Source organism: Monodelphis domestica, chromosome 4, assembly GCF_027887165.1.
Source record: "Monodelphis domestica isolate mMonDom1 chromosome 4, mMonDom1.pri, whole genome shotgun sequence".
NCBI classification, from domain to species: domain Eukaryota; kingdom Metazoa; phylum Chordata; class Mammalia; order Didelphimorphia; family Didelphidae; genus Monodelphis; species Monodelphis domestica.
The window spans coordinates 260,720,765-260,792,853 of record NC_077230.1 but is presented as its reverse complement, the minus strand read 5'-3'; positions in this window follow the sequence as shown (position 1 = coordinate 260,792,853).

The window sequence follows — 72,089 nt, the reverse complement described above, 5'->3', positions numbered from 1 at the left end:
ATATTGCTATTACTGTGTACAGTGTTCTCCTGGTCTGCTTAATTCACTCTGAATCAGTTCATATAGATCTTTCTAGGTTTTCCTGAAATTATTCTTCTCATCATTTCTTATAACCCAATAGCATTCAATCACAATCATATAGAACAAATTGTTCAGTCATTCCTCAAATGATGGACATTTCAATCAATTTCCAATTCTTGCTACCATAAAAAGACTTCCTATAGGGCATTTTCTACCCCCTCCTTTTTATCTCTTTGGGATACAGAATGATGGAATTACAAGGGGGAAGGATATGCACAATTTTATAGCCCTTTGGGCATAGTTCCACATTGCCCTCCAGAATGGTTGGACCACTTCACAATTCCCCCAGCAATGTATTAGTGTCAAAATTTTGCCACATCCACTTCAACATTTATCCCTTTTCTTTTTGATGGCTGCTAAAATATTTTTGTGGAAGTAGATCATTCCCCCCTACCCCTGATCTCTTTGAGATACAGACTTCCTAGTGGTCAAAGAGGATGTATAGTTTTTGTTTGTTTGTTTTGTGCCTTTTTCAGTATTCACAAGGGCTAAACTTTTATTAGAGCAAATAATTGTTTTTCCACATTTCTTGCTTTTTAAAAACATATACTTTGTCAATCCAATTTCTTTTTTTTTTCCATTGTAAGTTATTTATTTAGTCAATTTATAACATTATTTCTTGGTTACAAGAATCACATTCTTTCCCTCCCTTTCCTCCCTCCACACATCCCATAGCTGAAGCACAATTACACTGTATCACATGTGTTCTTCATCAACATCTAATTCCATGCTGTTGGTGTTTGCATTAGGATGTTCATTTAGAGTCTACATCCCCAATCATATCCCCTTGATCCATGTAATCAAGCAGTTGTTTTTCTTCTGTGTTTCTACTCCCACAGTTTTTCCTCTGAATGTGAATAGTGTTCTTTCATTGCCACTAATGGAGAAGTCCATTACATTCGATTGTACCACAGTCTATCGGGCTCTGTGCACAATGTTCTCCTGGTTCTGCTCCTTTCACTCTGTATCAATTCCTGGAGGTCATTCCAGTTTATTATTCCTTTGAGCATAATAGTACTCCATCAACAACATATACCAAAATTTGTTCAGCCATTGAGGGAAGGGCATCCCCTCATTCTCCCCTCATTTTCCAATTTTTTACCACCACGAAGAGTGCAGTTATGAATATTTTTGTACATGTCTTTTTTCCTTATTATTTCTTTGGGGGCATAAACCCAGCAGTGCTATGACTGGATCAAAGGGCAGATAGACTTTTAGTGCTCCTTGGGCATAGTTCCAAATTGTCCTCCAGAGTGGTTAGATCAATTCACAACTCCACCATCAATGCATTAGTGTCCAAACTTGCCACATCCCCTTCAGCATTCATTACTTTCTGTTGCTGTCATGTTATCCAAACAGCTAGGTGTGGGGTGATTACCTCAAAGTTGTTTTGATTTGCATCTCTCTGATTTTAGAACACATTTTCATGTGCTTATTAATAGTTTTGATTTCTTTAACTGAAAATTGCCTATTCATTCCCCTTCCCCATTGTAAAGATAATTTTAGAGTTGTGGCTTAAATCTAGATTTAATTGGTCGCCAATGGAAATCTCAAAAAAAAATACCAAGTCAGGCTGGAAATTTATTGTAATTTAATTAATATAGAGGGAAGGGATTTAAGGAGAAGAAGGGAAGATGATGTAGGATTTCTCCTGCCTGGCCTGTGACAGGGGGAGGTTAAAATTCCTGCCTCTAGGTCTCTGAAGAAGATTAGAGACATCTAAGAAGATAAATTTGGAAATTAAAGGAGGAAAACTGCCAGAAACTCACCAATGAATCTGACAATAGCCTGTAGCCACGCTAAGGCCCAGCATGCTGTTATCACCCAACTTTCCACCACCAAAAGGTCCCAGAGAGAGCAAGTGACCCAAATATATACATATTTTACCCTTGTGTCTCCTCCTCTAAATTTTCACCTCTACCAATCACATCAAAGGCTTTTCTCCAGGACTGTCCATACTTTTAGTTCTCATCTTCTTTTGAATAGATTATATAATTAGAGTTACTTAATACTTCTTTAAGTTCACTTTTTTGTTAGTTACTTGAACTTTTTGTGATTAATTTAACCTTTATAGTTACTTAACACCTTTTTGTATTAAGATCTAAAAATAGACTTAGTTTAAAGTTCTAGCTTCATTATAAGGCAAGAGTTAATTTCCTTTATTGTTCAATCGGGAGATTACCACTTTATCTCCCCCTAAAGTATGGTCTAAGTAGGATGGAGTAATTTTAAAGTTCCCAAGACATTCCTGATTTTGTGAAACAAAGTATCTTCATTGTTACAATCAGGAAATAGCTAAATCCAATCTTCACACCATTTATCAATTAGAAAATGGCTTGATTTTTTGTACAATTGATTTAGCTCCTTATAAATTTGAGTAATTAGACTGTTGTCAGAGGTTTTGGTTATGAAGATTGATTCCCAATTATTTCCCTTCTAATTTTGGTTGCATTGGTTTTGTTTGTACAAAACCTTTTGAATTTGATGTAATCAAAATTATTTATTTTACACTTTATGATTTTTTCTAGCTCTTGCTTGCTTTAAATATTTTTCCTTTCCCAAAGATCTGACATGTATACAATTCTGTGTTCAACTAATTTACTTATACTTTCCTTATTTATATTCAAGCCATTCACCCATTCTGAGTTTATCTTGATGTAGGGTTTGAGATGTTGATCCAAACCTAATCCCTCCCAATCTGTCTTCCAATTTTTCCAGCAGTTTTTATCAAATAGTGGGTTTTGGTCCCAAAAGCTTGGGTCTTTGAGCTTCTCATAGACTGTCTTGCTGAGGTTATTTACCCCAAGTCTATTTTACTGATCCTTCTTTTTGTCTCTTATCCAGTAGAAAATTGTTTTAATGACCACCACTTTATACTATAGTTTGAGATCTAGGACTTCAAAGCTTCCTATGTTTGCACATTTGTTTTCATGATTTCCCTGAAAATCCTTGATTTTTTGTTCTTCCAAATGAACTTTGTTATGTTTTTTTTTCTTCATTCAGTAAAAAAGTTTTTGGTAGTTCAATGGGTATGGCAGTAAATAAGTAAATTAATTTGCTAGGATTGTCATTTTTACTATGGTAGCTCATCCTACCCATGAATAATTGATGTTTTTCCAATTGTAGAGAACTACTTTTAGTTGTGTGGAGAATGTCTTGTAATTGTGTTCATATGTTTTCTTTGTTTGTCTCAGCAGATAGATTCCTAAATATTTTATATTGTCTATGGTAATTTTAAATGGGATTTCTCTTTCTAATTCTTGCTACAGAGATGCATTGGAAATATATAGAAATGCTGATGACTTATGTGAATTTCTTTTGTATCCTGCAACTTTGCTAAAGTTGTTGATTATTTTGACTACCTTTTTTGTTGATTCTCTAGGATTCTTTAAGTAGACAATCATATCATCTGCAAAGAGTGATAGCCTGGTCTCTTCATTGCCTATTTTAATACCTTCAATTTCTTTTTCTTTTCTAATAGCTACTGCAAGTGTTTCTAGTACAATGTTAAATAATAGAGGTGATAATGGGCATCCGTGTTTCACTCCTGATTTTATTGGGAAGATTTCTAGTTCATCACCATTGCAGATGATGTTTGCTGATGTTTTAAAATATATACTGTTTATTATTTTTATGGAGGATCTTCTATTCCAATGCTTTTTAGTGTTTTTTATAGGAATTAGTGTTGTATTTTGTCAAAGGATTTTTTTGCATCTTTTGAGATAATCATGTGTTTTTTGTTGGTTTGTTTGTTAATATGGTCAATTATGTGGATGGTTTTCTAATACTGAGCCATCCTTGCATTCCTGGTATGAATCCTAAATGGTTATAGTAAATAACCCTCACGATCACTTGCTGTAGACTTTTAGCTAGTGTTCTATTTAAGGTTTTTGCATCTGTATTCATTAAGGAGATTGGTCTGTAGTTTTCTTTCTCCTTTTTTGACCTGCCTGGATTTGGAATCAGTAGTGCCATATTTGTGTCATAAAAGTAATTTGGTAGAACTCCCTCTTTGTTTATTCTGTCAAATAGTTTCTATAATATTGGGATTAGTTGTTATTTGAGTGCTTGATAGAATTTATTTTTGAATCCATTTGGACTTGGGGATTTTTTCTATGGGAGTTCTTTGATGGCTTGTTTTATTTATTTTTCTGATATGGGGTTGTTTAGGTAGTCTATTTCTTCCGCTGTTAGTATAGGCAATTTATATTTTTGTAAATATTCATCCACATTGCCTTGATTGCCATATTTATTGCCATATACATGGGCATAATAATTTTTAATTATTGCCTTAATTTCCTCTTCATTAGATGTGAGATTTACCTTTTCATCTTGGATACTGTCAATTTGGTTTTCTTCTTTCCTTTTTTTTAATTAGGCAAATTAAAATAGGCAAATTAATAACTTTGCCTATTTTATTTCTTTTTTCAAAGTACCAGCTACTAGCCTTATTTATTAAATTAATAGTTCTTTGACTTTCAAATTTATAAATTTCTCCTTTGATTTTTAGGGTCATTAATTTAATTTTCATGTGAGGATTTTTAATTTGTTCACTTTCTAGTCGTTTAATTTTCATGCTCCATTCACTGACCTTGTAACAGTTAAAATTTAGGGGAGACGGGGAGACTGAGGCAGGTAGAAATTAGTTTCTCTCTGCAAGGAGTATTATATTTTTTAGAGGTTTATTAAAGGTTAAAGATTAAAAAATATACAAGAAAGAAACATGTGCCTAGGCCAGAGGCCTAGACAAAATAACCTCACATCACGCAAGAGACTGCCTGCTCCAAAACGGAAGTCCAAAAAGAGCCAAGAGCCCTTCAAAAGCCTTTGAATCAGCTTAAATACCTTCTCCATCTCGGCCCAGGTGAGATTACAAGGCATTCTGGGGAAGTGGAGCAAAGGCTCATGGGGATTTTAGTCCTGTATTCGAGTCTATTTTTTACACCTTTACCCTTCCTAATTTGTTAATATAAGAACTCAAGGATATAAATTTCCCCCTGAATCCTTCTTTGATTGCATCCCATAGATTTTAAAAGGATGTGTCATCATTGTAATTTTCTTCAATGAAATTGTTAATTGTTTCTATGATTTGTTCTTTAACTAACCAAATTTGGAGAATACTATTGTTTAATTAACCATTAATTCTTGATCTGCCTCTCCATGTACCCTTACTAATTATTATTTTCTTTGCATTGTGATCTGAGAATATTGCATTAATTATTTCTGCCTTTTTGCACTTGTTTGCAATGTTTTTATGCCCTAGTACATGGTCAATCTTTGTGAATGTACCATATGCTGCTGAAAAAAAGGTTTATTCCTTTTTGTTCCTATTCATTTTCCTCCACATATCTACTTACTCTAATTTTTCTAAGATTTCATTCACTTCTCATCTCTTTCTTATTTACTTTTTTGTTTTATTCATATAGTTCTGATAGAGGAAGCTTCAGGTCTCCCACTAGGACAGTTTTCTACCTATTTCATCCTTGAGGTCTACAAGTTTCTCCTTTAGAAACTTGAATGCTATGCCATTTGGTGCATGTATGTTGAGTACTGATATTTCCTCATTGTCTATACTGCCCTTTATCAGGATGCAATTACCTTCCTTATCTCTTTTGACTAGATCTAATTTTACTTTGGATTAGTCAGATAGCATGATTGTGACTCCTGTCTTCTTTTTTTAATTGATGCCCAATAGATTTGGCTCCATCCTCTTACTTTTACCCTATGCATGTCTATCTACCTCATGTGTGTTTCTGATAGACAGAAAATGGTAGGATTTTGGATTTTAATCCACTCTCCTATTCACTTGGGTTTTATGGGTGAGTTCATTCCATTCACATTCAGTTATGATTACCAGCTGTGTATTTCCCAGCACTTTGATTTCTACTTCTAGTCCTCCCTTTTCTTCTTTTACTATTTCTTTTTACACCAATGTCCCACCCTTATGTTACTTCCCTTTCTACCCCCCCCTTCTTATTCCCCTCTTATTTTCTTTAAAGTCTTCTTAAACTACCCCAAACATCTCTCTCCCTAGTACTGTTTCCCTTCCCACCAGTCCATTTGCTACCCTTCTACTTACCCATAGGGAGCAAATCAATTCTCTGCCCCAATTTATTTGAATGTTCTTCCCTCTTTGAGTCAATTTCAATGCATGTAAGAATTGAGTATTTCTTATCTCCAACCTCTTTACCCTTCCAGTGTATTGATGCTTTCCCCCCCCTCCTGCCATGTGCTTCTTTGTGACATAAATTTACTCCAATTTGTTTCTTTTCCCATATCTTTTAGTATTAACCTCATTTTTAAGCTCTAGTTGTATATATATATATATATATATATATATATATATATATATATATATATATATATATATATATATATATATATATATATATATATATGTATATACATATACATATTTATGTCTTGGCATTTTTTCCTGTACAATTTCTCACTGTTCCTTCTAAGTGTAATTCTTTCAGCTTCCCAGGTGATAATAATAATTTTTAAGAGTTATGAATGACTTCTTATCTTATAGGAATACATATCATTTTAACTTATTGGGTCTCTTTAAAAAAAGTATTTGTTTTTGGTTTTGTTTTTCTTTTTTCCCTCCTTCTTTGAGTTCTGTGTCTGGGCATCAAATTTTCTGTTCAGGTCTGATCTCTTCTTTACAAATGTTTGTAATTCTTCTGTCTTGTTGAATGACCATACTTTCCCCTGTAAGAATATATTCAGTTTTACTGGGTACTTGATGCTTGGTTGTAGACCTGGTTCCCTTTCTTTCTGGAATATTATATTCCATGCCTTTTGGTCCTTCAGTGTAGATGCAGACAGATTCTGTGTTATCCTCACTGTAGTTCCATGGTATCTGAATGACTTTTTCTTAGCAGTTTGTAATATTTCTTCCTTGGTCTGATAGTTCTTGAATTTGGCTATAACATTCCTGGGTGTTGTCAGTTGGGAATTAAGTACAGGAGGTGATCTGTGGATTCTTTCAATCTCCACTGTTCCCTCTTGTTCTAGAATGTTGGGGCAGTTTTCTTGGATAATATCCTTTAATATGATGCCCAGGTTTTTCCTTTTGTCATGGTCTTCTGGTAGACCAATGATTCTTATGTTGCCTCTCCTGGAATGATTTTCTAAATCTTCTGTTCTGTGAATGAGGTGCTTCATATTTTCATCAATTTTTTTCATTCTTTTGATTTTGTTTTATAGTGTCCTGCTGCCTTGTGAAGTTGCTTGCTTCTCATTGTTGGATTCTGGTTTTTAAAAACTGGACTTCATCACTGGCTTTTTGGTCAGCCTTTTCCTTCTCATCATTCATCTCCTTTGCTTCATTTTCAAGCTGATTAATTATGACTTTCAAGACACTGTTTTCTGTTTCCAGATGACTTATCTTACTTTTTAAGTTCTTTTCCCAGTTGTCTCCAGCCTTTCTTAATTGTGTTTTGAATTGTATTTTGAATTCTTCCAAAGTCTCTGCCAAATTGCTGGAGATTCTGGTTGTTTGCTTGTTGTTCCTTCATCCTTCTCTGTTCCATTTGCTCTTTTTTCATTGAGTGGATAGAAGCTATGGATTGTAATTTTTTTTTCTTTTTCTGTTGTTTGCTCATATGTACCCCTTCTTACTCCTTATAGTTGCTTGGGCTTTTGCTCCTCTCATTTTCTTTGGATCTGTGGTTTTGGCTTTTCTGTCAGCCTTCACCCTTGGAGCTTAGTCAGCAAATCTCTCAGCACAGTCTGTGGGGGAGGGGTGTTGGAGCTTGAATGATGAGATTAAGCCCAGCTGAGTTGCAGAGCTTGATGTGCCCTGAGGCCAAAATCTCCAGAAGGGAGGGGAAATATGGAGAATCTTACCTGCTGCAACTAGGCTGCCTGCTCTGCATTTCTTCTCAAACTGCTTCCCCACTGCCTGAGACTGGCGCAGCTTTGCCCACAATGTACACCATCTAGACCAGCATCCTTTCCCACCCAGAGGTTCCAGCTACCACTGGAGCCTCAGTGCTCTAGGTGTGGGAGGAGTCCTGGAACCTTCCTTCTTCCTTCCCCTTAAACCTGAGTGTTCTTGAATTCAGGCCTTTGTGAAGCATAACTTTTAAGTTGAGTCCAGCAGGAATGTTCCTTGGCTCTGTCTGTTAGGTTTGGTTTGCAGTCCCCTAGGAGCATTTACTTTGTAATTGGTAAGGAAGGGTTTTCAGAGATCTGAACTTACACTGCCTCTATGCTGCCATCTTCACTCTGCCTCTGAGGATGCATAGTTTTATGGTACTTTGGGTGTGGTTCCAGACTCTTCTCCAAAGCACTTGTATCAGTTTGCAATTCTACCAAAACTATATAAGTATCCAAATTTTCCTGAATCCTCTTCTAAATTTATAATTTTCATTTTTGTTCATATTAGCCAATCTGATTGATGTGATGTGTTATTTCAGAGTTGTGATAATTTATTTTTCTCAAATTGATAATGATTTGAGGCATTTTATGTCTATGAATAGTTTTATTTTTATCTGAGTTTTTGTTAAATTCCTTTAATGACTTATTAATTGTAGTGTTCTTTTTATTCTTAAAAATTTGAATCAATTATCTAAAATTAAAAAAAAATGAGCAATTTGTTCTTGTTATAAAATTTTGCCAATTTATTGTTTGCCTTCTAATCTTGTTTGCATTGTTTTTCTTTGTTTAAAACCTTTTTTAAATCCAGTTAATTTAATATAATCAAAATAACCTAATATTTTATGTTCTCTATGTCTTACTTGGTCATAAATCTTTCCATTATCAGTAAGTCTGACTGGTAAACATTTATATGTTCCCAAAATTTGTTTATAGTATCACCATTTATTTCTAGATCAAGTATCTATTTTTATGTTTCTTGGTGATGGTGTAAGGTGTAGGTATATGCTTATTGTATGTTGATCTTTTGTGATACTGTCTACCAATTTTCCTACCAGTTCTTGTCAGGGAGTGAGTTCTTCCCTAAATAACTTAGATCTTTGTGTTTATCATATTCTAGTCTAAAATAGTTAATAAGCACTGTATTTTGATTTCCTAAACTATTAAAATGGATCCAGTATTCTATTTTTTTAGCTATTCCTAAATTGCTTTCATGATTAGCACTTTATAGTATAATTAGATTTCTGATATAGCAATAACTTCTTTATCTGTTTTTCATTGATTTCTTTGATCTTTTTCTTTACTTTTTGCACTTCCATTTGATTTTTTCCTAGTTCTTGAGAATACTTTTTGGTAGTTTAACTGGTAGGGCACTAATAGGTAAATTAGTTTAGGTAGGATTGTCATTTTTATTATATTGGATTGTTATAGGGTGATTTTGAGAATGGGATAAGATGGATTGAATTGGGCCAGTAACAAAATATTACACTGTGTGTTGAAAGTCAACAGTTAACTCTGACCAGCGCAGAGCCTGGTCTGATATCAAAACATAGACCACTCAGTACCTACGAATATATTTTAATTAAATAGGGAAAGGTTGAAAGGCAAATTGGATAATCCTGATACTAATTTCTTTTAAAGTCCCCAGGATCTAAATGTCTCTTTGTGGAGAGTCTTCATGGAGTTATTGGTCTACTATAACCCTAACCTCAATTACCTAAAATTCCTATACCCTGCTCTAGCTAATTCTTCACTAACCCCACCTTAGTTGATATTAAAGGGTAATGGTCTGTGGCAAGCTTAGCAGGCCCAAGCTGGGATGAACTCAGATCTCACTCAGTAACTGCTATACTTGACTGGATATTGAGTCAGGCTAGCTTCAGTTCAAGGATCTTCTCAGTAACCACAGGTCTTAACAGCAATAGAGAGTTAAAGGTGATACACCAGGTAATTTGTCAGCAATGTGTCCCAGATGCTTGAAATCATCAAAACCCCCAAGAGACTAATTGCTTCTTAGTTTTTCAGCTCAACCTTCTTTTTCAATATTCCAGAATCTTTTCCCTGTTGGTCTTATCCTTTGCATCTATCCCCTGTAGACCATCCTCTCATGCTATGACTCTCTCTTATTTATAACAGGACTGATCTATCCATTACAATTAATATTTTTTTTTCCATTTGTTTAGGTCTGACTTTATTTGCATGAAAAGTGTTTTATAATTGTATTGATATAGTTGCTGGATTGTCTTGGAAAGTATAATCCTAGATATTATATATTGTCTACAATTATTTTAAATGAAATTTCCTTTTCTATATCTTGCTTTTGGACTTTGTTAGTGGTAAATAGAAATGCTGATAACTTATATGGTTTTATTTTATATACTGCAACTTTGTTATTGTTTATTATTTTCTGTCAGTTTTTTTTTAAATTGATTCCCTGGGATTCTCTATGTATACCATCAAATCTTCTTTAAAGACTGCTAACTTTTTTTTCTCATTCCCTCCTCTATTTCTGTCAATTTCTGTCTCTTCTCTTATTGCCAAAGCTAGCATTTCTCCTATAATATTAAATAGTTGTGCAAATTAAGGCATCCTTGCTTCACCCCTGATTTTTTCTGAGAAATCTGCTGACAACATTTATAAGAAATCACCATGCTTTCATTAATGTTCAGTTTTTCTTCTTCTGTCTTTTCCTGCCCTATTTTACTTATATTGATCAACCTGTGTAATAAGAAGTGTTATTTCTGAATCAGACTACTCCATTTATAGGACACACAATGCTCAAGAAATAGATATTGGCTTTCACAGATACTACCAACATTTTCAACAATGTCTCCCTTCTAAAATCTTACTTCTCAGTAAACTTGAAAACTATAAAGTGAAGCCCAATCCACACCATCACCAACATGTGAAAGGAACTATTTCCTCTTTTATACATTTCCCTACTGAAGATTCGCAAGGGTAGAAAAATCATCACAAAAAATACCACCTTGTGTGAAATGACTCTCTCAACTTGATATCCTGTTGAGGAAAAGAAAGTATAATTTGTATCTCACTAGGGAAGCCACTCTCTTTAGGTGAAATCTGAAGTTCTTTGGAAACACAGAGGGAAAAAAGTTTAGTTCACAGTCACAAATGATATGCAGCGTATTAGAACAGCATAAAATAATAAAAAGACAACAACAGACTAAAAAAACATTTGATTTCATTTTAAAATATTACTTTCAGCAGGGTCCTTCCTAAGTGTCAAGATCCAAATAGTTTTTACCCCTCATCAGTATTAGCATGAAATATGGAAAGCTTTAAATATGTTATTGGTCATCTGATCCAAACTACTTATTTTACAAGTGAATGAAATTGTGCTCATAGTTAAATATATTGTACAATTTCAAATAGGTAGCTTGTGGAAAAATCTAGATTTAAATCGAGGTCCTTTTAATACTCAATACTGTATTCTCTAAGCTATTTCATACTCTTTGATTTCAAAGAAAACTTGTATAGAGAGTACATGTTGAGATAATGATCCTCTGAGGTTTGGGTTTGGCTCTTAGTAGATGGATTAAGTTGAACTTTATTTTCTAAGTATAGAAGTCATGTAAATAATAGGAACTGATGTTGATTTAACAAGAGTACAGGTGGAAACCTGCACTAAAGAAAATTGTTAGGACCCCAAAAAATATGTGCATCATATTTGGTAATAGAATAAATAAAATTGTTGGACAAAATTGTCATGATGCAAAGCAGTGATTTATAAAGAGCAAGAAGACTGGATTCAATATATTACATATTAATAATTTGTAGTTCCATGATTGACTTTTCTCACATGTAAAGTTATCCAGGATATCACTGGGAAGGCTTAGACCATTGTTTAATTCTCTCATTAAATTGTGTACATATTCTTGTTGTAGACCAAGTCAATACTTTTATTTTAAAAAAAGTTTTTTTTTTTACTTTTCTATCTCATTTTTTAATGCTATCTCAAGTTATGTTCCTTCTAACTTTTCACAGAGAAACCATATCCATGTTGGGATTAACTACAACTACTTTTCTCAGGGAAAAATGAATAAATCATACAAAAATTAGTTTTTTTTATCAAATCTGAGACAAGATTTTCTAGTCTAGGACCATAAACTTCCCCAAAGGAGGATATTAAATGTTTATTATCTTAAAATCATAAGAAAATGATTTATATATAAACATATGTGTATATAATTTTAAAGGTTTTGCTGCAATGATAACTTAGGCTTTATTATTAATAAAATATATTTTAATAATTAATTTAAATTCTTAAGTTTATTATCAGTTAACTTGAGTTTTTATTAATTCCTGTATCTATCACCTCTACTTGGGTTATTTTTATAATAAAAATGAAGGGGAAATATATTTTATTTAAAAAAACATTTTATAACCACCTTTTCAGTAAATGATAGATCTACAAAATACTCCTAAAGTTGAGGATTTTCTCAAATAATCAAGAATATGTTTAATAAATTCTGAATTAAAAATATATGTAGTTTAGGCATGTTTAAAACATAGAGCTAGGAAGTAAAATATCATGAATAGAGAATAGCAAGTTGACTAGTTTACCTGAAATTTACGGTGCAAAAGGGGAATAATATGGGGTTAGTTTAAAAAAGAAAAAAATGATAAGGCTTTGTTGTGAAGACCTTTATTTAGTAAATAAAAGAGTTTGTATAATATTTGATCATAGAAATAATAGAAACACACTGTATTTTGATATGGTCAGAACTATGTTGTTTTTTAAAACCCTTACCTTTTGTCTTAAAATCAATACTGTGTATTGGTTCTAAGGCAGAAGAGAGGTAAAGGTTAGGCAATGGGGGTTAAGTGACTTTCCCAGGGTCACACAGCTGGAAAGTATCTGAGGCTGGATTTGAACCCAGGACCTCCTGTCTCTAGACCTTACTCTTCATCCACTAAGCTACTGAGTTGCTCCCTAGAACTATGTTTAAGAATATAAATTTAGCAACTTTGTGAAGGATAGATTAGAGTAGGGAGGAATTTAAGATCAGAACACTACTGATGAGATTATTCTAATAGTCCAGGCAAGAGATAATTAGTCCATGATCTAAGGCTGTGTTATTGTGAATGGAGAGAAAAAGGTGAGTGAAAGGAGAGAAAAAGATATGAGTGATTAGGGGGAATAAAGAGCAGAAAATTACTGCCTGTCTCTATCTCTGTCTCTCTGTTTAATATATCCAATTTCTTTTTATATCCTGATTTATCCCTTTTATCTATAAAAATGCCAAAATCTTTTCAAACCCCACACATGAAAATCCCTTTATTTGTCTACTCTCCCCTCAAAATACCCTCCAGCATTTCTACTTCTAGTAACAGCAAAACACATTGAAAAGCTTTCTAAATACATGCAGTCTTACTAATGCACTACTCTTTTAATTTATAAATATCATATCCTTTTCACAATTTTTTATTATATTGGAACTCTGCAAAATTTGACACTGTTCCTAACTGCTCTAAGTTCTTTCTTCTCTGAGTTTTTATGACACTGATCTCCTTTGCTTCTCCCCTTTCCTGATGCATATAGACATATATGCATTCAACACATATCTTATACACAATCTCTTCATATCATGTAATCTAATTAAGGTTTATTATGATTAAAATATGGAATATTTTGTGGAGCTCAAATCAATAAGACTTGGAAGTTGATTTGTGATATGAATGAGAATGAAGGGTTGAGACCTAGTCTGAGGGAAAACTATCTAAGACAACAAAATAAGAAACCTCAAATCAAGCCTTTTCTCTAATATCTCAAGTTAATATCAGACCTTGTAATGATTATGAATCTATGAAAAACACTTTGTCTCCGTTATCATATAATTGATAAATTCATAGATTTAATCAGTGTTATTTTTATATAGTTGTATCTGCTCCTAAAATTGGCTTTATATAAAAGATTTTTTAAAAATTGAGTCATATGATAGAGATGATGGCCAAAAACAAAGAACATTCAAGTGGTAGAGAAGAATGTCTGTTTAAAAAGATAGAAAGAGTATGAGATAGAAAAGTTCTAAGATGAGACAAAGTATGTAATATTACTGAGTACAACAGAAGAAAGGGAACAATTTTATAAGAACTTAGAATGAAGAGAACTTCAGGAAATGGATAATAGGTTCAAAGATCAAGAGATCTTCATAATTTACACTTCATGTTGGAGTCTGATTTTCCCTCAATATTGTGAATTATAAAAAGATTAAAAATGCATGATGTTTCTGGATAACACAGAATTTAGGTGATTTTCACATAAGTAGCTAGCAATTCTGAATTCGCCAGTGTTAGGGAAAGAAAAGTTAATAATCTATATTTTAGAGATATGATCTTTAACTGGGGAATCTACAAGGAGCACAGAAAATCCTGGAATGACTTACATAAAATGAAGCAGAGTTAAATAATAGAACCAGAAGAATGTAGTGCAAAGTGAGAGGAATACTGTACAAGGAACACCTGCTAATAACATATCTATTCTTAGCAATACAATGATTCAAGAGTCAATAAAAATATAATCTGCTTCCAGAGTATGAAGTGAAGGAATTAGAAGACAGATAATTGCAAAGATTTTTCCAATTTCTTTCTTAAATTTTTTAGTTTCCTTCCAAAGAAGGATTATTATGGGGAAAAAATGTTTTACAAGATTGCACATGGAAAATCTATATGAAAATCCTTATGATGTCAAAGGGGGGTGACATGGAGAGGGCAAGAAAAATTAATTTGAGACTCAATATTCTTTGAAAAAATTTAGAAACTTTTTACATATAATTGGAAAAAATAAAAAAATAAAATTTAAAAACATATCTTGAATATCATAGTAAAATTTCTCTCCAAACTAAATACATAACAACTTGGTGCAATAGGTAGGAAAGGAAGGAAGGAAGGAAGGGAGAAAGGAACGAAGGAAGGAAGGAAGGAAAGGACAGATGACAGACTTTCATCATTAACATTATCACAATCAACATAACATTATCATCATCAGTGTTAAATGCACTTATCAGAAGAAGCCAACTTTACCCTAGTTACCTCATGCTTAAAGCTGGTTTTATGATATCTAGAAACTTACCATCCCTGTTGCCTTTGATTTGCTCAGATTTTAATTACTTTAATCCCAGCACTCCTCCAAGTCATCATTTAATCACATTTAGAACCTTAAATGTGACCATATGTTAATCACTCTGCCTTTTGCTCTTTTATTAAAGACTTTTGCTAACTTGGTAGTCCTTTTTATTTTCAGGTTGATGTATAATTCCTATTGTATATTAGGCTACAAAATATTGTACATGTTATTTTATCTTTTATTTAATACAATACTCAGAGGTATGTAGAATTATTATCACTGTTTTACAGAAAGGAAAACTGAATCTAAGAGACATTAACTGAATTGTTTATGGTCACACAGGAAGTCAATGTCTGAGGCAGGATTTGAACTCAAATAAAAATGACCCTAATTTAGGCACCTATTCTCACTAACTGCAACAACTAGCTCTTTCATGAGAGGATCATTTTTCCCTGAGCCAAATCTTCTTGAACTATTTAAACCAATGGAGTCAAATTTTTTTCTTTATGAAGGAAAATCATGTTAAGGACAAAGGTACAAAGGTGATAACTGAATATACCTTTACCTTTTCTTAGTTTGTTGTTATTTCACTGCTTATAATATCATCAGATTGTCTGCCTTATTAGGACAATCCTCAGGAGCTAATTGTCTATTGTGATGGTTAAATTAATTCTCCCCTGATCATGAATATTAAATTAACTATCTCCTGCCCATTTTTAGATTTAATCACCAAAAGCATATAAATTCAATGCAAATTTGAGTTGGGTAGGTCTGTGACCTATGTGTGATAGTGGGTGACATATCAGAATCAACTGATTGCCCCTTGGGCAGTCCTAAGCAAAAGCTTTAGCTGTAACTGATACACATAAAATGAAGGAATTCACAGGAAGTGACAAAAAGAAACAGTTTTTAAAAATGTCAAGAACTTCCTGTGAAGGGGCTTTTCTTTTTGGTCTTTCCATCTTAGAATTGAGTTTGGAGGAGCTTGGACTTGATGTCTTAGACTGCTTCCCTTTGGACTGACACATGGTGAATGAAAGGCTGACTCCCTTTCCTTGGATTTCTGAAGAGACTAGCCTCAGGAGAGACCTACCCTCTTGAGAGAGGCTCCCTGAATCCCCAGGTCCTCAGCTTAAGACCAAGGCCCCTCTAGCTAAGGACTAACTAGCTCTGTCTGGGTTGAGTCAGGGCCAAAGGAAAATACTTAGTGTGTAGCATAGATATCTTACCCTATCCTCTCTGATTTTCCTACTTTCGCTCTTTCTCTATTTTATTAATAAATTGTTAAAATAAATCTGTTTGGAATTAATTAAAATTCCTGGTGACCCTACTCTTGAATAATCCAGTCCAACCTTTTATATTAACACCTAACATTTCTACCCCTTAAACTGTCATTGAGACATCCTTGGTTTCCCTACAGTCTCTTTTGGAATTAGTGATTATATTTCAAAAGCCCATGTGCATTGGACTTTAATTCATACATTGAATAGAACTGTAGCCTAATTCTCAAGTTTGCTTTTCATAGAATCATTATTTGGATGGTTGGCAAAGTTCTCTGGATTTTGAGTCCTGCTTAATTCTCTTCTACTTGGAAAACAGATATAACAGTGTTGGCAAAGTATTGGCATGTGCATTGTCAGTACTTCAGTAGTTGCTCTGTTCTCCCTCTTCCAATGGCCAAGGATATATGTATTTTGCATATCTTACCCCTATGTCCACCCACCCAAAGTGAGCACCTCCTTCCTCTGCTCTTTAGGGTAATGGAGGGGGCTCACAGGTATTTGGTGATTATATTTTCTGGACAAGTGAACTTGAAAACCTTCCCCAAAGCTGAGATATAATATCAAAACAATCTGATCAACTGAGATACTAAACCAGTGATAGGCAATATTTTGAGATTGGCATGTCAAAATTCACCAAAAAAATCGAGCATAACTCAGGTGGTGTGTTACTTTGAGAAAAAAGACATAATTTTGCAATATTTATAGTTTAAATAATAAAATTCTATGATTTTAATATATAACTGTGTTTAATAAACCAAAAACTAATTATTTAACTTACCTCCTTAGTGCCTTCTTTATCCATTTGTCAGTTAGTTTCTTTTGTTGATCTTCATGTTTTTTAACTTATGTGGTGTTAGGGTTAACTGATTGAACTAAGATAAGTGAGGGGGAGGGGGAATTCTTTAACTAACCTGCCTATTAGTGACTTTTTTGCTGCTGAATTCCATTGGCAAAATCTTCAATTAAAGGTTGGTATTTTGTACACTTGAAGCCCAAGCAAGCACTACTAACTTCATCTGTCAATCTGTTTCTTTTGTATGTTTTGATATTATTGAACAGTGAGAATAAGGTCTTACAAAAGTTTGTAGAAGGAAAAATTGTGAGTAAAACCATTGCTATTTTTCAGGGTGCTAAAAGTGTCTGGTAATGGGTTCTAGGCACTCCTCCTTGGCATGTGGACCAGAGCCCTGCCCAGTCTTTTGCTGGCCTGGCCCCACCATGCTTCTCCCCAGCCAGCTGGCCCAGGAGCCTGGGAGAGCAGTGGATGCAACACAAAAGTCTGTCTGCTTGCATGTTTACCTTCTACACCCTCACTCCTCCTCCCTGCCCACACAGGAACCCCATGTGCCCCAACAACCTGGCACATGCCACCCACCATTTGCCCCTGTCCCCATGCCCAATGCATAGAGCAGCCTTCCCCCCTGGGCCAGGCTGGGGCATAACCAGGGCCAGGGCAAAGCCTGTGGGCGCACAGCTCCCTATGTGGCTCCTGGGCACCAGGGCACATGGAGCCCACATGTGGTCAAATGTCATAAAAAATGGCTATTGTGTGTCAGTGCTGACACACATTTCATAGGTTTGCCATCATGGTACTAAACTGAGATTATGAACTACTAGTCATGGAGACATAATTCAACTAATGGCAGCAGGAGTACTCTACTGAGAAGATATAGGAACTGAAAGTTTCAATACTCACTCTTTGGGGAAATATTCAACCATTTCTTGATATTTTTAATTGCTCTATTCAAAGTATCAAGAGCATTCTTGAGGACCATGCTATTCATTTTTTTTGTCTTTTTTTTGTCTTTTTTTGTTTTTTTTTTTTAATATATTTTATTTGATCTTTTCCAAGCATTATTTGTTAAAGACATAGATTATTTTCTTTTCCTTCCCCCCACCCCCCATAACCGACGCGTAAGTCCACTGGGCATTAGATGTTTTCTTGATTTGAACCCATTGCTTTGTTGATAGTATTTGCATTAGAGTGTTCATTTAGAGTCTCTCCTCTGTCATGTCCCCTCAACCTCTGTATTCAGGCAGTTGCTTTTCCTTGGTGTTTCCACTCCCATAGTTTATCCTTTGCTTATGAGTGGTGTTTTTTTCTCCTGGATCCCTGCAAGTTGTTCAGGGACATTACACTGCCACTAATGGAGAAGTCCACTATGTTCGATTATACCACAGTGTATTAGTCTCTGTGTACAATGTTCTCCTGGTTCTGCTCCTCTCGCTCTGCATCACTTCCTGGAGGTTGTTCCATTCTCCATGGAACTCCTCCACTTTATTATTCCTCTTAGCACAATAGTATTCCATCACCAACATATACCACAGTTTGTTCAGTCATTCCACAATTGATGGGCATCCCCTCGTTTTCCAGTTTTGGGCCACCACAAAGAGCACAGCTATGAATATTTTTGTACAAGTCTTTTTGTCCATTATCTCTTTGGGGTACAGACCCAGCAGTGCTATGGCTGGGTCAAAGGGTAGATATTCTTTTGTCGCCCTTTGGGCATAGTTCCAAATTGCCCTCCACAATGGTTGGATCAGTTCACAACTCCACCAACAATGAATTAATGTCTCTACTTTGCCACATCCCCTCCAGCATTCATTACTTTCCTTTGCTGTTATGTTAGCCAATCTGCTAGGTGTGAGGTGATACCTCAGAGTTGTTTTGATTTGCATCTCTCTGATTATAAGAGATTTAGAACACTTCTTCATGTGCTTGTTAATAGTTTTGATTTCTTTATTGGAGAACTGCCTATCCATTTCCCTTGCCCATTTATCAATTGGAGATTGGCTTGATTTTTTGTACAATTGATTTAGCTCATTATCAATATGAGTAATTAAACCTTTGTCAGAGGTTTCTATGAAGATTTTTTTCCCAATTTGTTGTTTCCCTTCTGATTTTAGTTACATTGGTTTTGCTTGTACAAAAGCTTTTTTAGTTTGATGTAGTCAAAATTATTTATTTTACATTTTGTGATTCTTTCTATATCTTGCTTGGTTTTAAAGCCTTTCCCCTCCCAAAGGTCTGACATGTATACTATTCTGTGTTTACCCAATTTACTTGTGGTTTCCTTCTATATGTTTAAGTCACTCACCCATTTTGAATTTATCTTGGTGTAGGGTGTGAGGTGTTGATCTATTCCTAGTCTCTCCCACACTGTCTTCAAATTTTCCCAACAGTTTTTATCGAATAGTGGATTTTTGTCCCAAAAGCTGGGATCTTTGGGTTTATCATATACTGTCTTGCTGAGGTCGCTTTCCCCCAGTCTATTCCACTGATCTTCTTTTCTGTTTCTTAGCCAGTACCAAATTGTTTTGATGACTGCTGCTTTGTAATATAGTTTTAGGTCAGGGACTGCAAGGCCCCCATCATATGTGTTTTTTTTTTCATTATTTCCCTGGATATCCTTGATCTTTTGTTCTTCCAGATGAACTTTGTTATGTTTTTTTCTAAATCAGTGAAGAAGTATTTTGTTAGTTCAATGGGTATGACACTAAATAGATAAATAAGTTTGGGTAGGATGGTCATTTTTATTATATTGTCTCGTCCTATCCATGAGCATTTAATGTTTTTCCATTTGCTCAAGTCTAGTTTTAGATGTGTGGCAAGTATTTTGTAGTTGTGTTCATATAGTTCCTGTGTTTGTTTTGGGAGGTAGATTCCTAGGTATTTTATTTTGTCTGAGGTGATTTTGAATGGGATTTCTCTTTCTAGTTCTTGCTGCTGAGCTGTGTTGGAGATATATAGAAAAGCTGATGATTTATGTGGGTTTATTTTATATCCTGCAACTTTGCTAAAGTTGTTGATTATTTCAATTAGCTTTTTGGTTGAATCTCTAGGATTCTTTAAGTAGACCATCATGTCATCTGCAAAGAGTGATAACTTTGTCTCCTCCTTGACTATTTTGATGCCTTCAATTCCTATATCTTCTCTAATTGCTACTGCTAGTGTTTCTAGTACAATGTCAAATAGTAGAGGTGATAATGGGCATCCTTGTTTCACTCCTGATCTTATTGGGAATGCATCTAGTTTATCCCCATTGCAAATGATATTAGCTGATGGTTTTAGATATATACTATTTATTATTTTTAGGAATGACCCTTCTATTCCTATGCTTTCTAGTGTTTTTAATATGAATGGGTGTTGTATTTTATCAAAGGCTTTTTCTGCATCTATTGAGATAATCATGTGGTTCTTGCTAGTTTGCTTGTTGATGTGGGCAATTATGTGGATGGTTTTCCTAACGTTGAACCAGCCCTGCATCCCTGGTATGAATCCTACTTGATCATGGTGAATGATCCTTCTGATCACTTGCTGGAGTCTTTTTGCTAGCATCCTATTTAAGATTTTTGCATCTATATTCATTAGGGAGATTGGCCTATAGTTTTCTTTCTCTGTTTTTGACCTGCCTGGTTTTGGAATCAGTACCATGTTTGTGTCGTAAAAGGAGTTTGGTAGAACTCCCTCTTTGCTTATTATGTCAAATAGTTTGTATAGTATTGGGATTAACTGTTCTCTGAATGTTTGATAGAATTCACAGGTGAATCCATCAGGCCCTGGGGATTTTTTCTTAGGAAGTTCTTTGATGGCTTGTTGGATTTCAATTTCTGATATGGGATTATTTAAGAATTCTATTTCCTCTTCTTTTAGTCTAGGCAGTTTGTATTTTTGTATATATTCATCCATTTCTCCTAAATTGGTGTATTTATTGCCATATAATTGGGCAAAGTAATTTCTAATGATTGCTTTAATTTCATCTTCATCGGAGGTGCTGTCCCCCTTTTCATCTTTAAGGCTGTGAATTTGCTTTTCTTCCCTCCTTTTTTTAATTAGATTAACCAGTACTTTGTCTATTTTGTTTGTTTTTTCAAAGTACCAGCTTCTTGTCTTATTTATTAAATCAATAGTTCTATCACTTTTGATTTTATTAATTTCTCCCTTAATTTTTAGGATTTCTAGTTTGGTTTTCTGCTGGGGGGTTTTAATTTGATCACTTTCGAGTTTTTTCATTTGCATTTCCAATTGATTGACCTCTGCTCTCCCTTGTTTGTTAATATAAGTATTCAGGGATATGAATTTACCTCTGATTACCGCTTTGGCTGCATCCCAAAAGGTTTGAAAGGATGTTTCTCCATTGTCATTTTCCTCGATGAAATTATTGTTTCTATGATTTCTTCTTTAACTAAACAGTTTTGGAATATCATATTGTTTAATTTCCAATTGGTATTAGATTTGGTTTTCCATGTACCATTACTAATCATTTTCTTTATTGCCTTGTGATCTGAGAAGGCTGCATTCATTATTTCTGCTTTTCTGCATTTGTGTGCTATGTTTCTGTGACCTAATGTATGGTCAATTTTTGTGAATGTGCCATGTGGTGCTGAGAAGAAGGTGTATTCCTTTTTATCCCTATTAATTTTTCTCCATATGTCTATTAATTCTAATTTTTCTAATATTTCATTCACTTCTCTTACCTCTTTCTTATTTGTTTTTTTATTTGATTTATCTAAATTTGATAATGGTTGGTTTAAGTCTCCCACTAGTATGGCTTTATTGTCTATTTCTTCCTTCAATTCTCCTAGTTTCTCCATTAGAAATTTGGGTGCTATATTATTTGTTGCATACATGTTGATTAATGATATTTCCTCATTGTCTAGAGTCCCTTTTAACAAAATATAATTACCTTCCCTATCCCTTTTGATCAGGTCTATTTTTGCATTGGCTTTATCAGATATCATGATTACCACTCCTGCCTTCTTTCTATCAGTTGAGGCCCAGAAGGTCTTACTCCATCCTTTAATTCTGACCTTGTGGGTGTCAACCCACCTCATGTGTGTTTCTTGAAGACAACATATGGTAGGGTTTTGGATTCTAATCCATTCTGCTATTCGTCTACGTTTTATGGGTGAATTCATCCCATTCACATTCAAAGTTATGATTGTCATTTGTGGACTCCCTGGCATTTTGATAGCCTTCCCTAATTCTAACCTTTTCTTCTTTGGCTCTACCTTTTAGTCCAGTGATTTACTTTGCATCAGTCCCCCTTGTCCCCTCCCTTGATGTTTCCCTTTTTAGTCCCTCACTTTTTCTTCCCTCCCCCTCCCCCCTCTCTTTATCTCCCTTTTTGTTCTTGCTCTCCCCCTCCCCCCCTTGGTTTTCCCTTCTCCCTACCCTTGTTGGGTAAGATAGAATTCAAGATCCCAATGGATCTAGATGTTTTTCTCTCTCAGAGTTGATTTCCCTGAGATTGAGGTTTAAGTAAAAAAAAAAAAAAACCCTCTCTTCCTCTCCTTCTTATAGGAGTTTTCTTCCCCTCCCCTTCCCATGTGAATCTTTCTGTGAGAAAGATTATTCTATTTGGTCTTTCTTTACCCCCTATTTATACATTACATTTTCCCCACATATTAGTATACATAGATTGATATAAATGTAGTCCTTATAGAAGAGAGTTTGAGTAAAAGAAGAAGATAACATTTTTCCCCTTTCCTTAATATTTACCTTTTCAGGTATTCCTTGCTCTTTGATTTTCGGTATCAATCTTTCCACAGAGCTCTGGTCTTTTCTTTGCAAAAAGTTGGAAGTCTTCTATTTTGTTGAATGCCCATACTTTCCCTTGGAAGTATATAGTCAGTTTTGCTGGGTAGCTGATTCTTGGTTGGAGACCCAGCTCTCTTGCCTTTCTGAAGATCATGTTCCATGCCTTATGATCATTCAGAGTAGAACTTGCAAGGTCTTGTGTGACCCTGATTGGCATTCCTTTATATCTAAATTGTCTTTTTCTGACTTCCTGTAGGATTTTTTCTTTTGTCTGATAGCTTTGGAATTTGGCAATTACATTCCTAGGAGTTGTCTTTTGGGGGTTTAGTGTAGAAGGTGTTCTGTGAGCATTGTCAGTGGCTGTATTGCCCCCTTGTTCTAGAATCTCTGGGCAATTTTCTTTGATTATATCTTGTATCACCATGTCGAGTTTGGTGTTTATTTCGGACTTTTCTGGGAGTCCAATTATTCTTAAATTCTCTCTTCTCCCTCTGTTTTCCAGATCTGTCACCTTGTCGGTGAGATATTTTATGTTCTCTTCTAATTTCTTGGTATTTTGGCTTTGCTTTATTAATTCTTGCTCTTTTACACGATCGTTGTCTTCCAGCTGCCTGATTCTGGCCTTTAAAGCCTGGTTTTCCTTTTCAGTTTCATCATACCAGTTTTGTAGATGCGTGAATTTCTTTTGCATTATTTCCAACTTTTCCTCCCAGAAGGCTTCCATCTTTTTGGTCATTTCTGATTCAAATTCTTCATAGGTTTGTGGAGAGTTTCCATTTCCTTTGGAAGGTTTTGGAGCATTTTCTTGTATATCATCTTTTATCTGCTCTGTATTTTGTATTTTGGCTCCATAGAATGTGTCCAAAGTCACCCCTTTCTTCTTATTTTTCTTGGTATTTTGGGGCTTCTGTGCTTCTGTGGAGTTTGCCATCTCTGAATGTGGAGGATTAGCTTTTCTTATCTCTGTCTGGTGTTCAGAGGCTTTAGTCCTGGGCAGATTGTCGGTTCTATGAGCTTTCCCTGGGTTAAATTGAGTATGCCTCACTGGAACTGGAATGGAAGGGTCGGACCAGGAAGCCACACTCTCCCCTGGCTCTCTGGGTCGGGTTGCTTTCCGGAAGTTGCCTTCAGAATAGCTGGCAGTGAGGCTGTTTCGTAGGCCTGCGGGGGGATGGGCTGCAGCTTCTCCAAGCTCCGAGGGCAGTGACTTTCACTGAGACTTGGATAGCAGGATCCAGCCCGTGAGGCTGTCTTGCCCGCCCTGAGGGTTGCTGTTGTTTCGACCCTGCTCTCTGCCAGGGGAGCTCCGAGGGCAGTGACTTTCACTGGGACTTGGATAGAAGGCCCTGAGGGTTGTTGTTCCGAGGACCCTGCTCTCTGAGCCGGGCAGGGCTGCAGCTTCCTGGAGCCTTGGACTCTGCGCTCCTACCCCTTAGGTCCGAGTGATCTCGGGTTCTGGCTTTTGAGGGGGGCCGTACCTTTTGATCCGGGTCCAGGTCCAGGAGGAGGCTTCCCAGGGTCTGTGCTGTTGATCGTTTTGAATTTCGGCGCCTTAGGAGCTTATAGTGAGATCGGTTGGGAAGGGTTTTCCGGAGATCTGAACTTTAGCTTTCTCTAAGCCGCCATCTTGACCGGAAGTCCCGAGGACCATGCTATTCTTAAAATGAAACGTGAAACACTTTAACAATAAAAGCATTAACTGCAGCTTTCTGCCACAGGATTCAATTTCACTAGTTTACTTATAATTATAAACAATACAATGAACTAATATTACTACAACTTACTCTTTACAACTGAATATTATAAATGAGGGGCATACATACAAGAAAAGTTCTTAAAATTAATTAAAAGCAATTCTTTTTAAAGGCTAAACAATATTATAATAATATATACATGATATATACAATATATAATGATAAATATACACAACATATAAATACAATTAAACAACACACAAATACAATAAAATATATACAAATGTAATAGAGATGATAATATTAATATCCAGAGACTTTAATAAATATATTTTTATTATATAGCTTGAAAAATCCATTGGAGAGATAAAGAGGAAATTATATGAGAATAAATATCAGATAAATTGAATTGATAGATCTTTGGAGAATCAATAAATTGGGTATTTTTTCATTATTGTAATTATGTTTGATAAAGTTCTATTTCCATGATTCATTTATTAAATCTAAAGTTTATACAGATCAAATTATATAGTATACAAAAAGATTTTTTTTTAAATCCTTACCTTTCATCTTAGAATCAACACTGTGTATTACTTCCAATGAAGTAGAATGAAGGCCTACCTAGGCAAATGGGGTTAAGTAACTTGCCCAGGGTCATACAACTAGGAAATGTCTGAGATTAGATTTGAACCCAGGTCCTCTCACTATGAGAAGTGGGCTATTACTCTCAGAATATATTTCTAAAAAAACCCATAGCTGTGTATAAAGTGTGCTATCAAATGTGTCATCCCCATAAATCCCTAACCATGAACCCCCCTGCTTTGCTAGACTGTGTCCCTGAGTATGCCCCTGCATGATACAAGTATTATAAATTGTGGTTATACTATTTGCTACCTGGGCCAAGCACCTATGCTAAGCTGTAGGTGCTATAAATTATGGTTGTGCTGTTTTCTGATTGAGTAAAACCTTAGATTTTAAGTCTCATCTCACCAGTTTGGGAGAGATAGATAGGGAAAGGAGGAGGGGTAAAGGGTGGGGAAGTTATGGATAAAACCTATAAAAGGCTATGGTCTTCTGGAAGAAGGTGCACTTGCCAATAATCAGACACAAAGGGTAATGTTCTTTCTCACAGAAATAAAAATAAAAAACCACTGTTTTATGCTTATTAACTTCTGAATCTGAATTTTCATTGGGGGGTGCCACCCCCACCTCACACCCCATATAATTCTTTCTTCCAAGGAATATATATATATATATATATATATATATATATATATATATATACAGACAATAAAATAGAATTACTTTTCTACAACTTCTTTTTAGTTTTTAATTACCAAATACATTTGAATATTTGTGAAAGTGTTACTTTCAGCTGAAAAACATTTAAACTTTTTGCTTTTTACATTTTACTAAAAAATAACCAGTTATCTATAATTTATTACTTTTGAAAATTCTATTCTGGTCTTCAACTTCTAAAATTATGTTTGCTATGTTTATTTAGGTCTGAAAAGGATACATGAGTTTTCCAATTATTTTAGTTTTCATGTCTGTGGTCCAATTATTTTTTCCTTTAAATTTTTGGATGTAATTCCATTTGCCATATGAACACATATGCATACATACATATAAATTATTGATAGTCACATTTTCTTTAAGTTTCATTTAATTTCCATATTTATCTTTTTGTATTATTACCTGTTTTTCCTGTTACCTTGTATGGCATCATGATTGGATTGATTCCCTTAATCTTTGAGACTTGAAGCAAAATAGATTTTATTCTAAATGTGTATTTAGATTATCTCCCCATATATTTTCATTTTCAAATGATTCCTGGATATATGGAAGTATATATAGAAAGTTTCATTCTTTGCCATTTGCATTTCTTTTTGTAAGCTTGAGTGCATTGTTCTGGATTTTAAATGTGTTGTATTATCATTTGGTCATCTGATTTAATGACTGAGTCCCCCTATGGCATGTGATGTAAGTCTTAAAAGCATGTCTCTGATTCTTTATCTTGAGTAGCATCATGATACTCAAGAGAGTTTACTAATTGTTTCCTAGAACAATCATTGATCATTACTTTGGAAAACAAATCTTCAGCAACCAATACATCATCAATTTTATTTACCATCCAGATTGAATTTCTTCATTTTTTTCTTTAAAAGTATCATTAAAATTTGAACAAATTTGCATGTAAGTTATAGATACTTCACTTCTATGAATTTGTACTGAAGTATAATATTTGGTTATAGTCATATGACAATTTTGTGAAAATGATAAATCATACGATCATAATTTTCTTCTCTATTTAGAAATAATGTATTAAACATTTTAATCTAGAAATTCATAATAGATTAATAATAATAAATTCACCAATTCATATATTCTGGAATCTTTTTTATCATTATTTGAAAAATCTGATATTGGTTTGTAATCCAGTAGATATTTTTATGAGATTTTTTTTTCAAATAACTCATGATAAAACACGTACATGTAGAAATATAGAAGCTAGGTCAAGATCAGTCAACCTAAACATACCCCAATATCTTTTGATTATGGATAATTTATGGTAATTTTTTCAACTATTTTCCAAATTACATTAGGAGTCAGGCTAGTGCCAGCAAAAATTAATAATGAGCTCATTTTAGTGTAAGTGGACTTGCTACCAGGCCATCTGCTGCACACGTATGAGAATTTTATGAGACTGGCTTTAAGCCATTCACTCACCAGGATCCCATAAGAGACATTTTTCACCTGCCAAAAAGAACTACTATTTATTTACAATTTTTAAATATTTTATACCAATATAGGTTAATTTTATTATGCTACCTGACTGGAACTTACACACACACACACACACACACACACACACACACACACACACACATGCACACAATTTCTCAATTTCCATTTTGAGAACAGAAACAATAAGTACAGAGTGATAAAGCTTGGCACCATTTTCATCAGATCTTTCTAAAAATTACTATGAAATATGTAATAAAATTCTCATTGTTTCCATAGTATAAATGACTTAACTAATACTACAGATTTTAAATGAGTTTCTAGCTAAAAGGAGAGGAAAAGACTGCATCAAAACAATATATTTCAAGTAATTATCTTCAGGGACAGAATAGTATTTTCAGAGTATTTGACCTATGTGTTCATTTAGTCAATATAGATTGAAAGTTAATTCTCCTTAAGAAGTATTAGCACATCAAAATTAATATTTTCTTAAAAGTTCAAACAATGTGGCTCAAGAAAAATATATGATGATTTTAGAGGCATTTTTTGCCTTTCATTATATTGACTTTTTAATGGTAACACCAATCCTTTTGACAATAAAACTTATAATTGTATGCTAAAAATATCACAAATTCAAAAATCATTCATAAAAGTGCCAAACATATAATTTGGCTACTTTCCAAAACCTAACTGGCCTGAAGTACTTCATAATCCATAAATGAATGTTTTAATAATGTTAAGATTCCCTTAACTACATAAGGATATCTATATAAAAGCAACTTCCCCATATTTTACCTATATTTTAATTTTATAAGCTGGAATAATTGCTATAAATAGTAAAAAGGAGACTACCAAATCTTTTATAATTTTTAAAATAATAAAATAAGAGTTGGACTTGCTCTCCTCTAATGTTCATCTAGTTCTAACATTCTATACTAAAAATAGTGGGAAAAGTATTGTTTATTACCTAAACTGCATATTTCTCCCACAATTAGGATGGTATTTTCTGACAAACAGTATCTGCATAGTAAATAGTTAGAAATAATATAGAAAAACATATTTAAAGAATTTTGATGTTCTTTGTCAAGCATGAGTAGCCTAATCAAATTTTGAAGTCATCATAATGTAACCTAATTAATCTTTGACTTTTTTCATTCAAGTATTAATATATGGAAATTGCTGGAGGTCTTTGAGATAGAACAGACTTAATTACATAGTTTCTTTCATATAGATTAAAATTACGTTGAATATGAAAACAATTCTCATTTTGTGCTTATTTTCTTTGTTATTTTTGGCTGTACACAGCATTACAAAGTAAAAGGGAGGGGGGGCAAAGGAGTCAAAAGAAAGGAAACAGTATTAAAAAGCACAGATAGATAAACACACACACAGCCTTTGGCAATATCCCATCTTTAAAAGATAAGATATCTGAGACATAGAGCTCAAAGAAGTCACTGATTGGTTATTTATAGCTAGAATAAATGATTGAATTAGAATTGATATATGGTGGATATCCCACTTTTTTAAACTATTAGTTGAATTCATCTTTATGGTTTGCCCAGAAATGCCATTTCTTCTTGAAACAATTTTTTTAACTTTTTAATTTAAAAGATCAAATGATCAAGGACAACATAATTTAAGGTAATAAAGTAATCTTGATTATATATCTCTTTACTAAAGAATACTTTGATTTCTTAACAATGAGGAAAACATTCATTTTTTATAATAAAATAGGTCACATTCACCATCAAAACATGAAAAGTCAATTTCTAAAACAGGAACCCTAAGCTGTGATTATTTTTCATGTAATCATTTAATCAATAGCTTTACTCTATTCAATATTACTTAAATCTTTGTCTTTCTGGGAGAAAAAATGTAGATTCAGAAAAAAAAATATATATATATACTAATGAGGTCAACTGAGTAATTATTTTAATGTATCTACTTGGTGAACATTATTATTTTAAATTCTATGAGTACAAAGAATATTGTAATGTGTACCTTATGTGAATTTATTCATACACACATGAGATAAATACAGTATACTATGTGCATCAAATGTGTGAAATATGCAGTGAAAAACTCCTGTTTGGATTAAAAAGTAATTGGGAAATGTTTAATGAAATATAGCATAGATAATGATAAATTATGTTTTGAAGGCAACATTTGGCCCTTGATGATGTCCTTTTGTTATTTTGTGTTTTGTTTGTTGTTCTTTGTTACATCACATAAATATAGCATCTAGCTGGATACAGTAAATTATAAATCCAACTTGACAGAACTATTCGGAAAGTGGTGAGCTAGCTTCAAGCAAGTACTGAAGATCAGCCAGGTAGTACAGTGGATAGAATGCCAGGCCCGGAGGCAGGAGAACCAGGATTCAAATTTGGCCTCAGCCACTTCCTAGATGTGTGACCCTGAGCAAGTCATTTAACCCCATTTGCCTAACCCTTACTATTCTATTGTCATGGAATCAATACTTAGTATTAATTATAAAGCAGAAGGTAAGGGTTTGAAAAAATTACTGATGATAGCATCATTATTCTTTAGAACAGGAAGAGAATTTAATCATTAATTCAGTTCAACTTCTTTGCCAGTGTAAGAATCCTTTTTTTACTACATCTTACAGCATCCCCAAGAAGTAGTCATTTACCCTGTTCTTGAAATGTTTCAGTGAAATTAAACTCTTATCTCACAAATAAGGTTCTATTATTTTTCTATAACAAGGAATTCTACCTCATAAGTTCCTTCATTTTTTGGATATTTTTAATCATTAGTGGCTTCTTATTGCATCTTGGAAAGTATATAAACGGCTCAGTTTGTCTTTTAATGTCCCATCAAAATATTACATGAAACTACATTTCCATACTCTGTAAATTGCTTTTTGCCCTCTTTGATTAAGCCAAGTTGCCCTTCTGGCTTTATACACATCAGCTCATTTGCTTTTTCTATGACTTTGCACTGTTGATCTATAAGCTGTGAAATGTTCTTCATCCTTTCAGCTCTTTATAATTTCTAGTCCCCTTTAAAACTCAACTGAAGCAGCACTTTCTACAAGGAGTCTTTCTTTGTCTTTCCAGTTACTTGTACTATGTATCTTCTAAAACTAATTTGTATTGGGTATATGTATGTTTAATCACTTAAGTATGTATATAACCATGTATATATATGTATGTGTACTTGCATGTATATGGACATCCATGTTTATTGCACTTTATCTATATATAGACATATGCATATATGTGTGAATAGGTAGGTGTTGATATAAATATAGTCTTCTCTTATAGGATTTAAGGTCCATGAGGTCAGAGAATGTTTCTTTATTGTCTTTGTGTTCCCTAGGGTCTATAGAAATGGAGACTTGAATCCAGGACTTCAATCCTCAGAAGTCCTTGCTCCACTTCCCCAGAATACCCTCTAATCTCATTGTAATCTCACCTGGGCTGAGAGTGAGATGGAGTATTTAACCTGGTAGTAAAAAGGCTCTGCCCTCCTTCCTACTTCCACTTCGGAGCACACGTGGCTCTCCACCTAGCAGGCAAGATGTGAGTGGTCGTGAATAGGCTCTCTGGGCCTAGACACATGCTTTTCTTACTTGTGTTTTCATTTTCTTTTAACCTTCAATAAACCTCATAAAAATATAATACTCTTTGCAGAGAAAAACTAATTTCTACATCTATCAGTATCCCCCCAAATTTTAATCTTAACAGGTCTACCACCCACCATGCCACATTCATATTAAGTGCTTAATACATTCTTATTGATTAAGCATTAAAATGTTTCAGAATCATATATACTGATGTGATTTTTAGTATTAGAATTGATATTAAAGAAGAGATATTGATATCTTATTTGTAACTGTACCATAAGAACCATGAGATCTTTCCATCTAATTAGCAGAAAAACTTTTCCACATGAGTTGCATCTCCCACTGATTGTGAAATAATACAGTAAATAGAATTCTGTGCCTACTATCAGAAAGACCTGAGTTAAAATCTGGCCTTCAATACTTACTGTATTACCCTGGAAAACTCACTTAAAATATCTACCTTAAAAACACTCTAAAATAAGGATATTAACAATATCCAAGTCCCAAGGTTGTTGTGATAATAAAATGAGATAATATTTGTAAAACATTTAGTGCTGTAACAGAATCATAAAAACCTCTAAATTCAGCAGGTGCATGGCACCAAGTTCACCAACACTTCCCAAAAACTCTTTATTCCTTCTTTCCTTCCTTCCTTCCTTCGTTCCTTCTTTCCTTCGTTCCTTCCTTCCTTCCTTCCTTCGTTCCTTCTTTCCTTCCTTCGTTCCTTCTTTCCTTTGTTCCTTCCTTCCTTCCTGCCTTCCTGCCTTCCTTCCTTCCTCCTCCTCTTCTGTCCTTTTTTATTCCTTCTTTCATCCTTTCTTTCCTTCCTTCCTTCCTGAATGAGCTCTTTGAGAGCAGCCTTTCTGTAAACCTTAAAATTTCTTAGACTTATAAATGTTGGAAATTTCACTATTGGGAAATTTCATACTTGAAAAATTTCCTATTGATAGTGGGAACTCTATTGGAATGTGAACCCCATTGGCATGGGAGGTTCCTCCTCCTCCCTTCTTAAGATTACTTTAGGACAGAAACCTTTTGCTGAACAATGGAAAGGGCTTTGACCTATGCTTAAGCATAGAACAGGAATTTCTTTGAGTCATGATTGATTTTAGAATTGATACAATAGAGATACTTGGAATGACAGAACCAGGTCTTGGAAAATACAATTTCCACCCCACTCAGTCCTAACAGAATTTAGGAAGGGCTGCAGCAAATGATCAAGATTTAATTATTTGAGAATATGACCTTCAACAGACATGTGCAAAGCCACAGACCTCTGGGAGGTCTTGGGTTAAGCTAGAGCCACCATTGGCACAGGGAAGACATGGACAGTGATTGGTAGATGTGAGAACTGAGGGGAGGGAACTTGGATGGTTGCCTTAAAGATAGAGGGGTCTGAGGACTGGGGGGTGGTTGGTGGAGAGGTTTTTGGTCTGAGAGGTGGTGCTTTGAGGGTGGGCTCTGAAGGAAGCTGGAGGTGGAGGCCCCTGAGACTGTTTCTCCATTTTGGTCACGTGAGTAATAGGGATTGATCTCCTTTCTTTGCCTCAGCTATCTAAGGGCCTTTTGGCCCAGCCTAACAGAAGGGGTATTTAAGCCCTATTCCCTTCTCTCCCCTTTCTCTCTCCCTCTCTCTCTCTATCTCTAATTCCTTTCTTCCTCCTGTTTGTAATTAAACTCTATAAAAGGTTGACTGCTGACTTGAAGTTTCATTTAGGAATTACATAGCTGAATTCCTTGGCGACCTTAAATTAATATATATCAGTCTTTTAAAGTGATTTCCTTGTCACATTTCTTAGATAGTAATATCTATCCAATTAACAACTAGAAGAATGCTTTTCACATGTTTTTAAAATGCTTCATTAATTCTTTTAGTCATTCAATCTTGAAGGCCTATCTATTTCCATTTCTCCATATCCACAAGTTTGCTCAGTCATAATTTGTTTATTTTGATTATACTGGTTGTAGGTAGAACTGATTCTTAAGTCCTATACTAATTCCCTCCCCCTGATCACACAAACACATCTCGAGTTTTCAAGTGTCTTTACAATTCATATACCTAATTCTTGTTCTTATAATTGAACCACACATACCAATTTGGTTGCTAGGTGGTGGTAGTAGTGACCAGAATGAGGACCAGATTTTTTCATGATGTAATATAGATTTATAGATTACTCAAATTTTCTGAGTGTAAACCTCAAATTTCCTTAGACTTATAAATGTTGGAAATTTCACCATTGGGATATTTCATACTTGGAAAATTTCTTACTGATAGTCTATTGGAATGGGAACTCCATTGGCATGGGAGGTTCCTTCTCTTCCCTTCTTAAGATTACTTTAGGACAGAAACCCTTTGCTGAACAATGGAAAGGACTTTGACCTATGCTTAAGCATAGAACAGGAATTTCTTTGAGTCTTGATTGATTTTAGAATTGATACAATGGAGATACTCCACCCTATTCAGTCCTAATAGGATTGAGTAAGGGCTGCAGCCTAGATCAAAATTTAATTATTCCAATCTCTACCATACTCAAGTTAACAGGATTTAGAAAGGGCTGTAGCAAAGGAGTAAAGATTTAATCATTTGAAAAATATGACCTTCAACAGACATGTGCAAAAGCCAGAAACCTCTGGGCGGTCCTGGGTTAAGCGAGAGCCTCCATTGACAGGGAAATTGATGAAGAGTGATTGGTAGAGGTGAGGACTGAGGGGAGGCAACTTGAATGGTGTCCTTAAAGATAGGAGGGTCTGGAGAGTGGAGGGGGTTGAGGTTTTGGTCGGTGTGGTTCCTGGGCTCTGAGAAGGCTTGCTCTGAAGGAAGCTGAAGGTGGGGGCCCCTGAGACTGTTTCTCCATTTTGGACACGTGAGTAATAGGGACTGGTCTCTTTTCTTTGCTCCAGCTATCTAAGGGCTTGGGCCTTTTGGCCTAGCCTAAACAGAAGGGGTATTTAAGCCCTATTCCCTTCTCTCCCCTTTCTCTCTCTCTCTCTATCTCTAATTCCTTTCTTACTTTCTTACTCCTATTGTAATTAAACTCCAAAAAAGGCTGACGGCTGACTTGAGTTTTTCATTTAGGAATTACATAGCTGATTCCTTGGCGACCTTAAATTAATATATATCAGTCTTTTAAAGTGATTCCCTTGTTACATGAGATATCTCTTTAATAAAATAAAATACCTAAATCAAAATAAAGATATATTGATATCATCTGAAAATTCAGATAATAATAATTTTCACAAGGATTACTTCACAGGATAATATATATATATATATATATATATATATATATATATATATATATATATATATATATATACTAGAATAGAAGCATTTTTATTCCAAAATCTTTTGGATTTAGTGCCATGGGCTATCTTGAACAATGTTGGGGAGGACATTGTTATTAAAACAGTGGTTCATATTTCCTATCATGTGCTGTGTCTACTTTTTCCTCAGGGTGCCCTAATGTTTTAGGCAATTTGATTGGCATTTAGTGGGGATATCTTTCCTGTTCTCCATACAGGTAGCTATCTCAGATGATGACATCTAGAGCTGATTGAAGGAATACCAGTGGTCTGGAGGAAGGGAGAGTACTGCTATTTCCTGGACTTCTGTGCTAATCTGCCTATTACTGAACACTGGTCAGGAATTTTTTTTCTGGTGGTTAAGGAAAATATGGACTTCCTCTCCTTAATACTTTCTCCCCTCAATGAGAGATGTAAAGGCTAGACTGAAAACATTTTTGCTGGTGTGGAGGACACGGCTAATCCAAAATGACTTAGACTGAGAATTTTATGAACTTTCCATTAAGTTTTGAGGAGGCATGATGCTTAAGGTAGTGGTGATATTTTAACTTAAATGGCACTTGCTGTCTCACATATTTCCTTCCAAGTGTCTTTCTGTTTTCCAAATAAAACTACTAGCTTATGCCAACATTTGTAGGGACACAACTTGAAGTGCAGTACATTAAAGAAAGATATCTCACTTATTTTTAAAATAACATCTTTCTGAGGATAGAGATCACTAATTCTTTCCAATTAATTGTGTGGTTTCTACTGGAGATGTAGAAAAAAGTTCAGTCAATTCATTTTTTTCTAAATACTAAAATTAAAATGATCTCTATTTTTGGTATGCTTGATAAGAGAATAAACATTTTAACCTCACCCATTCTTCTCTTCTGACACATAGTTTCAGAAATAAATCTAATTTTACATGAATGACACTAGTTATTTACATTTGTGACTGCTTCGATGAGGTTAATTTAAAAAAAAAATAACAAACAAAAATCTACAAGCTTGAATCTATTCTCAGGGCCTGGATATTCATATACTGAACAAAAATTATAAATGAGAGTTGAATTGGTAATATTGTATCAAAGTAGAGTGCTTTAGTAAGGATCTTGAAAAGTTTTTAGAATGTGCACTTGAAGTATGTTGAAAACCTTATCAGTTGTGATCCTGAATTGGCCAAATGTCTCTCTGAAGCCCATTGAATCTTTATGCTCAAAATAAGCTCTTTTAGGTGTGTTTGTCTAAGATAAAACTGCAACAGTATTAGCTACATGACACTCTTGTTTCCTAATATTTGAAAAATCATAACAAAAAGATGGGGTTCTACAGGATTGCAAATGTACTACTAGCTTCATTTTAATTTTAAAGTTGGATTCTTTGTCAACTAGTGATCTTAATTTGGATTCCTGGGAAAAGTCTATAATGAATTAATGCTAATAAAAAGAAAAGTTTCCTATGAAGTAGAAACAAAAATACCAATCCATCGAGACAGAATAATTTTGTCAATAATAAATCAATTCAGAATAAATTAATTTGCTTATATTTTTAAGGATTTCAAAATTGGCAAATTAGGAGTATGATACAGACATATTGTTATGATAAAGCATTTGTCAGTTATATTATCTAACATTTATGAATAAGATGAAGTGGTATGGGCTAGATTATAGCAGTTACATCAATTTAGAAGTGAACAAATTATAAGATGAAATAATACTTCATTAATAAGTCAATGACAGTGAGTCATTCCTCTAACAGAGCAACCAAATGATCCAATTCTGTCCGTTTTTTTTCTTTATTTTTAATAATATTTAATCAGTTTAGATGAATGTATAGATGCTATGCTTGCAAATTTGAGGATTATAAAATTGGGATTCTTAATTAGTTGATATCTGGATACAAAAAAAAAGTTATAGTACCAAATCTACAAAGATTGTGTGCATATGTGTTTTGTTTATTTGTTTTATCAAAATTGTGATTTCATCTGTAAGGAGCTTCTAGTGAAGAACTTCTGCTGCAGCATGTTGGTGTGTTGTTGAGACATACAGTATTGGTTTCCCATTGTCACCAAATGGTTAAGAGACTCATATCAGAAGTATGTTTCAAGGGAGCAGCTGGGTAGCTCAGTGGATTGAGAGCCATGCCTAGAGATGGGAGGTCCTGGGTTCGAATCTGGCCTGAGACACTTCAGCTGTGTGACCCTGGGCAAGTCACTTAACCCCCATTGCCTAGCCCTTACCACTCTTATGCCTTGGAACCAATACACAGTATTGATTCCAAGACAGAAGGTAGGGTTTTTTTTTTTAAAGAAGTATGTTTCAAATTTTTATCTGAACCCAAGTCATCCTGACTTCAATTTCACTATACCATACTATCAAAATAGAAATTTAATAATAATGAATATACATTCCACATTTACTTTCTTTTTTGTATGAGTACAAGATAAGAAAAGTGTTAGTAACCAAAGAATTTTGTAGAAAAATCCTTCAGGGTGAGGTAATGTAGTACTTAAAATAAAGTAATAATATGGCATGGCAACCAGAAATATTAACACTGAAATAGCTTATATATTGTTTCAATAATAAAGGAAAGATTTCAGTCTTAATGTTCTCAGGAAAGTGAGATAGGGAATCAAACAGGAAGCAATAAAAAACCACCTTTATTCAGTGAAGGTCCAAATGAGTATGTCATTGGGATACATCTCTATTACATGAGAGTCTTAGTTGAAGTATAACATAAATTAGGGGCTTTAACAAGTTAAGATGAATAATAAATTCATTCCAGTCATAATGCATGGGGGAGGATACATGAAGGAATAAAGTGTATGAGAAACACAGAAACAAATGAAAGAAAGTCATATACAAAGAACCACAGGGTAGCCATTTTTGTTGTCATTTATCTTTTTAAAAATATATAACATAATATGTAGCATAATAATAATATATTACATAAGATTAGTTACAAATATGTGATAGATTAATTAAAAGGAAAACATAAAAATGGGAAAAATTCATGTAGACAGCCCCTCAGATGAGTTTTCATCTAAAATACAAAATGATTCATAAAAATAAGAACCATCTCCCAATTGATAAGTGAGCAAAAGATATGAATAGATTTCAGGTGAAGAAATCAAAGCCATATATGTATATATTTAAAAAAATGCTGCACAAATTACTGCTGATTAGAGAAATCCAAACTGAAACATCTCTTATATATCACCTCACATCCAAGGAAACAGGTCGAACCAGGAGAACATTTTCAAAGAATAAACCATAAATAATACTTCTAGAAAGTGAAAGAAAATATATAACATGAAAAATTTGTTTTTTATGAACATGTTGTCTGCCCTGACAATACCATATGTGATGCAGGGAGAGATTGGGATACTCTTGGATCAAATCTATCATGTGGACATGAAGAAAAGTAAATCCAATTTACAGGATATTTGTGATTTAATTTGTGTAACATCTTTTTCTTTAAATATGAAAATGCTTGCTTTATTTGGATTTATAAACATTTAAAATAATAATAAAATAATAAGAATTAATAGACTAAGTAAAAATGTGATAATTTATAGTAAATATGTTTATCTAAGAGAAACAAATTCTCGCATGACCTATAATCAAAAAATCTTTGTATCATTCATTTTCCCCTTCCTTCAACCCCTCCTCCCTTCCCAAGACAGCAGATGATATCTTAGATTTTGGACATATATTATCATATAAAATGTATTTCCCTTTCTGCTATGTTCTGAAACATGACATGTATTGTTAAATTTAGAGAAAAATTCTTGGAGGGAATAAAGTGAAGAATGGTATGTTTCAATGCATTCACATTGTGTTCTTTTTATGGCAATTGATATCCGTTTTTCCTAAGTCCTTTAGAGTTTGTCCTTTTTTTTTATTTTCTTGGTTCAAATTGAGCTTCTTTTATTTTTTTCTCCATTTCAAAATACTGCCTTGTAAAGTTTCCCTGGGACTCTATAGACAGCTACAATGCTACATTATAGCCCATGCTTTTTGTGTGGTTTTTGTTTTTGTTTTGCTATTTTTCTTTTATTTTTGTTTTGAATTAATTTATTTAGTCAATTTAGGACATTATTTCTTGATTACAATAATTACATTATTTCCCTCCCTCCCCTCCACCCACCTAGAGTGGTTCTTGAAACTTGCCTTGTTCATCATAGTTAAGTCATTCATATTTGATCACCATACAATTTTGTTACTAAATACGAAGTTCCCCTAGTTCTGTTCCCTTCACTTTGCATCATTTCATTTAAGTGGACAGAGAGAGACAAAGAACACAGTAAGTAGTAGATGATTTATCTTCTTCTGTTTCATCTATGTTTCCTGGGGCTCAATCACCCTGTTAACAGACACTTAGTCTCATATGAAGCAAAGTGCTCAATACTTCTAGGCAGCCTTTGAGGGTCCAGAGTTTCATGGAAAAAGTGGTGTTCTTCTCAATAGATAAGCTTCTGATCCTGATATTTATTTTTGTGTTCATGTCTGCTAATAATTTTACTTTCCAGGGGGTAAAGGTCAAATAAAAATGAATTCTTAATTTAAATCAAATATCACAAGAAAGTAATACCACTTAATTTTGAAATGCTTTGGAGAACATTATTTTACCTCTTCTATACTAAATTATTCATTAAATCTTCAAAATGAACAAAATGGACAGTAATAATATCCCAGGGTTGATGTGGGGATCAAATTATACATGTAAAGTGTTTTGCAAATTTAAAAAGATTTCATAGATGCCAATTATTAATATTACCCATAATCATAATGAAAACGAATGAAAATGAATTCTAGATCATCTCCTAGGTTTTAGCTAGTTTTAAATCTCTGATCCTAATATTTATAATATATCTCTCATAGTGAGATATACATATATATATATAATTTTAATAAATACCATTGTAATAAAAGGAATAATATTGGAGGGCTGAGCCAAAATTATGGAATAAACTATTAAATTCTCCCAAATTCTCCTCCAAACAACTATAAAATAATGCTTCAAAAGTTCTGGCATGGCAAAAGCAACAAAAGGTCTGGATAAAACAATTTTCTAATTTCCAAAGCAACTTAAAAGTTTGACAGGAAAGATCTATTTCATTCTGGTAAAATTGGAGCTCCATGCAGAACAGGCCACACATTGTCAAACTTTCATAATGGCTTTTGGTGGAGAGATTGTGTATCAGTAACAATGGCAGATTGGTGGTAAGAATTGCTTCTGAAGTTCTCAGATCACAGATTATAAGAGACTTGGTTAAATGGTAAGAAGGAGTTTACAAGGGACTCATTGCAGGCACTGGGATCAGACCTCTGTTGTTTTACTCATATAGTGTTCTGGGTTATAATCCCAAGGAAAGGAGGAATATTAACACATCATTGTTTGTAACTCCAGGAAAGTAGGAAGCTTGATCACAGTTCCAGGGATATTATGTGTGGTTGTTCATAGACCAGATGATAAAGCCAGGAAAATGTGGTCCCACCACCCCTTAATTCCTTCAAAGAACTGAAAACTATCAGCCCCTTAGAACTAGATATGAAAATATAAACAGAAAAACCCTGAAATTTAGGACAGAATCCTGTTCCCCATTGGCAATAGACCTCAACTTTAACACAAAAGGTTACCACTTTTAAAAATTCCATCATTTCCCAATTACATGTAAAAATATTTTAAAACAGAAATGGGACTATTTCAGAAAAAAATGCAAAACTTTAAAAAATAATTTTATAAGTTTTCCATTTTTTTCTGAAATATTGTTATTTGCCATTTATAATGGCACAACAGCTTTCCATTACAATCACATACCACAGTTTGTTCAGCCATTCCCCAAATAATTGGCAACATCTCAGTTAGTGTTTGCCCCCACAAAAAAGACTTGTTCAAAATATATTTGTACAAATAGGTTCATTTCCCCTTTCTTTGATTTCTTTGTGATACAGCCCTATTAGTACTATTGCTGGATCAAAGGCTATGGATAATTTTATCTTTATTTGGTTATGGTTCAGAATTGATTTCCAGAATGGTTTCATCCCTTCATTGCTCCATGAGAAGTGTATTAGAGTCTCATTTTTTTTCTCACATCCTCTCCAATATTTATTATTTTCTTCTTTTGTCATATTAGACAATCTAATAAATGTGAGATGGCACCTCAAAGTTGTTCTAATTTGAATTTCTCTAATGACTAGTGATCTAGAGAATTTTTTCAAATGATTGTAGATAGCTTTAATTTTTTCATCTGAGAAATGCCTGCTCATATCCTTTGACCATTTTCAATTGAGGAATTATTCATATTCTTTTAAATTTAAATCTGTTTTCTATAAGTTTGAGAAATTATAAATCTTGAAATTTCTCAGACTTGTGAATGTTAAAAATTTCCCCATTGGGGAATTCTCAATTGGAACAATTCCCTACTGGGAACATTCCCCATTTTGAGTGAGAGAACTTGCCAGGATCAGAAATGGGAGGACCTCTACTCCACCCGTACTTAAGACTGCTTTAGGGGAGAAAACTCCTTGCTAAACAATGAAAGTACTTAGACCCATACTTATGATGAGGCAAGGAGTTCTTTGAGCCATGCCTGTTTTTAGAATTGATACAATGAGATGCTAGGTACCTATAAAGGTCAGGCAACTTGTAAACTTGCCAGGAGCAAAGACGTGAAAACTTATTCAGAGGTTTTCTCTTGAAGGGATTAGTCAACTCAGCTGTGTTTTCCCTGGTTTAGACTTACTCAGAGGTTTTCTCCTAAAGGGATTAGTCGACCCAGCAGTGTTTTTAGAATGGGTTGTCCTTTGGAAAATGTCTACAGTGATTGGTAGATGTAAGGACTTAGGGGAGGTGATATAGGAGAAAACCCCCTATATAAGAAAAAGCAGAATCTCTTGAAAGAGAATCCTTTTGGAGAAAGCTCTTATGAGGAATCTTTTTGGAAGATCTCTTGAGAGAGGCTCTGGAGAAGGGAAGCTCTTGGAGGACAATCTCTAAGGAGGCCTCACTGGAGCTCCTCTGAGGGGACTCTGTCCCTCTGGAGGTTCTTGAGTGAGGCCCTTTGAAACAGTCTCTGGCTGGAAGGCTCTTTGAGGAGGACTCTGGCTGGAACTCTCTCTGAGGAGACTCTGTCACTAGAATCCTTGCTTAGACAGACCTTGTGGTGAGTGATAAAAGACTGACTGATTTTCTCTCTCTTAAGACTCGGGTCTAGACCATGTTGGCTTAAGGCCCTTCATACTTACACTTTTCTCTCTCTATCTCTCTTTCTTTGATTACTCATTGTATTATTAATTAAATGCTCTATAAAACCCAGTTGACTTGGGCATATTCATGATTGGGAATATATTCCCTGGCGACCACCTTATATTTGATTAAAAAACCAAGACACTGTAGTGAAAAATATTTTCTGTGGTCAAATTTATTCACCCACTCTTATATCTAGCATAATTTGTATCTTCCACTATTCTACTCACTACAGTTTATGTCTCCAAGTATTTTAAATGTTACAAAATGAAGCATTTGTCATATATACTTGCTATATTTTTAATATTTTTTCTTCTAATATTGGATGAATTAGCTTTATCTGCGTGAAAGCTTTTTAATTTTATGTAATAAAATTATCTGTTTTATATCTCAAAATGTTTTCTATGTCTTGTTTAGTAATCAATTCTTCCTATATGGATAGATCTGACAAGTAAAGTATTCTCTGCTCCCCTTATTTGCTTATATTTTCACCCTTTATTTCTACATCATGGGTTCTCATGAAAATCCCAGAAAGAAAAATGAAGTGATGCAAAGTAAAATGAGTAGAACTGGAAGAATTTTGTACACAGTAACAGCAACATTGTATGATAAAGTGAATGAGTTAACTATTATCAGAATGCAAGAATTCAAGGCAACTCCAAAAAACCCATTACAAAAAAGCTATCAATTTTCATTAAATAAACTGAATGCTGACTGTAACATACCACTTTCCACTTTATTTTATTTCATGAGTTATTTTTCTTATAAAAGGGATGTTTATTTCCTGATAATACATATCAAGCATATATCACATTACTTGCTGACTCAAGGATTGGTGAGGAGAGGGAAAAAGGGAGAGAACATGAATCACAATATGTCAGAAAGTGATTATTAAAAATTTTATCTATATTTAATCAGAGGAAAAGTAATAAAACTTTTAAAAAATCATTTATCTATTTTTATGTTATCTTAGTATATTTTGTGAGATATTGTGCTATACCTAGTTTCTGCCATACTGATTTCAAGTTTTCCTAACAGTTTTTTTCAAATAGTGGGTCCTTCCAAAACTTGGGTCTTTGGGTTTATCAATTATTAACTTCTATGATTGTTTAAAACTGTTTGTTTTGTATCTAATCAATTCCATTGATCAACTATTCTACTTCTTAGGCAGTCTTGGTGGTTTCAATATTTAATACTTTATACCCTTTGATGTTTGCTATGGCTAGGCCACCTTGCTTCAATTTTTTTAGTTCCCTTCTTATTCTTGGCTTTTTGTTTTTTTGGATGAATTTTGTTTCTTTCTATACATCTATAAAATATTTTAGTAGTTTTATTGGCATGACACTAAATAGGTAAATTTATTTAGGTAGAATTGTCTTTTTCACTTAATAGATTTGGTCTACTTTCATACAATTAATGTTCAGATCTGACTTTATGGGAACATTATTTAATAATTTCTTTATTTAGTTTCTGGGTTCTTTTGGTAGGTAGATCCCTAAGTATTTTATATTGTTGACAGTTATTTCAAATGTGACTTCTTCTTCTATTACTTACTGTTGAACTTTGTAAATAACATGTAGAAATGATGATGATTTGTATGGGTTTAATCTTTATGCTACAATTTTTCCAAAGTTCTTGTTTTTCTCAATTTTTTTGTGTGTGATTCTCTAGGATTTTCTAAGTATTCCATCATATTTTCTGTAAAGTATGCTAACTCCATTTCCTTATTGCCTATTCTAATACCTTCAGCTTCATGATCTTCTCTCACTGGTATAGCTAGGATTTCAAGTATAATCTTGAACAGCACTGGTGATAGTATAGATTATATTTGTTTCTATCTAAGTTTAGTATAGATTGAACAGTGGATAAACAGGAAGACTCAACTGCCCGAGTTTAAATCTGATGAGAAATACTTACTGACTGTGTAACCCTAAGCAATTCCCTTAACTCTGTTTGACTTAGTTCCTCATCTGTTAAATGAGATGGAGAAGTAAATAGTGAACCATTTCAGTATCTTTGTCAGAAAAACTCTAAAAGGGACTGTGAAGAGTCACATGTGACTGAACAACAACAGGAAGATTAGCACAGTACAATACAAATCAGGAGTATTCTATTATTTTAATATTGCGAGAATAAATTATAAAGACAAGAATCTGAGAAACATTTGTTTTTAATTCAACTACCTACTTTTATATATATATATATATATATTTTTTTTTTTTAATTTCATATGCTACAAATTTTCTGGAAGGTCAAGGTTTTGTCATTTGCAAAAATAATTTTAAATGACTTTTTGAAGAAACAAGTGACTCATCGTGATTTTGTAACATACAGAGGAATCGAATTAGATTAAAAAGATGCCTGAAATGCCATTTGTGAATCAAATAGGTGCCATTTAAAATTAAAGGCACATTTTACCTTTAGATATTGGTCAAGATTCAAAGTGAAACATGATTTATAAGAATACCAATTTTTCCCAACTATATGGCAATAAATATACCAACCTAGGTGATATGGATGAATATTTACAAAAATATAAATTGCCTAGAGTAACAGGAGAAGAAATAGTTTTCTTAAATAATCCCATATCAGAAAAAGAAATCCAAAAGGCCATCAAAGAAGTCCCTAAGAAAAAATCCCCAGGGCCTGATGGATTCACCAGTGAATTCTATCAAACATTCAAAGAACAACTAACCCCAATCCTATACAAACTATTTGACAAAATAAGCAAAGAGGGAGTTCTACCAAATCCCTTTTATGACACAAACATGGTACTAATTCCAAAGCCAGGCAGGCCAAAAACAGAGAAAGAAAATTATAGACCAATCTCCCTAATGAATATAGATGCAAAAATTTTAAATGGGATACTAGCAAAAAGACACCAGCAAGTGATCAGAAGAGTCATTCACCATCATCAAGTAGGATTTATACCAGGGATGCAGGGCTGGTTCAACATTAGGAAAACCATCCACATAATTGACCACATCAACAAGCAAACCAACAAAAATCACATGATTATTTCAATAGGCTCAGAAAAACCTTTGATAAAATACAACACCCATTCCTATAAAAAATACTACAAAGCATAGGAATAGAAGGGTCATTCCTAAAAAATAATAAACAGTATATATCTAAAACCATCAGCTAATATCATCTGCAATGGGGATAAACTAGATGCATTCCCATTAAGATCAAGAGTGAAACAAGGATGCCCATTATCACCTCTATTATTTGACATTGTACTAGAAACACTAGCAGTAGCAATTAGAGAAGAAAAATAAATTGAAGGCATTAAAATAGGCAAGGAGGAGACCAAATTATCACTCTTTGCAGATGACATGATGGTCTACTTAAAGAATCCTAGAGACTCAACCAAAAAGCTAATTGAAATAATCAACAACTTTAGCAAAGTTGCAGGATACAAAATAAACCCACATAAGTCATCAGCATTTCTGTATATTTCAAACACAGCTCAGTAGCAAGAACTAGAAAGAGAAATCCCATTCAAAATCGCCATAGACAAAATAAAATACGTAGGAATCTGTCTCCCAAGACAAACACAGGAACTTCATGAATACAACTACAAAACACTCTCCACACAACTTTAATTAGACTTGAACAATTGGAAAAACATTAACTGCTCATGGGTAGGACGAGACAATATAATAAAAATGACCATCCTACCCAAACTCATCTACCTATTTAGTGCCATATCCATGGAATTTCCAAAAAAATTTTTTACTGATCTAGAAAAAACCATAACAAAGTTCATTTGGAAGAACAAAGAATCAAGGATATCCAGGGAAATAATGAAAAAAAAATACAAAGGAAGGGGGCCTTGCAGTGCCAGATCTCAGACTATATTATAATGCAGCGGTCACCAAAACAATCTGGTACTGGCTAAGAGACAGAAAGGAGGATCAGTGGAATAGACTGGGGGCAAGCGACCTCAGCAAGACAGTATATGACAAACCCAAAGATCCCAGCTTTTGGGACAAAAATCCACTATTTCTAAAAACTGCTGGGAAAATTGGAGGACAGTGTGGGAAAGATTAGGTTTAGATCAACACCTCACACTCTACACCAAGATAAATTCAAAATAGGTGAATGACTTGAACATAAAGAAGGAAACTATAAGAAAATTAGGTGAACACAGAATAGTATACATGTCAGACCTTTGGGAAGGGAGAGGTTTTAAAACCAAGCAAGACTTAGAAAGAGTCACAAAATGCAAAATAAATAAACTTGAATACATCAAATTAAAAAGGTTTTCTACAAACAAAACCAATGTAACTAAAATCAAAAGGGAAGCAACAAATTAGGAAACAATCTTCATAAAAACCTCTGATAAAGGTTTAGTTACTCAAATTTACAGAGCTAAATCAATTGTACAAAAAATCAAGCCATTCTCCAATCAATAAATGGGCAAGGGACATGAACAGGCTGTTTTCAGCCAAAGAAATCAAAACTATTAATAAGCATATGAAAAAGTGTTCTACATCTCTTATAATCAGAGAGATGCAAATCAAAACAACCCTGAGGTATCAACTCACACCTAGCAGTTTGGCTAACATGACAAAGGAAAGTAACAAAGCAAAGGAAAGTAATGAATGCTGGAAGGGATGTGGCAAAGTAGGGACATTAATTCATTGCTGGTGGAGTTGTGAATTGATCCAACTTTTCTCAAGGGCAATTTGGAACTATGCACAAAGGGTGGTAAAAGACTGTCTGCCCTTTTATCCAGCTATAGCACTGCTGGGTGTGTACCCCAAAGAGACAATAAGTAAAAAGACTTGTACAAGAATATTCATAGCTGCAGTCTTTGTGGTGGCCAAAAATTGGAAAATGAGGGGATGCCCTTCAATTGGGAAATGGCTGAACAAACTGTGGTATATGTTGGTGATGGAATACTATTGTGCTAAAAGGAATAATAAAGTAGAGGAATTCCATGGAGACTGGAACAACCTCCAAGAAGTGATGCAGAGTGAAAGAAACAGAACCAGGAAAACATTATACACAGAGACTGATACACTGTGGTACAATCAAAGGTAATGGACTTTTCCATTAGTGGCAATGCAATGTCCCTGAACAATCTGCAGAGATCTAAAAAACACTATCCACAAGCAGAGGATTAACTATGGGAGTAAAAACACTGAGGAAAAGCACGTCCTTGACTACAGGGGGGAAGGGGATACAACTGAGGAGAGACTCTAAATGAACACTCTAATGCAAATACCAACAACATGGAAATGTGTTCAAACCAAGAACACATGTGATACCCAGTGGAATCGTGCGTCGGCTATTTGAGAGGTGGTGGGAAGGGGGAGGGGGGAAGAACAGAAAATGATCTCTGTTTCCAAAGAATAATGTTTCAAAATGACCAATTAAAATAATGTTTTAAGTGAAAAAAAAAAGAATACCAATTTTTCTTTCTTGGAAGAGATTCACTGAACTTGTCCTATAAGATCTTTATACTAACCTCCACTTTGAAAATTCAATATTTTAACAGATAAGATAATAATTTTAATGCATGAAGATCTGATGCTGTAATTTTTTAGTTTCTTCACAGAATGAAATGCAATGTGGTAAATTATGTCAATGAGTATGTGATACATATGATCTGTGAGGGTCAATTACTCACTGGAAAATTAAGATACCCCTACAAACCACTCAAAACCCCTTATTCCAAAAATATCCATAATAAATTATTTGGATTATCACTAATATTCTTTATTCTGATTTCTCAACTATCCTTTTTGTAGAGAAATAACAATTGTAAAAATAAACATTGCCTGGATTTATATATATATATATATATATATATATATATATATATATATATATATATATATATATATATATATATATATATATATATATATATATATTGTTAAACCCTTACCTTCTGTCTTGGAGTCAATACTGTGTATTGGCTCCAAGGCAGAAGAGTGGTAAGAACTAGGCAATGGGGGTTAAGTGACTTGCCTAGGGTCACATGGCTTGGAAGTGTCTGAGATCAGATTTGAACCTAGTACCTCTCATCCCTAGGCCTGACTCCCAATCCACTGAGCTACCCAGCTGCCCCCTATTAATATATATTTTTGCAATTTGAAAGTTGTGAATTTAAATTTACTTCACCCTGCTTAGTCTTTAGAATTCGAGCAACTACGAATGTATACATCCCAATTTAAGGATTAAGTGTGGGGGAGGAAGGTCTATGACCCACATGTGATAGCAAGTGACAAATCAGAAACAACTGACTGACTCCCTGGATCATCCAAAGCCAAGTTTAAACCACCATTGGTACATGTAAGACAAGGAAGTGAGCTAAAGAACTGCCTTTATATTTTGAGTCACTTATTGTGAGAGGAGCTTGGCTATGGAACTCAACCTAAGAGCAGCTGGAACATGAGACCTGAGACTGCTTCCCTTAGAAGATCAAGTGTTGAATGATAAAGCTGTCTCCCGTTTTCCTTGGCTTTTCTGGAGGCAACAGACTCTGGAAGGCCTATCTCTTGGGACTTTCTTTCCCTTGGTTTTCTGGAGTCACTAGCCTCTGGGAAAGTCCCTTGGCTGAGGTCTCTGAACTCCTGCTGGGTTTAGACCAGGCTGGGGAAGCTATCCTTCCCTTTTTACTCTCTCTCTCTCTCTCATTCTTAATTTCTTCCTTCTATTGTAAGTAAACCACCATAAAATTGTATTCTGACTTGAGTATTTCATTGGGATTTAGAATTTAAATCCCTGGAGACCAATTAAAAATATAAATATTCAGTCCAACCATAAAATTTACCCCTAACAAAGTATAGACATGATTCATGGATTACCTAAAATTTTTTACCTTTGAACATTACATAATCTCTTTAAGATAAAGTAAAAACAGAAGATACGAATTAAATAAATCAAATAAATATTTCATTATGAAGAGATGACCATCTGACATACTTTCATTTGTATTATGAAAACATTAAGGGAAAATAATAATACTTAAGAATGATAATTGGACAACACAATATTTTAATTCTAGAATACTTAAGCTTTTTAAAATCAGAATTTTAGATTAATTTTTATAAGGTAATTATATTCTTTAATAGTAATGTAAAGATTAAAATTTAGGGGAGATTGAGGCAGGTAGAAATTAGTTTCTCTCTGCAAGGAGTATTATATTTTTTAGAGATTTATTGAAGATTAAGGATTAAAGAAAATACAGGATAAGAAACACGTGCCTAGGCCAGAGAGGCCCAGACAAGATAATCTCACATCATGGAAGAGACGCTTCTGCTCCAAAAAGGAAGTCCAAAAAGAGACCTCAAAAGCCTTTGCAATCAGGTTAAATCCCTTCTTGATCTCAGCCCACCTCAGAATTCTGTGAGATTACAAAGCATTTTGGGGAAGTGGAGCAAGGGCTTGTGGGGATTGTAGTCCAGAGTTCGAGTATATTTTTCACCCCTCATTTGATTTTTTGAAAAAAATTAATTTTTTTTCCAAAGGATCATGAAAACATAATCAATTTAAAGATTACAATAATTTGAGGATAAGAGAAAAAAAGAATAAAACCAATAATTGCTGAATGCATTGACAAAAAGCCAGTTAGGGGGCAGTCCCCTTTGGCATGAAAGTATACATACAAATAAATGTTCAATCAACCAAACCCAAAGTTCAATTTTTGTGCAGCTGGCTGGTCTGGAGGCATCTTCATGGTATCTTCTCCAACAGTTCAGTTCTGGATTCAGAGAGGTAGCATTTTCTTTACCTAAAATTCTTCTCAAAAGGAATTTAAACTTTGTAATTTAAATGATATTTTTTACATTCCTCCATTAAGAGGGTGATTGACAAACACAGGATCACTTATGGATGCATGGCTGAGGTATGAGGTATATGAACCAATTGGTAAGAGAAATGAAAAAGATATCAGAAAAATCCAAATAAAAGAAAAAACTCTGGATGAAAATATAGACTATCAAAGTCGTATGTGAAAAAATTCTAAGTAAAAGAAAAATAAATCTATAACAGGTCCTTGAATTAGAGCCCAATCAAAATGATCTAAGCAATGATGCATTTACCCAGTCAGTAGCCAGGATTACAGAAAGGTACTACACTATGAAAGGCAGAAAAGGGGACCAGATTATAGGAGCCAAGGTTTGGGATACTCGTCTGTGAGTATTTTCAGAGTGAGTGTGGACATAAGGAAAGCCTAACAATGTTAAACACAGTAACCTCGAGTCTTCACATTAGGTTCAAGACCTTTGTATTGGCCTAGAAGTGCATCAATCCATCCTGGATTGGCTTTTCTTTGGCTCTGTGCAATGGCTCTTGTGTGTATATCTTGTCCTAGAATCAGACAGAATCATTAAGCAAAGTCCCATAATTTTTTAAATAATTAGAGGCATCATTTTTATAGTCACAATCTTTTTGGGCATGCTCTGACAAATGTATCTTAAACTTATAGTACTGAAAAGTCAAAAAGTTAAAGAAAATCTTAATACTGGTGACATGTGCTTCAAATATAAAAAGAGAGAAAAAATAAAATAAACTGAAAAAGTGTACTGTACATGAAAAAAAAAATAATAAAAGAGCTTTAAAAAATTCAAAAATGTAGCTTATAATCATTGACACTCTGTGTCAGCTAAGAAAATATAGAATACAAGGCTTTCTCACCAAAAATGAGATCCATTTCCTCTTAATATCTGGCCATGCTCCATTGTAAGTATGAGGCAAATGAATTGAACAGAAGTACAAATATGTAGATACCAATATCCCCAAAATTCTCAATAGCCCAATTAATTACAATAGCAAACCAACACACTATCATATTTCACATAAGTTGCTGTATGGCATTTTAAAAAGACCTATGAATCGATGGACATTTGTCACACTTTTTTTTTTTTAACAAACGTCACAATCGTTCAACCTTGGTAATAAACATATTTTTAAACAAAGTAAAACTCATCTTGGGTTAAGAACATAATCAAGAAATCTATATATCATTCCAGTGGAAGTAAAATAGTGACTGAGGAGTATAAATAAAGGGGTGCTCCTTTTTTGGAGGCTTATTTAGGGATACAAATGCCCTGAGATTAACTGCCCCAACTTCCATTCACACATTTAGAAATGTGGGAAGGTTGGGGGTTATAAATAAAATGTATTTCACTTCAGCTAGAATTGGCCTTACACCTTATGATAGGGGCAGGCAAAAATAACCAGAGATTATTAAAAAAAAAATCAAAAATCATATTTAAAAAAACCCTTAAAATCATTGAAGATATTTAGCACATTAAATCTTCCAAAGGTTGTTATATAATTGTAACCAGTTCTGAAACCCATCTATCCTCTATGTGACAATTTACACAGTCAAAATAGAAAGGCTGTTTTTTTTTATATATGGGCTTAATTACAATAATATTTGTTCAGCACAGTTATAGGGGAAAAACAACAGAATTTAAAACTCGGTACATTCAATATAAATTCAATGAACCTTCAGTGTAGCAGAATAATATGGAATCCAGTAATATATGAATTTAAAATCACAAAGTTATATCTTAAATAAAACAATTAGGAAAATGCAATACAGAGATTTTTTTTAATAAATCATTGGAGTCTGAAATGCCTTAAAACCATAACCTCCAGTCTTTAAAATTCCTTAGGTGTTTTTTTTTGTTTTCTTTTAATTAATTATCCATTTAAATGTCTATTGTCCAAAGGCAGATTGGTAAGGGCTAGGCAATGGGGGTTAAGGGACCCGTCCAGAGCCCCACAGCTGGGGAGTATCTGAGGCCAGATTTTAACTCAGGACCGCATGTCTTTAGGCCTGGCTATCAGTTCCCTGAGCCACCCATTTGCCCCTTCAAAGTTGAATCTTTGGGCTGAATCTTTCTTCTGGAATGCAGGTGAAATCAGTGAAATTACCAGAACAGTCAAAAGGTATCCTTTTAAATAGCCCATTGCTTAAAAGTCTGTTTGAAAAGTTTGTTTCTTCTCCTCTCCCTTTTCTCTCTCCCCTGCTATGATCCCTCCTCCTGCCCCAGTCCACGTGGAGCCCAGGCCACCCATGTGTAGGCAATATCCCCCTGTTTTGTTACCAGCTAAGGATCTGGGCTTTTTGAACATGCAGGTCACCAGGTGATTGCAATCTTGGTTGAATCAGGTGGGCCACATGATCGAGAGAAAGACCACTGGGGTGGGCAGGGCCAGGGCCAGAGCTGGAGCACAAACAAGCAGGGCCAAGTGGAGTGGGCAGCTGGGGTGGCAGTCCAAAGCTGATGCCGGCAGCAGGAAGGCGGGCAGGCAGGGCCGGGAGCTAATTGCTGAAATGAGCAGCAGCTTTGCCAGGGTAAAAAAAAAAAAAACTCGGCCTGAGAAATGTGTGTCAAAAAAATTTCTAGGCACTAGATATTAAAAGCTGAACTATAGATCAGAAAAGAAATCAGAAGATTGAGTTTTTCTCCCATTAGGTCACCAACTGTAAAGATTAAAATTTAGGGGAGACTGAGGCAGGTAGAAATTAGTTTCTCTCTGCAAGGAGTATTATAATTTTTTAGAGGTTTATTGAAGATTAAAGATTAAAGGAAATACAGGATAAGAAACATGTGCCTAGGCCAGAGTGGCCTAGACAAGATAATCTCACATCATGGAAAATCCTCTGCTCCAAAACGGAAGTCGAAAAAGAGACCACAAAAGCCTTTGCAATCAGGTTAAATCCCTTCTCGATCTTGGCCCACCTCAGAATTCCGTGATATTACAAAGCATTTTGGGTAAGTGGAGCAAGGGCTTGTGGGGATTGAAGTACAGCATTCAAGTATATTTTTACAGTAAGTTATTTGATAGAAATCAATGCCAATGGATTTTTCTTCAAGATCAATTTGTATTACCATTCAGTTTTGTGTATGCATAAGCAGAGTGACTCCATGTGTTATGTGAAAATAAAAGTTCAGAAATTTCCTGAGGCATAATAGTCTACGATTAAAAACTTAGTCTAATGAGAACAAAGGGTTACAAACATTTTTGTCAATCATATTTGCCCATTTTTATTGTACTTTGGGGCATTGTACTAGACCCAAAATGTTCTTCCTAGGTTCCCAAGTGTCCCCTGTCCTTAGAAACTAGTAACATCGTAACAGCTATGAGAATAGATCCTATTCCATTTTCTGTATTTGAGGTGTGAAAATGAAATTCCTAGATATTTCCTGACTAAGCAAGTGTGACCTAATCCCAAGCCCCAGCCATTCAATTGTTATAATTTTTAAACCCCTTACCTTACATGGTGTATATTGGTTCCAAGGGAGAAGAGTGGCAAGGGCTAGGCAATGAAGGTGAAGTGACTTGCCCAGCATCACATAGCTAGGAAGTATCTGAAGTCAGCTTTGAACCCAGGACCTCCAGTCTATAGCCCTGGTTCTCAATCTACTGAGCCACTTAGCTTCTTCCTCAATTGCTATAAATTTCAGGCATATATAATCATTCAGTCAATATATATACTGTAGCAGCAATATGTATGAAAATGGTTTGTTGTAAGGAAAAAATGCTTTATAGTTAGAGCTATTCAAAAGTGGAATAGGTTTACCTTTTATGGAAGGGCTCCTTCCATGTACAAAGCACATGATGCTGATAGCTTTCCATCCAAAATTAATACAGCAAGTACACACCATTTATGTAAAAGCGGACTGAAACCTTCTAAGGTTTATGGCAAGAGAAGGTTATCCCCCTAGGAGATCAAGGATACCTCCATTGTTCACTTTTATATAGAAAAAAATAAAATAATTTGTCCAATGACAATAATCATGAGGGATGGGGCGGGGGGCCTCTCTCTTAGTTATTGCTGTCAAGATTCTTGCCAGAATCAACCTTACTAGGCTAATCCTTTTCATAGATGATCAGCACTGGAGAATCAGGCTTCAGAAAGAGCCAAAGAATAGTCAATATGGTGATTTATGCTTAACATACTTGGAAAATTACAGAAAATATATATCTACCCAATATTTGTTTATCTGATGAATGTCTTTGATCCTATTAGTCAGGAGGGCTTGGGGTAGATCATGGCAAAATTTAGTTGCCCAGAAAAGTTCATCAATATTTTACCACATTTCCATGATGGCCTGCTTGCACAGGTTCTAGATAATGAACAGTGGACCAATGGAGAGATAGGACTTTATGCTTGTTCACATGCTTTTTAGCATGATGTTTTCAATGGTGTTCTCATATGCTTTCAATGAGGATAAAAACAACATCAAGATCAGCTACTGCATTGATCCTAAATTATTTAACTTGAAAAGTGTGAAAGACAAGACTGTGATTGAGAGAGAGCTGGTACAGATGATTTTGTTCATAGATGATTGTGCACTCAAGTCATCCTCTGAAACTGAAATATAACATAGAATGAATCTATTCTCTACCATTTGTGCTAATTTTTATCTGACAATTAACATGAAGAAAATCAGTTTTCCCCAAAGTAATACTATATTATCCCAATAGGGGGCCACTGGTTATAGCAAATGTAGAAATTCTAAAAGCTATGGCTAAGTTCACTTCCTCTGAGTTTTACTTTCCATTGTTGTTCACATAGATGATAAGATTGATGTACACATTGCCAGCAGTGTTTGGGATGCTCTGAAAGTATAGGAAAGAAGTATTAGGCTACCTACCAAACTGAAAGTCTACAGAGGCATTGTACTGACCTCATTTTTGTAGGCCTGTGATTCCTGGACAGTGTACAAATGTCATGCTAGGAAACCTAATCACTTCCATTTAAATTGTCTGGAAAATTCTGGAGATTACCTGGAAAGAAAAGGGAGTGGACACAAAGGCCCTATGTTGAGCCAAACTGCCAAGTATTCAGACTCTTAAGTGCTGTCCAATATAATTTGATACTTAATTTACCTAAAAGATTATTTAATTGAGAACTCACAAAAAGCAAGCACTCACATAGAGGTTGAGGGAAGTCTTACAACGACACTCTTAAGGTCTCTCTGAAGAACTTTAGTATTGATTGTGATACATGGAAGACACTGGAATAGGGCTGTACTACATAATGTGCCCACATCAAAGAAGGCATTGTGTTCTATGAGAAAAGCATAACTGCAAGAGGTCAAAAGATATGTGAGTTATGCCAATTTAGAGACATCCCCATCCCAAATTTTTGGAGAGGGTATTTGTGCAATATAAGACCTTATGATAGCATATTGATCTCATCATTCCCAGTCAGATACACTGTACATCAATCCCAACATAGTGATGTCATTTTGGTCTTCTTCAAGTATTAAGGACAACAACGACCAGGTATTTGCTTCCTATAATTTGGTACTGTTCATCTTTATTTTATTATATCCACAAACCCAATCTCTTTGATATTGTGTGTATGTGTTTACCTAAAATCAAGCACAAGGACTGGCATAGAGTAAGTAATAAATGCTTCTTTGGATTTTGTATTCTTCTCTATAGGTAATGGAATTAAATATAGCAAAAAATATATAACAGTTTATCTGTGAAATGTAATAACCTCATGATGCTTTGGATATGTTTCCTTTGATGTGGAGAAACTTCAATCCCCTGGAGAAAAATCTGCTATCTTATATGAAATCAGTCAAAAAGCACTTGATTTTTGCCATCTGATTACTTTGGGAATTACTATCCAGGGTTCTGTTTTGTTCTTCTTTTTCTCATTTTATTTTTTTGTTTTCCTTCATTGAATTATGTTCATTGATATTAAAATGAAAATAATAATCATATTTATAATAATTGCCAGTAAGTACTGACAGTTAATTCTTTGTGTTAAATATACTTTTGTCAAAAATAAGCTACATATAGGCATATCTATGTGACAGAGTGATAAATGAAAGACTGCTTATACATATTATCACATATACATCTAATCATTATATAATCATCATAATCAATGTAATCATTTTTAATAGTGCCAAATAATTTTAAGGAAAGAGAATTCAATAATGGAAGTTAGTGAAAAAAATTTTCTTCTCTAACTTCTTTAAATTCTGTTTCAATATGAAGTACCCTACTGTTTGAGTATGTGCGATCATTTTATCATTAGACCACTGACCACTTATCATAAGAAACTCATTTTACAGTTTCACTGCCTATAAGATGAGGAAGATGGACTTGATGGCTTCACCAACTGTGTCTAGTTTTAAATATCTATTGTCACATTATAACTAGTCCATACAGATCAATGTGGTATCATGAAATATATTGTTTACATCCACATATAAATATATATGTGTGTATGTAAATATGACCATTTGTAAGTAGAGAAAGAGATAAAATAAGAGACGCAAAATCCAAAAGCAAGGAGCAATCTGCCTCTGCTTCTGACTTATTGCAACCTTAGCACATTCCCTATAGTTTTTTGTCACCATTTTCATCATCTACAAAAGGACAGGAATAATATATTAGTTAATTCAAAGCATCTTCTAACTATAATAGCCTGTGATTCTCTGAATGATGGTTTCTGCTCAGGATTTCCTCACAGAATGCCCTACAAAACTTAATTTCTGCATCTTAAACTCAATCAATAAACATTTATTAAGTACACTAGATACCAGGTAGTGTGATAGTTGCTAGAGATATAAAAATCATAGTAGAAAGGTCTTGATAAAAGAACATTTGAATTGATATTCATTATGGTCCCCTCACTCCAAAGATCCTACTATCAAATATTATACACAAAATCTACAAAAAAAAAACAGACTCAAATGGAACAAGATAAATATTCTTATTTTCATATCTGCGAAATGCAGAGTAGGCTCATAAACTAGAATAACAAAATTAGGATTGTTTTGTATACTACTTAGAACCACACTTCCCCTTTGATTGAGATATTTAGTCTTATAATATCTAGACATAAACCCAACTGATATTCTTTATTCACCTAACAAAATGATCTATTTTATCTGATCAAAATTATTTTTTCTTATATCTAATACCCTGACCTAAAGATTCACCATTTAGGTTGACTATTGGAATCTTATCTCCAAAATTTATTACCTGTATTATTATGTATAAGTAATTTTAATTTTATGATCCTTATGGATTATTATTTCCCCAGATTACATAGAGATAAAATTTTAAAAAATCATTTTCTGAAATTTTGCAATTCATTTTCCCTCCCTCCCTCACAACAACCCCCTTTCCAAGATGGCAGGCAATCTAACATAGGTTATACATACACTATCATGCAATACATTTTTCCATGTTCATCATGTTGTGAAAGAAAAAACATATCTTTTATACAAGGAAAATAAACAACTCATGATGGAAATGAAGTGAAAAAATGAAATGCTCCAATCTGCTCTCAAACTGAATCAGTTTCTCCTTTGGCAGTTCATAGCCTTTTTTACTATTAGTTGCTGGGATTTATTTTAGATCCTTGCCTTATTGTTAATAGTGAAGTTATTCATAATTGTACATCATATGTTATTGCTGTGATACATATCTAGAAGAGGTATTGCTGAATGATCTTTGTTTTTCTCATTTGGAAAAGGATTATAATGTAGTATCAACTTATGGATGTTGGAATCAAATAAGTATGTATGAAAATCTCTCTGTGAACCTTAAAAAATAAAGTGTGATAATTTTCTTCTAAGAGAGTTGATGGGTAGGAGAAGCCTATAGATTATTCATATTTCATAGATTAACTATTTTTCAGTTTAGTCTTCTCTTCTGTATCTACAATCTGTACTTTTGTCATTTCAAATTCTATACAATACTGTACTTATAACCAATGGGAGGTAGTAGAAAGAGGGCTGGATCTGTCATTGGAATTCCTAAATTAAAAACATGCCATAATGTTTTTATTATTTTATTATTTTTTAATTTAATAGTTTTATTTATTAAAATTAATTAAAATTATTTCAATATTATTAGTTTTATGTGATTTTGGACAAGTCAATTTCTTTCTCTAAATCTAAATTGTTTCATCTATAAATGATACTTTAAGAATATATAATCTTTAAATCATTTATCTGAATTGAATTATTCTATGGAGTCTATGGTTTTAATTTTCAGATCTGTTTTCTGTTTCATAAGTTGCTGAATTACCTATACAGTATGATGTAAAAACAAAAATGTATAATGATGATCTACATAAATATAGAAAAAAACTGTTCAATATGGGTTCAAAATTGTTTGGATACTTTTGATAGATGTAATCAAACATATCCTCAGTGTTGATGTGAAACTCAAATGTGAACTTCCCTTCAGGGCCAGGTACAAGGATGCTAAAGAGATTCTTATTATAAAATAAAGTATTTATCGAAATATATAAGAATAAATAAAGGATTTCTAATTCTAAGGGATTCTAAATCCACCAAAATAAACTCCCTGGTTCCTCAAGGAACCATTTCTCCTGGGTTTCACATGCTACACTACTCCTCCTTGATCTGACTAACCCAAATTTATGCTATCTAAATAAAAACACTGCTATTATCCTTATACTTCTTAACTTAGCCTTCAAATTATAAATAGCAAAGGCTAGCTGGTTGAGTTTCAACAAGAATCCAGTTAGGACTCTGAGTCCAAATGAAAGACCAGGTTTTTCTTTGATCTTCTCAGAGTTAAACAATTTATAAAAACCACAATAGATAGTCAATAGTGTTTCCCAAGTTGGTAAAGGAAAACACTGAGCTCCTTCAGGTCTTTCCCTCAGACAGAGAGAATGACAAAGATGTTACCTCCTCCAGCCCTGAGAGAGAGAGTCTCTGAGTGTGTCTGCCAATTGCCAGAGACCAACTCTCAATTGCCAGAGAGACTAATTGACATAGAAAAATGGTTATAACTGTCAGATCTGAAATTAACATGGTCTCTCAGCTCTGCTTCAAACTCCAATTCTTTTCTCAAACTTTACTTCTTATCCCTAAACTAATAAAACAATACTTTTCTAATATCATCCTTACAATTATCACTGTTGGTATTTATGTTTATACGTGTTGCAGTCAGACATTATTTCTTCATCCCAACATGTGAAAGTTAAAATTTTACATAAGCATCTTGAAGGATCAGATTGCTTATTAGTTGTATCTATTTCTAGTTCCTATCAGCATCTGGCCCATTGTAGATGCATAACAAATAGCTTCATTGCTTGAATCTTTAGGACTTCTTTCAAATTATTTTTGTGATGAAACTAGGGTTCAATGTGTTAACTCGATTAGATCTTTAATTTTCATTCCCATATTTTTCAAAGACAGTAGTTAGTATGTCTCTGAAATATATACCAGATATATAGATTATATAAAAAGGAGCTTTATCCCATTGTCATGAGTTTCATGTTATTGTAGTTCTTGTGTTTCTAAGGGAAGGGACCAGAAGAATCAAATTGTGTAGAAAACAAAGAATAAACTTAGACATTGTTTTACACTCTATGATTGTGAAGATGATCTTTTTGCTTAAGGTTGAAAGCATATCTATCACAAAATCAATTCATACTCAGGAATAGGAAGGAGATTAGTGTGAGTTGCATTCTGGTCTGTGAATTTTGGCTTGTGCTTCCTTTATGAAATGGCAAACAATATATATTCCATGGCACTTTGTCCCATATATGTCTATCCTCTTCCATCATCTGTCTGCCAAATGAGAACAAGATTTCATAGTACACCACCTCAGTTCCTTCCTAAAAAGTTCTGTCTTGCACCATATCCACATATTCAGTTGTGCCTGTCATTGGGAGGAATTCCTTATTTTCTTACCAGGATCCCAGGTAGCATAATTTGATGAGCCAGGTTCTTTCAGAACCCTTTTTTTTAATTCTTTTTTCTTTCTTGGACCCTTAGAACATTTCTGATGCAAGGGCAACTATCATAGAATAATAAAAAAGATGTTTAATCCCTAGACTAGTGTGAGTTCCAGGACAAGATGTCCCATTTATTTCTAGGTCAAATTCTATTTCTAATTCACATGATTTGTAGCCATCTTTTGAACTCTCATTATGTATCAAATGATTTGTCTCCCCATACCTGAAAAAAGAAAATGCCTTGCTCTATCTTACTGCATTTTTCTCTTTCATGAAACTTGGGCTTTTTAGGCTCCTCAGTTAAAAGTCTTTCAGAATTCCTAGCTCTTTACCTCAATGATACCTGTTTTCATGAACAAAACTGGAATCAATCTCTGGACAATGATCTGTCACTACATGACCGCATTATTCTAATTAGACCTGTACATGTTAATCTGTCTTAGTAATGATCATTTAGCTTCATCCAGAATATCTAAATCACTATGCTTATAATCTAAAATACTATGAAGACTTTAAAAGTTGATGTATTCAATTAATGCTCTACTCCCCAGCCTTAATTCTAAGATTGGATTTTTCATTCATATTATTTCTCAAGTTTTAAAAAGATTGTCATGAACTTATTCATTAAATCATTCAATGCACATCCTTCTCTAACAAGGAACTTTTCTTCTTTTTGTGGTACTGTTCAGTCAAGTGTGGTATTTTCAATCTGACAATACTAAAAGCTATATACATGTCATACCTTTTCAAATAGGCATAGTGTATTATGGCTAGAGAGTCCTTGTCTTTGTAAAGAAAAGCCAATATCTGTTTACCCTGTACTGATAAAGAAAACAGGGATATATATATATATATATATATATATATATATATATATATATCCCTACACTGGCATATAATTAAAGGAGAGCTGCCATAAGTTCACAATCATCTGCAAAGACTTTTCTTTCTAACATGCCACTGGATGATTAATGTATGCATTTTTCTAATTTCTCTTCTTAACTGATCACTACCTGTATTGCCCTTTCTAGATTATCAGGAGAGCAGAATATAGTTTCACTATAGCTAGTACATCAATCACTCTCTGTCATTCTAAGGCAACACTGGTGAAGACATGGCATGGATGCAGAGCCAGCACTGGGAAGCTGCTCTGTTCCCCCTCTTTCCAGTACTTGAGGACCTTTTTTTGCATGCCCCACTCCTTTGTCCAGTGTTGATTATAATTTGTTATTAATTAGTTATTTAGTCTAATTAGGGGGTAGATGTAGGGATGTAGACCAGATAAAGGATTTCGTACTTTTGCCCTGTCTCCTTTAAGCCAGGGTCAGAGAATAGTTTCCTGTGGGTTCTTTATGAGATCTGTATAAAGGCAGGTAGTTATAAAACTCTGGGCCTGGGTCTTCAACGTTCTCCCCAAGAGCAGGTGGCTGAATGATTTCTTGGAGAGCAAGGAAGATTTGTTTATGATTTGAGTGAATTTACTTGAAGATTGGAGATTTATAAAGAAATGAAAGAGTGTTATTGAAAACTTATTCCTGCTTCACAACAGGGAAGTTGAAGGGCCTCTGTTACTCTGGTTGTCTTATTGTTGACTGATTTCAGCTTGGTCCTGGCAGTTTGTGACAGTTGAAGTGAAAGAAGAAAGATATTTAGGAGTTAGAAGAAGAAGGAAACTTACCAAGTTGTAATGACAAGCGGAGTGAATGAGAGTTTGCCATTCTCAGAACTCTGAGGGAAAATTTGAAGATTTGAGCAACCAGCAGGAGACAATAGAAAGCTAAACTGGCTGCGAAAACTTGTCACAGGCAGTTGGATTTTTGAGTGAATACAGAGAAAAGGATTCAAACACTGAAGAGTTTATATGTATATATACATATATATATATATATATATATATATATATATATAAAGAGTTAATATATTTGAAATTCATAGTTTTAGAATAGACTAGTATTTTAAATTTATGGTTAGACTGAATATGAAATTTGTGGTAGCCAGGCATTTAATTTCTAACTCTAAAATCAAAAGGAAATTATGGTAGTTTATTTTACAATTGAGAGAAGATATTAAGGAAGAAAGAAAAGGAGAGAGAGAGAGAGAGATTCCTCTGAATCAGTTAGAAATTCTAAGACACCAGTAGTCAGGGAGTGTGATGGACCTTTCTCAGAGGTTCACATCTCCAGAAAGTGCAAGGAAAGAAGTCACCTTCACACCCACCATTGTGACTGTCTAAAAAGAAAGCAATCTGAGGTCTCCTGCACGAGCTCCTCCAGGGGTCCAGTTCCACAGCCAAGTATCTTCACTCCAAGTTGGAGTGTCTGTCTTTCAGTCTCTCCTAAGGTGTCTCTCTTCACTCCAGCTCTGAGTGACTGTTCTTACTCCAAGTCTGAGTGACTGTCTTCCAGTTCAATTCCAAGTGACTGATTGATCTTCACTCCAAGCCCGATTGACTGATTGATTTTCTGTGTATCTCTGTTTCTACTATTTAAAGACCTTTTTCTTTTGTGTCACTTCTCCTCAATTTTACATCTACCAATCACAGCCAATGCTCCATACCACCACTCTTTCACACATGGGTTATAGACCTCCCAATAAATGTATGTCTGTATGTATGTATGAAATGGGTGTTCCACACATTTTGTGGTTAGTTCACACCTTTTTGTGGTTACTTCATATCATCTGTGGTTAAAGTGAGTAGATCTATTTAAAATACTGGGTTTGCATTTTGGTGATTAAAATCTAAAAATAGACAGAGGGTTACAATTTAATCTTCACAATAAAGGAAGAACAAAGTACCTTCACTGTTATAATCAGGGGAGATCCAATTCCAAACTTCACACTAGTAAGTAAGAATTAATATTTAGATAGTTAAGTTAGGTCTGATTTTATCAGACAAGAAGACACTCCTTAAATTTTAGATTTTGGATTGGTTATTTAAAATTTATTAGTATTAAGGTATTAATTGATTTCCTAAATCTTATTTCATACTTCTTATTTTCCATCACCTTATTTTCTTATTGCCTCCAGCCAGTTTTTCCACCACCTAAATCACCTTGGCTCTTAAAGCTTTAACAGTGTCAGTACAGCTAGGAATATCAATGCAGTCAGATCAATTATATTCATATCATTTATTATACCTGTTCAATAAACAAGATTTAGATTTACCCATTACAAATACTAGTTTAAATATTATCTATTACATTCTCAATACAAGTATTTAATTAAACTATTACACCAGCCTCCCTAAGCAAGTGCTTTTTCCATCTACTCTCTCTGGTAATCTGGGTACTGATGGACAGTTTGAATTTGCCCTCAGGGCACTCAAACTCAGAAAAAATATTACCAATGAGGTTATAGAGTTTATGTTGAACTATCATCCTCCATGAAATGAAATTCAACTCAAATACTCAGTTCTCAGACCAAAACCTAGAGGGCATGGTTTCCCTCTTTGATTTATCTGGGTTATTGACCATCAAGTAATAAAGATTCTATCAATGTGTTACCTAAGACATCAGGAGAGGTACTGGTGTATGGATACTCAAAAGTCTTTCCTGAAAATCTATAACTAAGGATACACACAACAAGAGGGTGGCAAAGGGAGTCAGGAAAGGCAAGAGATTAAAAAATGTGCCAAGATATCTTGAATTTTTTTGAATTCTCTGAGCTTTATGTGCTGCATGCTTCTCAAGTGAATAAAGTTGCACTATAATTATTTCAAGAATCTAATAGTAAGAAGACTATAAATATATAAATAACATCACTGAAAGTGCAAAGGTGACTTAAATGTACCATCCTAGTTGGTGGGGCACTTTTGTAGCAACTGATGTTCATATCTGAGTTGAGGTTCTCTGCTTTACTTTTCATAAATCTTCCCAAAATCACAGCAACTATTTTCTTCCTTCCCCAGCTACTTTGGACTTCACTGCTTTGTAAATATTTGTATTTATTAATTTTATAATATATACTTGTTTTCTCTTCTATTATTATTATTATGCTAATAAGTTGTCAGTAGGGATTGTTTCATTCATTATACTTATAACCCAACAGGTAACACAGTGCCTGAAACATTGTAGAAAAGTATGTTAGTGAACAAATAGAGAGATAGATAGATGGGTAGACAGATAGGGAAGACAAGAAGTTAGAGAACATTTATTAAATGCTTACATGTAACCGGTACAGAAACCACTTAACAAATTTTTTTTTGAATGATGGATTGTGGTGAATCTCATTATTTCAAAGACATGCAACTTTTTCTGGACATATTTTCAAAAAATGGTGAATATGTGTTTATGCATGTCAATATACAATACTAGTTCTGCTTTTAGTAATACCTTTTCTCACTGGGTGTGGTGATGCCTGAAGAATAAATAACAAGTGAAGCTGGCTGCTTTGGGCAGGATTCACTAAAACCTCATTTGGGAAAATATAGGCCCATTACAAAGCATTTGCCATGGCGAAATAGATTTTTCAGGTCTCATAGAGAGGAATTTATGTACACATCTCAAGGCAAAGATTCATTCATTCTTCCATACTGTAATGTGGGAATAAATATTCCACTGTGGTTTTAAAGTCTGTAAAATTATCCAGGTGGAGATTGAAATATAACTGGATTTATTAGCCTGATTTCAGATTCATCTATGTAATAGGCCACTTGTAATACCTATCATGTAAAAATGGTGTTCGAACTATAAATAACCATTTCTTTATTTAGAACCATTTCATAGATCTTTCAGTAATTCATCTTAGATGCCCCATAGATGCTCCGGATAGTAATATTACAGGTCTTTATAATCTGTATGAATTAACCCATAAATGGTGTCAAGTTCCCAAATAGATAATTGCAATTCCCTTTTCTTTGTATCTCTGTCTGTACAGGTTTAATTAGTAGAGGAACTGTTAATGAGGAAACTCTAACATCTAATGTGAATCAATGACTTCTATGTATGGCAACATCAGACCCAACTACCTGGGACCAATAAGAAGTTACTTGCCCAGGGTCACACAGTATGTGTAAATAGCAGAACTTCAACCCAGAACTAACTGATTCTGAGTTTGTTCCTCACCCTCTATATCAGTCAGTGTTCAGTAAACAAACACTTATTATGTGCTTTCTATTTGCCAGACTTTCCACTAAGTACTGGGAATACAAAAACAAGCAAAATGAAACATACATTCTGAAATGTTTCTTAAATGAAATTTTATTTTATTTTCAGTACCAGATTGTCTCTCCTCTATCCACTGAGAAGGAAAGAAAAATTAAAATAGATTTAAACTATTTGAAGTCATTTAAAACAAATTTCTGAAGTCAACTAGGTTGCTCAGTGGATAGAGATCCAAGCCTAGAGAAAGGAAGTCCTAGATTTAAATCTGGCCTCAGTCACTTCCTAGTTGCATGACCCTTGGCAAGTCACATAATACTTATTGCACAGCCCTTATTACTCTTCTGCCTTGGAACCAATGTACATTATTGATGCTAAGATGGAAGGTAAATTTTTTTTTCATTTTTTTTCACACAAATAAAATTAGATCTAAACAACTGGAAAAAGAACATTAATTGTTTGTGCATTAGATGAGCTAATATAATAAAAATGACAATCTAACCTAAATTAATTGACTTATTCAGTGTCATATCCATCAAATTACAAAAAAAAAGTTTTATAGAACTAGAAAATATTATAACACAATTCATCTGGAAGAACGAAAGTTCATGAATATCAAGAGAACTAATGAAAAAAAAAATGAAGGATGGTGGCCTACCACCTAGCATTACCAGATCTTAAACTGCAGCATAATGGAGTAATCATCAAAATAATCTGATATTGGCAAAAAAATAGAAGGGTGCATCTATGGAATAAACTTGAGGTAAATGATCTCAGCAATCTAGTGTTTGATAAACCAAATATCCCAGCTTTTAGGATAAGAACTGATTATTTAAAAAAAACCTGCTGGTTAAATTGGAAAACTGTATGACAAAAATTAGGTTTATATCAATATCTCACATTGTATACCAAGATAAAGTCAAAATGGGGAATGTAATTTAAAAATAAAGGGTGATATTATAAGTAAATTAGGGTAATGTAGAATAGTTTACCTATCAGATCTAAGGAGAAAAGAAGAATTTATAACCAAACAAGAGGTAGAGAACATTATAAGATATAAAATGAATGATTTTAATATATTAAATTTAAAAAGTTTTATACAAACCAAAACTAATGCAATCAAGATTTGAAGGGAAAGAACAAACTGGAAGCATTTCTATAACAAATTTCTTATATAAAGATTTTGTTTCTCAAATTATTAAAAAACTAGGTCAAATTTATAAGATTCCAAGTCATTCCCCAATTGATAAGTGGTCAAAGGCTATAAATAGGGAGTTTTCAGATGAAGAAATCAAAGCTATCAATAATCATATGAAAAATGTTCCAAATCACTCTTGATTAGGGAATTGCAATTGAAACTACTCTGAGTTACCACCTCACATCTATCAGATTGGCCAATATATCAGTAAAGGAAAATGGTAAATGTTGGAAGGGATGTTGCAAAATCAGGACACTACTGCATTGCTAGAGGAATTGAGAGCTGATCTAATCATACTGGGGGGCAATTTGGAATTATGCCCAGTGGGCTATAAAATATTCATACCCTTTGATCCAGTAATACCACTACTGGGTCTGTAATCCAAAGAGATAAAAAAATGGGAAATGTCCTGTTTGTACTAAAATATTTATAGCTTCTCTTTTTGCAGTGGCAAAGAATTGGAAACTAAGGGAATGTCACTCAACTGGGGAATGGCTGAACAAATTGTGGTATATGACAATGATGGATACTATTGTGTTAAAAGGAATCATAAACAAGATGATTTCAGAGAGGGCTGGAAAGGCCTGTATGAAATGATGCAGAGTGAAATAAGCAGAACTAGTAGAAAATATTACACATTAACTGCAATATTTTGGAATGATCAAATATGATAGATTTTGCAACTAACAGCAATACTATAATCTAGGACAATTTTCTGAGACTTATGAAAAAAGAAGGCTATCCACCTCCAGAGAAATTACTGTTGGAGTAGAAATGTAGTTGAAAACATGATTTGTCACTTGTTCATTTGGGTACATGATTTAGGGGTTTTATTTTATAAGATTTTTTTCTTACAAAAATGAATCATATAGGAATATTTTACATAATAATAATACATATATATTCCAAAAAATAAAACCATTTAAAAATAAAACACACTATATGATCCTATGAAGAAGAGATAGTTTGCTAAAAAGCAAGAACATATATCAAAGAATAAAACAATCAAAAGACAAAAAAGCTACATTTTTTTTACAATTGTTACAAAAAGAGAAAAAATGCTTTACTGGATCCATCAAAAGAATTTACATTCTATATTCTATTTTTTTTCCTCAAACAATTTAACTTTCCTTTTTATAAAGGTTGAACCAAATTCTCACATTCCCTCCCTTTTTCCCTCCCTTTTCTCTTCCTTCCCTGAGATGGAAAGCAATCTAACATAGATTTTATTTGTGTAATAGTGTAAGGGGTGTATGGGGTGCTCAGGGAGGAGTAATACCTTTGGTATGGAGGGCTTGTCATACCCTCTTAGGGCAGCTCTCCAGCCTCTGACCCTCACCTGACACCCTGCTCTCACTTGTGGCTCCCAGTAGCTGCTAGCATGCGGCAGCAGCCACACCCTGGGCAACAGCTTCAACAGGCCGGCTAAACCTTGTGAGGGTAGCTATCGGGTCATCAACCCCTGGTGAACTAGGGCTTTGCTCACCCAGCATGTGAAGACTGTTTCGGTGGAACGGGCGGAAGAAACCAACAGAAAGGTTCAATGGCTGAGATGGCGATACAGCAAGGCACTGTGGAGTGCTTAGGGCGTGTTGGAGAACAAAAGACAACATGGCCATCCAATGCAGCTGAAGTCTCCAGGTGTAATGACTTTTTGTGCCAATGGACCCAGGCTTCCAACGCTGAGAGAGTGGGACTGTCTCTGTGCATCGACTTTTCCACTTAAATCTTCATGCACAAGTGTCTTTGTGCACAAAAACTCACAAAGACAATCGCATCCTCGGTTACTGAGAGACTACTACTATAGTGTAAAACATCTTTACATATTAGCACTTTTATGAAAGAGAAAACTCAACAAAGAAAAGTGAAGAAAAAAAGTGAAATATAGCATGTCTCACTCTGCTTTCAGAACCCATTGTTTCTTTCTGTGGAAGCAGATGACATTTTTGTTATGAGTCCTTTATAGTTTTCTTGGATCATTGTGTTGTTGGGAATAGCTATCATTCATAAATATTCACCATATAATATTGCTGTTACTATGTAAAGTGTTCTGGTTCTTCTTACTCCATTTTGCATCAATTCATGTAAGTCTTTACAGACTTTTCTCAAATTATCCTTATGTCTGATAGCATAGTAGTATTCCATTACAATCTTATGATACAACTTTTTCAGGCATTCCCAATTGCTGGACATCTCTTCAGTTTTCAATTCTTTCCCATCACAAAAAGAACTGCTATAATTTTGTCAACAAGATCATTTCCCCCTTTTAAAAAATCTATTTAGGATAGATACATTTTAGTAGTATTTCTGAATAAGAGGATATGCAACAATTTCAGAGATCATGGGGCATATCACTCTCCAGAATGATTGGTTCAGTTCACAACTCCAGTAGCAGTGCATTTGTATATTAATTTTGCCACATCAATTCCAGCATTTATTACTTTCCTTTTCTGTCATATTAGTCAATCTGATAGGTATTAGTTGATACTTCAAGGTTCTTTTAATTTGCATTTTTCTAATCAAGAGAGATTTAGAATTTTTTTTCATTTGATTATGTATAACATTGATTTCTTTTTTCTGAAAATGCCTATTTTAATCCTTTGACCATTTAAATACTGTGGAATGATTTGTATTCTTATGAATTTGCCTTAGTTCTCTATATATTGGAGAAATAAAGCATTTATCAAATATACTTGCTGTAAATGTTTTCCCCAGGTTTCTCCTTTTCTTCTAATCTTTGTTGCAGTGCTTTTGTTTGTGGGAAAAATAGTTTTACATAATAAGTTATCTATTTCCTATAATTTTTCTATCCCTTATTCTTTCCTAAATGCTTTCCTTAACCATAAATATGACATGTAGACTTTTCTACACTCTATACTCTAATTTGATAACAGTACCCTTTATTTTTTAAATAATTTATCAATTTGGATCTTATCTTATATGGAATGTGAGATATGTGTCTATACACAGTCTCTCCAATACTTTTTTCCCCTAATTTTCCAATCAGTTTTTATCATATAGTGATTCTTGTCCAAAAGCTTGGATCTTTGGATTTATCAAACACTAAATAACTAAGGGTCATTTACTACTCTGTATTACATAGACAATTTAATTCATTGGTCTAATACTATATTTCTCAGCCAATTCCAGACTGCATTGATGATGTATGACAGCTTTGTAATACAGTTTGAGATCTAGTACTCGAAAGACACCTTCTTTTACATTTTTTCATCAATCTCCTTGATACTCTTGATATTTTGTTCTATGTATTTTGTTATTTTTTTCTATTTATGTGAAAGAATTTGGGGGCAATTCAATTGGTATGTCACAGAATAAGTAGATTAATTTAGTTACGATTGTCATTTTTATTATATTGGCTTGACCAACCCATGAACAATTAACATGTTTTCAATTGTTTAGATCTGACTTTATTTTGGTGATTTTAAAAAATATTTGTGTTCATATAATTACTGGTTTTGTTTTGGCAGGTAGACACACAAGTATTTTATATTATGATATTATATACAGCTAATTTAAATAAAATTTGTTTTTCTTGTTACTGGGTTTTATTTGATTAATTGTTCTTTAAATGTTAGGTAGAATTCATTTGTGAATCCATTTAGCCTTGGGAATTTTTTCTTGGGGACTGCATTGATGGCTTGTTCATTTTTTTTTCTGAGATGACATTGTTTAAGTATTTGATTTCTTCATTTAATCTAGGTAATTTATAGTTTTATAAAGATTCATCTATTTCATTTTGAATGTCAGATTTGTTGACATATAATGGAGTACAATAGAATCAATAATTACTTTAATTTCTTCTTCATTGGTGGTACATTAACTCTTTTCATTTTTGATACTGTTAATTTGATTTTCTCCTTTTTATATCAAATTAATCAATGTTTTCATCTATTTTATGTTTTTTTCTAAAACAAGATTCTAGATTAATTTATTCATTCAATTATTTTCTTACTTTCAATTTTGTTAATATAATCTTTGATTTTCAGTATTTCTAATTTTGTTTTTAATTAAGTATGTTATATTTTTGTTCTTTTTTTAGTTTTTGAGTTGCATGTTCAATTCATTCATTTCTTCTTTATTTTATAAATGGAAGCAATTAGAAATATAAATTTTCTCTTACGCACTGCTTTTGCTGTATTATATACATTTTATTATGTGTCTCATTGTTATTATCCTCTTTAATAAAATTATTGATTGTTTCTATGATTTATTTTTGACACACTTATTCCTTAGGTTTGATTTATTGAGTTTTCAATTAATTCTTATTCTCTTTTTCCATGAAATTTTACTGAATGTAGTTTTAATGCATTATTATATAAACAGAGTACACTTAATATTTCTGATTTTCTGTATTGGTTATTTTTAGGTTCCAATACACGGTCAGTTTTTATGTAGTTCCCATGTGCTGCTAAAGAAATGGTATATTCTTTTCTATTCTCATTCAGCATTCTCCAAAAGTGAATCAAATATAACTTTTCTAAAAATAAAAATAACCCCTTTAACTTTTTTTTTATTATTTTGGTTAAATTTATCTAACTGTGAGAGGGAAGATTTGAAGTCCCCCACAAATATAATTTACTATATATTTCATTCTATAATTCATTTAACTTCTTTAAAATTTTGGATAATATACTACTTGGAGCATAGGCTTTTGATAATGGTATTACTTCATGGTCTATGGTATATTTTTTGGAAAATTTTATTTAATTAATGAATTTAGAACATTATTCCTTGGTTACAAGAATCATATTCTTTCCCTTCCATTCCCCACCCCTTCCCATACACACAATTCCACTGGGTTTTACATGTATCCTTGATCAGAACTGATTTCCATGTAATCCATATTTGCACTAGTATGATCATTTAGTCTACATTTTCAATCATATCCCCCTTAACCCATGTAATCAAGCAGTTGTTTTTCTTCTGTGTTTCTACTCCCACAGATCTTCCTCTGAATGTGGATAACGTTCTTTCTCATAAGTCTTTCAGAATTGTCCTGGATCATTGCATTACCACTAATGGAGAAGTCCATTACAATTGATTGTACCACAATGTATAATGTATAAATACAATGATCTCCTGGTTCTGCTCCTTTCACTCTGCATCAGTTCCTGGAGGTCATTCCATTTCATATGGAATTCCTCCAGTTTATTATTCCTTTGAGTACAATAGTATTTCATCACCAACAGATACTGCAATTTGTTCAGTCATTCCCCACTTGAAGGGCATCCCCTCATTTTCCAAATTTTTGCCACCACAAAGAGCTCAGCTATGAATATTCTTGTACAAGTCTTTTTTTCTTATTATCTCTTTGGTGTATAAACCCAGCAGGGCTATGGCTGGATCAAAGGGTAGTCAGTCTTTTAGTGCCCTTTGGGCATAGTTCCAGATTGCCCTGCAGAATGGCTGGATCAATTCACAACTCCACCAGTAATGCATTAATTTTCCAACATTGCCAAGTCCCCTCCAACATTCATTACTTTCCTTTGCTGTCATGTTAGCCAATCTACTAGGTGTGAGGTGATATCTCAAGTTGTTTTGCTTTGCATCACTCTGATTATAACAGATTTAGAACACTTTTTCATTTACTTATTAATGGTTTTGATTTCATTATCTGAAAATTGCTTATTCGTATCCCTTGCCCATTTATCAATTGGAGAATGGCTTGATTTTTTTTATAATTGATTTAGCTCTTTACAAATTTGAGTAATTACACCTTTGTCAGAGGTTTTTATTATGAATTTTCCCCAATTTGTTATTTCCAAACTAATTTTGGTTGCATTGTTTTTTTTGTACAAAAACTTTTTAATTTAATATAATCAAATTATTTATTTTACATTTTGTGATTTTTTCTAATCCTTGTTTGGTTTTAAAAATTTTCCTTCTGATATATATATGACACGTATACTCTTCTGTGTTCACCAATTTAATTATAGTTTCCTTCTTCATAGTCAGGTCATTCACCCATTCTGCATTTATCTTGGTGTAGGCTGTGAGATGTTAATCCAACCCCAATCTCTCCCATACTGCCTTCCAATTTTCCCAGAGGTTTTTATCAAATAGTGAATTTTTGTCCCCAAAACTGAGATCTATGGGTTTATCATAAACTGTATTGCTGAGGTCACTTACCCCTAGTCTATTCCACTGATCTTCCATTCTGTCTCTTAGCTAGTACCAAGTTATTTTGATGACCACTGCTTTATAGTACAGTTTAATTACTGGTACTGATAAGCCACCTTCCTTCACATATTTTTTATCATTATTACCTTTGATATTCTTTATCTTTTGTCCCTCAAAATGAACTTAATAGGTGTTTTTTTCTAATTGAGTTAAAGTGTTTTTTAGTAGTTTGGATGGGTATTTTACTAAATAAGTAAATTAGTCTGGGTAGGATTATCATTTTTCTTAAGTAAGCTCATCTTACCAATGAGCAATTAATGTTTTTCCAATTGTTTATTCTAGTTTTAATTGTGTAGAAAGTGTTTTCTAGTTGTGTTCTTATAATTCCTGTGTTTGTCTTGGCAAATATATTCCTAAGTATTTGAATTGTCTAGCGTGATGTTAAATGGGATTTCGCTTTTTAACTTTTGCTGCTGA